The sequence below is a fragment of the Durio zibethinus genome, chromosome 8 (assembly GCF_047325235.1).
Source record: "Durio zibethinus cultivar Kanyao isolate XHJ-2024 chromosome 8, ASM4732523v1, whole genome shotgun sequence".
Taxonomy (NCBI): domain Eukaryota; kingdom Viridiplantae; phylum Streptophyta; class Magnoliopsida; order Malvales; family Malvaceae; genus Durio; species Durio zibethinus.
In genome coordinates, this window is record NC_143169.1 from 21,521,296 (window position 1) to 21,593,384 (window position 72,089).

Sequence of the window (72,089 nt, forward strand, 5' to 3'; positions counted from 1 at the left end):
TTGTTTTAATTTCTAAAGATTTGCATGAAAACCTTTTATAAAATAATATGTTCCCGAATATTACCTAAATTTTGAGGTATTCAAGAAATTTTATTTCATTAAGAATTTTCATACATTTTCACAACTCAAAATAAATTCGTTTTGTTAAAACAATAATTATAAAAATAATAAATAATAGTAATAATAGGACAAAAATTTAAATATAAAAAGTTACACCCAAACTCTGTCTAGTCTCTTTATATTTGAAAACTCAATTCTTAAATGCGTATTTGATCATCATTTGCATATGTTTTGTTTTTAAATTAATGTCTTCATTTATGATGCATATATATATATATATATATATGTTTACTTTAGTTATGGATGTTAAATATTAATTATATTATTTTTTGTTTTTTACTACATAAAAAGTTTTTCTTAAAATTCTTTTTAGTTTTGAACAAATAAAATTAAAATAGCATTCTATGAAATATAGTTGATTAGTACTCTACCTAAATGTTAGAAAGTCACAAATAATTATCATTGGCAAAGAGTGTTATTTTATTATTTTTAGAATGAATGTCACGATAAAACTGAAATGGAAAGACTATCTTCGAATTCTATCTTTATGTTAGAAACTTTGAAGGAATTTCTTTCATTTAAAGATTTTTATAATATTCTTAAATAACAATTTTTTAGAACTAGTTCTATTTCTTACAAATAAAGGAAATTATAATTAAATTTCATATAAAAAATCATTTTTGTCCAAAATTACAAATACCGCATGATTAATTGTTTCTAATTTTATAGGTGTTATCGGGGTACTAATCCTTCCTCACGCGTAATCAACTCCCGAATCTGATTTTATTTTTGTAGACCAAAATTATCTTTTTAATAAAATTTTAAACGTGTTTTATTATTTTATTAAAAGAAAAAATTTTTAGGTGATCAATCACACCCTAAAAAAAATTAGTGGTGACTCTCCATGTTTTTTCAAGATTTTTAAAATTTTATATCTAACTTCGATTCCTTGGACTAATACATTATGATAATGATTTATCTCTAATTTTAAGCTATCTAATATCAAATTAATGATTTGAGCTTGACTTGGGGCTTAATCCCTAAAGGGTTTAGTTTCGATGAAAAAGAGAAAGGGTGTGAGCAAACAGTTGTTTGGAGTTTTTAATAAATTAGTGTTTTAATTTGGGATGTGAAGAAAAGAAGTAATGGGAGTTAATAGTAGTAGGGTGTGAAAAGAGGAAGTTATGGTATAAATAGCACCACTCTTTTCAAATTTTGGGTTTTGATTAGTGTTTGAGTGCTTAAAATGACATAAATATCTTTCATTTTTTCGTTCATTGAGGTTGTTTTCGACATTTAAGTTACTTGTTTTTTTTTTCTTTTTTTTAATTTTCAAGATAATTAAGCTTATCTCCTTTTTCTTTTTATCATTTCAAAAATAATTTTATTAGAAAAAATACAAGTGGATTATCTTTACATTTATTTGAGATTAATTACCATTTAATATTCTTTTGTTCTTTTCCAAGTACAAACCAATTTTTTTTCACTGGCTTATTCAATCTCTCAAATAAATCATTTACGAGTTATTAAAACAATATATAAATATATATATTTATATATACTTCCAAAACTAATTAAGGGTTCCTACAGTGAAACATGACCTTTCAATGCGACGAAAGATGTATCACCACTAAACTTAATCACAAGATCGACTTATTCGTTTAATGAAATTTAAGAAGATTTCCATCACGCTTTTAAATGAAGCTTTAATTATGATTGAGTCCAAAATAGGCTAAGACCCAATATTATTGGGTTATTAGTTGAGAACATCATAATAAATCCCATATTAACACCATAAGAAAAAAAAAATACTAATAAGCATCATTCTAAGAGTCTGTTTGGAAGGCCCGCGTCACTACCTAAACGTTACTCGAAACCGCGCTATACCGAACGGTTTGTAGGACAACCGAGCCCATAGTGAAAGAAAAAGGGGCAGTAGCGTGCTCCTTAAGATTGTTGGGATCTGAGGATTCTATGTTGTTACTGTTGCATGAACATTGGCATGGTGTTTCTACAATATTTTGAGCCTTTTGGTTGCAATAAATATTCAACATGCTTTTCTTCTTCATCTGTCATCCACCTCCTTTATTTCTACACCTGATATCAATCCCAATCCCTGCAAACAACATGCCAATTCAAAAACATCTTTTAAAATCCTCTACATATGGATTAGTATAAACTTGGTTTTGGGGACATATATATAGCCAGGTTAATTAGGGACTTTATTTACTTTTCAATTTTTATCAAAGCATGCAGACCTCAATGAATATGGCGGAAGCTTATCTTCTTTCCCTCTTTTGAGCTACATTTACATCCATTTCACTTTTTAAAAATGCTATATATATGAACCAATTGAATTAAACTTGTATAAATTAAATAGAAAAATTTTCAGTTGCATGTAATTCCATCTTATATATTATGAGAGAAATTATGATATTATATATTAGGGTGGTAGCCCACCAATTTTGCAAAGGGGCAGGGTGCCCCTTGGAAATTTCTTCTCTTTTTTTTTTTCCCACATTTGGCATACCCTTCAATTAGAACATCAGCCTCATCAAGCTGATGTAGTGCATAAATTTTTTGTTTTATTATTAGCATAGGTATCCTACTTATTATTGGATTTTGAGGATTGTTATCAGTAAACATTCACCCTTATTTTGTTCGTCAAATATTTCCTAAATCTTGTAATTCTGTTTATGGGTTACTCATGCAAGAACATTTGCATCCAAATCTCAGTCTTCCTCGTAAGTTTCTAAGTGCCAAGTTTTGTTAGCAGTTAAAAAAGTCTTCTGTTTTGATTGAAGCTTGAGAAATGGTCAACAGTTGTGTGAGTTACTGAAAAAATATTGAATTTTCAATGAATAAATTCAAATCCTAACAACCTTACATAAAATAAAATAAGATAAATGAGGAGAAGAAAAAAAAAGCAAGAGTAAGATCAAAGAAATTAAAATAAGAGTACCTACCTCGGCATGGTTGAGTTGTTCTTGATTCAATGTTCTAGGCTCCATCTCAAGGGAGCAACAACCATTAGCCATGGAAAACAGTACAGCTGCAGCCCAATTAGCACTCTTTACCTTATAAACTGCAACAACTCGGCACTTGCTTGCTACTTCTTTCAATATTGCCTTCATGCAAATAGTTGCCTACAAATTAATAGCTAGCCTAGCCAATCTTAATCACCACCAATTTGTCTTGCTATTTTTTTTCTCTTTTTACTGCTGTCACGGGCACTGCTGAAAATTTGAAAGGAAAAAAGACTGAATGGCGAAGAGAGCTGGGGTTCCCACCAATCAGTCTCTCATTCAAATCCCGTGGCTCTAAATAGGGATATATGATCAAATTTGTTTTCAAAGTGGGTAATGCATCAATATTAAATATCTGATGAAGTCTTCGTCTATGAGCTGTAAATGGTTAGACCAAAATTTTTTTGAAAAAATGTGATTAATTCACATGCCTATTTTTTGGCTTCTTATGATATATACATATATAAAGGTTCATTGTGCTTTGTTTAATTATTAAGCAATGAACGAGTTTTATGATAAAGTATATGTTCTGTTTAATCATCATAATTATACACATATATATATAGGAGTATCACATTTTTATCAATATTCATGTCCCAATTTGTCTTTTTCTTATTTTTTGTTTCACTTTTTTAATTAGTTGATCAACTTTAGATTTACAATTAATTTAGAAAATAGGATTTCCAAGCAAATATTTTATATATTTATTTTCCTTATCCAAAAAAATTTTTCATATTTGTTGTATATAGTAATAAAGGAAAGGACTCTAACCATCTAAAAAATTAGTGACCATATCTAATGCATTCACGGTATACATATACTTGGACCTTTCAACAATTTTTTTTTATTTGAAGCTAAGTTTTAATTTTGAAATTAAAATTTAATATTTTATTAACAGATCATACGATTATTGGTATTTTTAAATAAATTTAGAATCAAAATTAATCTATAATATTTTTAATTAATTTTCATCCATATATCTTCCTACATAATTCAAAATTATTAAAATTTTAATCATAAATTAACTGCAACATACAATAATTAATTATTTTTGGATAAAATAATGGATATTTTCACTATTTTTTAGCTATTAAAAGAACCATTACCTATGGCAAAAGGCATTTGGCACGTAGATTGAGGAATTGCAACCCACTTGAAATAAACTAAAATGCTATATATTGTTGGGGGCAATTCTCTCCCAAGCAATGTAGCCATGGAAGAGGAGTTATGCTAGAGGCTAGGTAATTTTTTATTTTTTTTTATGTTGATAAGTATAGATATATCCAAATTCCAACACTTCCCTAATGCAGAAGGAGCTGCAGCCTTTGACTGTACCCACGCTTGTCCATCTTTATCATTTATTACTCGCATGCATCTCCATGCTTTGGCCCTTTACCTTTTAAATACTCATAAGTTTCAATGTATTCTAGTAGTACACTATTGAATTCAAGGATCTGTTTGGTGGAGTAAAATAGTGGAAGGATAGATATGGGAGAGTGAGAAAATTAAAAAAAAAAAATGAATTTTGAGTGTGTTTGATAGAAAAAAAAAAGTAAGAAGAAAGAAAATAGTAAAGATATATTATTATTTTTCAAAATTATTCATAAATACAAATCATTCCAAATTAGAAAAAAAAAAAAAAAAGAGGAGAGAAAATGAAAGAAGAGTGAGTAAATGTTGCATATTTATAAATTTATCCAACATTTTTATATTTTTATATTTTAATTTAAAAATGTTATAATGTTAAAATCATACAAATTTTATTTTCCTTCTGTTCATTTTTCAACTCTACCAAGTAATATTAGATGGAAAGAAATTTAGGTTTTATTTTGTTTGAGAAAATTTTTTTGTTTTTTGTTTTTATTTTTATTTTTATTTTTATTTTTTTGTTTCTAAAAAATATATTTGGTAAACAAAAATAAAAATTGTTTTTTAAAAAATGCAAAAATAAGGAAATAAATAAAATATTCAATGATATTACAATTAATAACATCTAATTATAAATATAATATATATTTATTAATTAATGACATTAAAAAGTGTTCAAATATGATAACTTACAAAACACAAGAAAAAAAAGTAATGTAAATCCCTTTTTTTTTTTCACAATTGAAAACATCCTTTTTTTATTTTCTAAAAGTTTGTTTTCATTTTCAATTAGAAAATATATTTTTATTCATGTATTTCATTTTTCAAAAAAATAAAAATAGAAAATAGCTTTGTTTTCTTAAACCAAACTCTACTTTACATTTTATCTTTCCAACTAAACCCACCAATTAATGGAAATTAAAAAAAAAAAATGTATTCATCATCTTTTCACTTTTCTCCTCTTGCAGTTTTTGTTTTTTTATTTTTTTATCCATCATATTAAGTAAAGCTTAAAACATATCTCAATTAATTCATACAATCAATCTTAAAAGATCGCATCTAATAAGTTTAAAATTTAAATCCAAACACTTGCAATCCCATCTCCTAACCTCAAGCTATGACATATTTTGTACCGAAAAATTTATCATATACTTCCTAAAAAACAAATAAAAAACCATTAGACCAATCTTGAGTATCAATATTCAAGTTCAAATTTTTTTTTTAACATTTAGTTATAATCAAGATTTAGCCAAATATATTCAAGCTTCAATAATTCTAATTAATTAGCTTAAACGTCTGTAATCATCGAATTTATGGACCAGCTTCATCTTAACCATCACTATTCGAATTAGGTACTAACTTTGCTGTAATTCATAAAGGGAAAAAAAGTTCAAACCATTATTTTTTCAATACATGTGATATTTCTTGTTTTGGTTTTGTAATCTTCTCTCTTTTTTTTTCCTCTAAAGATTTACGACCAAATTGAGAAAGGTACTTCTCTTTTATCATTCAAGTTAGTGTAGCAACGTCAAGGGAAGTTTGCATTTGGCTTTTTTTTTTTTAATGTTTTAAATAATTTTTAAATTATTGTGAAATGTTTAATATAATACTTGAATTTTAAAAATCTCTAACATAATATATAAATTATAAATCTATTAATTATACAGTACTTTGAAGATTATTAGTCTATCATTTGTCATTTTTTGAAACTAATCACATTAAGATGAATATCATATTAGCTAATAAATTTGTAATTTGATTATCACATTAAAGATTTTTAAAATTAAATATCACATTAAATATTTTATTATAATTTAAAAATCATTCATGATTTTTTTTTATTTTTTGCAAACAGAGGAAATTAAAAGATAAAGGATCATTAATAATCGAAAAATGGCACTTGAAATTTAACTCATCTTTGGTTGCAATCACATTCATATCTCTCTTATTGGGGGAGGGGGGGGGGGGGTGGGGTTGGAGCTAAATCACTAAAAATGAAAGAAGACTAGCTACCACCCAACAATAATTTTCCATCGAGCCAAGCAATCATCAACTATCATCTATCATGACCTACCTATTTTATGACCCTCTCCACTAATAATCCTAAAACATGTGAAAAATTTATACCAAAATATCAGTCCCTACTAAAATATCAAAAAAAAAAAAAAACCCATAAATTTTTCCTCAAATGTGCAAATTGTAGGACAACGACAAATTAAAAAACGGCAATTGAAAAAAAAGAAAACAAGAAAAAGAAATTGTCATTATAATATACAAAAGAGCTAGCTCCAAAAAGTCATATAAATAATCAACAGAGAAAAGAAAAAAAAAAGTTTAAGGTGGACAAAAACCATATCATCTGGTTTAGAAATAACATGTATCGATCCCTAGACAAAGGGCAGCAAAGCCAATCTGAAATTTTGGATATATTATCTTAAACAGTAGCAGTAGCAGTCATGCACGTCACGTGCCGCATGTGCTCTCTTTCTGATAATCACATGCACGTTCTTTTGTGCTTTGCTTTCCATGGTATATCTCCACATGCCTGTGCCTTGCTTCATTACAATAATTCACATTTTCAAAATACCCCTCTCCCCCTCATAATGCACATATACGGTGTACTTTTTAGTGTACTCTTTTTTTAGGCTCTTTGTATATTAAAGAAAAGCATTTTAATATATTTAAATTCTCGTTTTGAAATTTTAACCATTTATTTATTGATACAACTCAAAATGTTATATCGATCTTAATCAAATTAATTACTTATCATCATGTTTAGTTTTATAGATATTATTTTCAAATTTAAGACGATTTAAGGCATTTAGGCAATAAAGGATTTTTTTTAGATGGTTTTTGGCTTGTATTCTAAAATTTATGGCAAAAAAAAATTTGAGCCACAAAGGGAAAATTCCACCCAATATATACTTATACAAGTATCTTCTAATTCTTTATTACACCAGTATAAATGATTTTAAGTTTCCTTACTTCCTTTGGTCTCTTCCATACCATCGTCAAGTTAATGCTAAAAGCATAAAATCAAAGCAATACAACCAAGCAAGCACATTGACCTCAAGTTTTGTTCTAGCAATTTGCCCATGAGATCCATTGGTCAAGTTGACAACAAAGTATATTTATTTTCCTTTTCCTTCTTTTTGGGTATTTAATATGATGATACTTACTTAATTAACAATCATTTGAATCCAATATTCAAAACAATTACCTGCATAATTAAAATTTTTTGTGCAAAAGAAATTAATAATAATACATATGTTTCATGATAATTAATTTTGTTTGTTGGAAAAATAAGGATTCAAACTTGATTTTCTGAATAATGGATACACAATAAGTCAACCTTACATTGAACCAATTTACCTAAGGCTTTGGCCGCCTATGTATAAAAAAAAAATGTAATTTTGAAGTCTATATTAGATGATATTGTTAATTAATTTTAACTACTCTCTAGATAAAGATGGAATAAAATAAAAAATAATTGAACTCAATGATTACTTTAATCAATTCATGCAACTATTTTTCAAAAATAACATTTAATAAATCAAAATTTAAATCCCAGCTTCTTTAATATTTTTATTTTAAAATAAAATCTTCTTTATAAAAAAAATTCTTGCACAAAGAGAAAAAATTTTGGTTCAAAACTAAAATTTTTATTTTTTTTAATTTTCTTAATCATTAAATAAAAAACTGAAGACATAACTTCACTGCCTTAAATCTTTAATTATCACAACCAAAAAAGAAGAATATTTGGGGTTTTACTCATATGTATAATCATCAAAATATTTACGTAAATTAGAGTGGACCCAATGGAAGAGCAAATGTCTAGGATCAGGAGGACAGTTACATATCACCAAAATGAACACCTAATCTCTGATATTATACTTTCCCTTATTTCACTCCTGACTTTGCTGCACTATTAGGAAAGTTATATATGAGCTCTCAATGTAATTTCTTGAACTCTTCACTCATTGATTTTATAATTTTAATTTTTTTTTACTTTACTCCTATAAAAATGGTACATACAAAAAACGATGTCTAAGTTGGGTTTAATTCCATTTGGTTATATTTCACTGAAATCCATTCCCAATAATTTGGGTCCTCATTCCTCATTACATAGAGACATGGTATGAATCTTTTATTCTTAATCTGATTTTGATTGATGCACATATACATGGCTCTTAGATAAGTAAACTTGCAATTCTGATTTAAGATTTTTATTCAAATCTTACCTTACTTTGAATTATATAAACCAAAAATGCTTTCTTTTTCCTTTGATCTATTTATGTGTTGAATTATTAACAATGACCTCTTTATGTCTTAAAATGTTATGACAGTTGCCTATATGAAAATATAAAAAATGATTGTAAGTGTTGTGATATAAATTTTAAATACATTAAATATTATTTTTTAAAAATAATTTTATTAATCAATTAAATTAAATTTTAAAATTCAAATAAATTTGAATTTTAAAACTTAATTAAAAAAAAAGGAAAAAGTTAGAAGGAAAAGATTAGGTTAATGAAAAAGAGGTTAACCAACCATTTCCCTCTCATGTGCAAATGCATTTTAGGTATGGACACAACATCTTTTCTCTCACCAATTGGCTCCATAAAAGTGTTTGCACCCATTTGCTTTATATATAATTAATCATCTATCCATCTAGCTCAACAAAAAAAAAAAATTTTTCCTTTTTCTGATATTATAAGAAAAAAAATTATAGAAAAAATCTAGTGGTAGCATTCATGAAAATTAAAAGCAATTCTAAAATCTGCCAAATGGGCAAAATTCAATTAGGACTGCACTTTCCCTTTTGTTTTTTCAAATTGAACTACAAAATTCTTTTCTTTCTTTTTTTTTTTTAAGTCTAAAATTTCGGAAAGGGCTACAATTCTTTTTAGAAGCTTTTTTCTTCTTTTGAAATTCTAACTAAATTATTTGCCGCAAAGTGGGACCACCATGATGATGGATCAAGAAATTATCACCACCACCACCGTTGGATATGCTGAAAATTGAAGTTTGGTTAATAAACTGTTGATGCTGTGCTCTTTGCAACTCCTTTTGCCTCCTAAGCTCCAAAACTTTCCTATGCGAATTCGAATGCTTTGTCGACATAAATGTCGGACTTGCAGCGGGTCGGTATTCGGGCACCAACCGACCTGACTTGTACCTTACGCCACACGCATTACAAAGCGTTTTTGGACCCATCGGCCCGGTCCTCCATTGCGGGGTCTTCTCCGCCGCACAATGTAAACATTTCCGGCCCTGCGACTCCGAATTGGCGTTCGGGTTCTCCCTTTTCTTCTGGCCTGTGGATTTCGGGGTTTGGTGGAGGAGTCGTGTCGACCAATCGCACGGGGCGGCCCGTGAACGTTTTGACCGGGCCTTGCCCGGAAGCGGAATGCTGTGTTGGAAAATTGGGTTGGTTGGGCTCCGAATTAAGGAATCGGGTCGGTTACCTGAAGAGGAGGACATGGGTGTGCGTGATTTCGACGTGGCGAAAATCTGGACGTTGCTTTGTAAATTCTGGACTATTGAGAACGAGTCCTCAACGAAATTTGAGAGCCATTCAAGCTCCGCCAAGTCATCACACTGCAAACAAAAAATAAAAAGAAATTTATTTTCCAAAATTCAATTATAAACTTACTTTAAAAAAAGTCGAATTTTTAATTAAATTATTATTCAGTAGGTTTAGAAGAAACGAGTGTTTGTTTGGGAGGAAAAAAAACGAGTATTTATCTATTTTTACAGTTTTTTTTTTATAAAAAGACGCAAAATTAAGAAAATCTACCAGAATATTTTGTTTTGTTATTTACCGGAACGCACAGTTCGCCGGAAAACTGAGAGGAGTGAGGTAAATTGGAGGAGGAGAAGTGGTTATCGCCTCCGGAAACGGAGGAATTGCATGTGACAGTGGAGGAATCGGTGGAATTGCCAGCGACATTGTCGAAGAAGCCGTCGCTGATAACGGCGTCTTCATTGGAGAAGTCGAGGAGATCGTCGACGGTAAAATTCTCCGTAGGCTTTTGCTCCGAGGACATCCTTTTCTCCAGCGATAAATCACCGCCTGTTGAGCCGCCGTAGTATCCTTTTACGAAGAAGTTCCCCGCCTCCATTTAGCCTTACAATGTACAACTTCTTCCTATATACGTATATATGAAAAAGGTATAGCTATAGTAACGCACTTCTGGTATTTTTAGAGCTAAAAAATGAGAAACAGGCTTTAGAGAGAGAAAGGTTTGATGTCTGAGATAGAGAGAGTGGAGAATGAAGGAGGAGGAGTGGGTTTTGAGCAGTGAAGGGAAGGGCAGAATTGTAAATATGAGGAAATTGGAGCATCTTTTACATGCAAGCAGGGAATTAATTTAATAATAATGAAAAGTGACTTGCAAGCTCCTTAAAGGGGTTTTTTATTTAAACTTAATTAAATTAAATTATGTTAAGAATTTTTTTTTTTTTTGGAAAGTAAAATATGTTACTTCAAAGTATTTTTTAGTTTTATTGGAGGGGTTTTTACTAACTTCTTTGGGGTTTTCTTGGTTTGGTTTTTGTTTTGATTTGGTGAAGTTATGAGTTGGCAAATGGTACGCTTTGACCTTATAAAGTGTAGGTAGCATTGCTTTAGACAAAGGTAAACAAATTTGAATAATTGGGTAATTTTAACCCTAAAAGTGATTTGGGCTAACTTCAAAGCTAGGTAATTAATGCTTCTTTGGACTCAAAATAATTTTAAAATTTAGTAAGTAGATGAATTTATCGATTTCATAAAATTATTTTTTAAAAAAAATATTTAATAAATTTAGAATTCAATTAATAATATTTTTAATTTCTTTTTTATATTTTCAAATTACATCATCTTTAAAAAAAAAAACACTTAATAGATAAATATTGGTATTACTCTTTTTAAGCTTTCAATTTTAGTCTTTTAAGGTTGTTCATTTATCATTTAATATAAGAGTAGGCACATTCATTCACTTTGAATATGAAAAACATATGGAGAAAATGTTGATGATGCAAAATCAAAGCTTAATTTGCAAAAAATACGTCATCAAAAAACAAAAAGATGAAAAAACTTATTCAACATTATTAAAAAATCCAAGCTCCGATGGGTTTCACTTTTGTAAGACTAAAGAAAAATCTAGTGTTAAAATTTTGAGGAAATAAATAAGATTTCTTAAAATGATCCTTACAACTTAGAACAGCAATTTCAATTCATTAGCCAATAAATTGTAAAATGATTGGAGACTTTTTTTTTTTAAATATGTTAAATGGAGGCTTTATTTAATAGTTAATAGTTTGATATTACAAAACATAAAAGCAAAAAATAATAATAGTAAAAAGCTTATAAAGTTTGTTCTAAATTTTGATAAATAAGGTTAATTCAAAACAATAATAATAAATTTAAAAATTCGTAAAAAAAAAATGTGAAGCTTTTAGTTTTTCTTTGTTTGAATATATATAGATTTCTAGTTAACAAAAGTTCCCAAGAAAGACAAAAAAAAAAAAAAAAAATACAGCAAGATGATTTTCAACAAAGTGTAAGATGTAGCTAGGAATAATTGTGGCAGCTGTCACTTGAAAGGGCAACAGATAGGCCACAGACAACTGTTACCCTCCCTTCAAAATTCAAGCTACCTTCCTTGGGTGCTTTAACTTCCCCACTTTAAAACCTCCCCCTCTTAATTGGTATTATTACGGAAAATAAGAATTATTTATTTAAATATTAAGTTTATTAAAAATTTTACATTTTTTAGAAGAAAATATTAATAAAAATATATTTTAAAATAAAATACATTAATAGCATGCTTATAGTGATATTTATAGAAAATATTTTGTTATTAATAATTTATTATTCTTTCTTGAATTTAGTAAAAAATTTATTTTAAATAAATAATTTGTTTAACGGAATATAAAAACATTATTTTAAGAAAATTTAGGTAAAATACACTTATTCTAAAATTTGATAGAAAATACACTTACCTTATTTTAGTTTGAAAGAGGTCATCTTACCTTGAAATTTGGTTAAAAATACATTAACTCCCATAAAATGAAATGTACTAATTACATTTCAAGGGGGTTAAGTGTTTTTTTTTTATATCAAACCTCAGGGTAATAGTGTATTTTCAAACTAATGGAGTAAATGTTTTTTCTTTTATCAAATCTCAAAAGATAAGTATAGCTTTTTTTTTCAAAGTTTTTACATTTAATACATTATTGTCATCAAAATCAATAATAAACTAAATATTAATTATACTTATTTTTTGTAAATATCACCTTATCTATCAATATTGCTTAACATTTTTTTTAAAGAAGTATTTGGTTTATAAATTCTTAAATTTTAGAGGATAAAATGATTTTGAGAGAAAGTAATATTGAAAAAGAATGTGCGATTTTTAAATTTTATTAACTTAAGAAATGTAATATTTTTATATTTGATTTAAAAGAATATAAGATCATCTAACAAAGTATTTTATCATATTAACTTTAATGACACATGAATAGCATGTGACATTTATAATATGTGATATGTGAATAACACATGACATATAAATAACATATTGTCTTATTTTCAACTATATATTTCTCAAAATATATTAAATATTTTTTATAAATAATTTTTTATATATATTTTTAACAAAAATCGTAATTTTATTTTAAAACATCGTTTTTATTGAATTCTGATTTTTTTTCATTTTTAACAAACTAGGTTTTTTATCTAAAAAATGTTATACCTATTTAATTTTGAAAATATAATTTTTTATATTTTTTATAAAGATTACGTTTTTATCTTAGAAATATTATCTTTGTTAAATTCAAAAAAATAATTTTTTTATATTTTTAATAAAAATTATGTTTTTAATCATAGTTTTTGTTAGGCATTTCAATAGCATTGAATCATTGTTTGAAACATAAAAAAGATTAATTTTTTACATAAAAACGTTGTGTATATGAACAAAAACTACTTTTTTATTTAAAAAACATAATTTTTGTTGAAACTATAAAACTTTGAAAAAAAAATTATCATAACATATCAACAAGTAAAATATAAAAAAAAAAACAAAATATAATTTTTATAATATATTTTCAGCAAAGATAATGTTTTTAATTTTAAAAACATAATCTTTATTGAAAATATAATAAAGACCACATTTTTAATCAAAAAAACATATTTAAGTTTAAAATATATTTAGAAAATTTTTTTTATAATATTTTATAAAAAAAATTACTATATTTTTAAGATAAATAACATTGTCTATATAATTCGAAAATGCCATTAAGTAATGACAAATGAAAAAAAATTTTACTTTTCCCTCTGGAATTTTAAAAGACCTCAAGTAGCGAAAATTTTTTCTCCCCCCTACTTTCCCCTTCTTTAACACTATAGGGAATTTTTAAAAATTTTAAAAATCATATTCAGTGAACCAAACTGAAAAATTAAAGTACGAAAAGTAAGATTCCGAGCAAAAATCTTACTTTCCTCGAAAACAAACGTTCCCTAAATGAAGAGTTATTTATATTTTAAGCAACTTTAATAATATATATACTTACTACTCCCTTCGTCTCAAATTATTTGAGTGTTATTGATTTTCATAGAATTTTTAAAAAAAAATTTTAATTTTAATGTATTTAATATTAAATTTAAAAAAATATTTAAGTTTCAAGATTTTTAATAAAAAAATTCATAAAAAATAATTTTAAAATATATAAAAAAAAGAGTTTTAAATGTTAAATAAAATAGAACATAATTTTTAGACTTTTCAAAAAGTAAAGATGACAAAGAAAATGGGATAGAGTGAGTTTTTTTTTTTTTTTGTATAAATCCATATACTTACTATTTTTTTTTTTTATGAGAGATTGATTTACATAATATCAAATTAAAAAAATCTTACATTTTTTTTAATTATTGATTTTAATATATTTAAGAGATGAGAAAAACAAGTAAGAATAGGAAGAAATTGTTTAATCTCATCCATTAGATATATTAAAATAAATTATTAAAATATATGCAAAATTAAAATAAAATTGTATAATTAATTAAATTTTACTATACTTACTATACATGTTATTATGCTTGTTTTTTTTTTAATTTAAAATTAAGGTTGGTAACAGGTCGGGTCGAAGTGAGTTTTTGCTCGTCCCAAATCTGATCAAATTTTATAATCATAAAATTTGAATTTGATTCGATTCAAAATTTTTTTATTTTTTTAATATTCGAATCCGATCTGATTTGATATTGTATAAATCGTACATAATATGATTTAATCCAAAATTAATAAAATATTATTTTTAAAATATAAATATATAAATAATTAATTAAAAAATAATTTTTATATTATATCGGATCAGGTCGAATTTACCTAAAATCTGAACTTAACTCAAAATTTGATTTTCAAAAAAACAAAAAAAATTGACCTTATAAAATCAAATAAAATCGAAATCCATCAAAAATGAATTGAACTCTCAACCTTATTTAAAACAAAAATTAAGCATATCTTTTAATAAAATAAAAATACATATAATTAAAATTGAACGAAACCATTGGCGATTAATTAGTGAAGTGGTTAACTAAATTCAACCCCCGAAAGGGCTAGGAAAGTAAGAATCGATGCTTTGCAGGTTTTATCGAGTGATAAGCCACCCCCCCCCCCCCAACCTCCCCCTCTATTAGTGTCCAGGTTTACAGCCGGATACCTTCGCCGTTTGCAATTTTTTTTTTCTCTGGGGAACCGTGCTTCTTCTGGCATTTTTATTTTACTTGTTTTTTTGTTGTGCCGTCTTCTATAAAACATTTGTTTTTTGAGCTGAATTAATTGTGCATTTCTACCTCCATTTGGCCAATCATAACCAGTTATTTTGCTCCTTAACCACGTTTAAGCACGATGGTTACAGCTCATCTTAATCATAAAGGACGGTCATGATCTCTTCCACGTGGCTACAAATTTAACGTTCTAACTTATTTCTCATTTCCCCCCATCAAACAAAAAGGCCACCTTATGATAGAGGTAGTTTCATTTTTTTTACCGTAGTAAATTCTGTAAAAATTTCCATGTAAATAAAGTTAGCTGAGTGAAAATCGAAATACTCTCTTTATATTTTCTCTTCTCCCTTCGTCAAAATGGAAAATTATCTATTATATTTTAAATTATTATTTTGTTAAACAAAATGGTATAAAAGAGTACTACAAACCAAAAAAAAAAGAAGTTTTTAATAGTTTATAAAATGAATTTGGTAAATTATTTTCTAAAAATTTGTTTAGCTTGTAAAATTTATTCATTTTTTAGTTTTTTTAATGTGTCAAATGAATTTTTTGTTCAAACTATAATCTTAATAAATGCTTTCAAAACATTTGTTAAGACTTGAGAGAATTCACATGGAATTTTTTAGTTTAATACTTGAATTTTGGCTCGATATTTTTACTAAATTAAATATTTGGAAATAAAAAATAAAAAATAAATATGAAGATATTTAAAAAATTCAAATATTTAATTTAGTAATTAAATCAAATTATTTTCTTTCAAAATAAAATTCACCCTTTCATAAATTAATAAAATAAAATACGAGTCAGATGGCCCAACTCATTCCACACTAAACCCATTTTAGAGTTAGACATCCAATTGGTAATATGGATTATGGATAGGGTTTGTTCTCTAATTACGCAGTATTTCTATTCCCACTCTTTTTTATTATTATTGTTATATTTACATTTTACCATCACTTATTTATTGTTGTGCTATAACAAAATAAAAAATAATAATAATAATAAAAAACACAGTCTCTTAAATTAACTTTTTTTCAGAAGGTAAGCGGGGTCCATGGAGACGTGACAAAAACGAGGTGGAGCTGTAAGCCACCATGTAACTTCCTTTTTTTTTGGGACTGGGATTTAAGAAAGATTAATAACAAACGGCGGAAAGGCTGGTGTAATGAACATAATTTTTGATAAATTATTTTAAAATATGTTTAATTTTAATTAATTAATTAATTAATTAAATTAAATAAATAATTTTGAATAATATATTTATATTTATTTATTAAATGAAATAAATATTAAAAAAAATTATTTGATTAATTTATATTTATAAATAAATTTATTTAGTGTTTGTTTATATTTATTTTTTTTAATAATAATAAAATTATTTTTTATTTTTTATTTTATTATCCTAACATTTTTATTTTTAATCTATTTTATTATTTATGTTCATTTATTTTTAATTATTTAATTATATTTTTTATTTAAATTTATTTATTATTTATATACATATTTATATATTTTTTAATATATTATTTACTATCAATAAACTATTTTATTTAATTAAACTAAACTAAACACAAAACGAATATAAATATTTCATCATTTAAGTAAATCAAACTCAAGTATAATAAATTATTTTTCATTAAATATAAACAAAATACAAATAATTTTAAAAAATAAATAATAAATCTAATATATATATATATATATATATTATATAACAACATATACAAATATGTTTGCCACATAAGCGCATATGTAGACAATTTTCTTAAATGATACATAGTATAATTTTTTAAAAGAATAAGATAATTTCTTTTAATTACAAATTAAATAATTTTAAATTTATTCAAATATCAAAATTATTTAAATTATAATTGAAAATCAAATCAATTTAGAGATATATATTCTAAAATTAAAAATATGAAATATGAAATTATTTTTTTAATAAATAATTTTAGTTGTTTACCAAATAACCTTTTTTAAAAAATTATTTAATTATCAAAATCTTTCAAATATGTTTAAAAATTACAAAGATTAAGTTTATCTAAATCTTTTAACAATCTTTTTTATCTTGATTTAAAAAATTATATTTTTAAAAAATTTATGTAAGACATTAAAAATTCAAGCAATTTTATGTAAGATTTAAAAATTCAAAAAATTTTCATCTTAAATATTTAAATAATAAGATTATCAAAATGATTATATCCATTTGAACTCTAATTATTAAATTTATATTTCAAATAAATACAAAAAATTTTAATATTATCTTTATCACTTATTATATCCATTTTAAAATTTTAAAAATTAATTTAAAAATTATCTATTTAATCCTAATTGCTACTAAAGAATTTTTTTACAAATTTAAGATTATAAATATAATGTGTTATACATTAATTTTTTTATTTTTTCAGTAATTTTTTAAGGTATATTTTATTACTATTGCAATTTTTTTGTTTATAAATTTTTTCTAAGATATATTTTATTATTATTATAGTTTCATTCTTATGAAAAATAATATTTTTTTAATTTATTTTTTTCACATATTTTTCATATTTTGTATAATAATTTAGTCAAGATTACTAAAGTTAAAATGTGTTAATACTTCTTTTATTATTTAATTTATCATTCAATAATATATATATATATTTTTAAAAAGACATAATTTATTTTTATTTAATATAATTTTACAAGTTTATAAATATTATTGTAATTAAAAATATCCGAAAGAAAGACATAATTTCTTTTTTATTTTTAAAAAATTTATTTTTTAATGACAAGTAAATATATATATAATTTATATATGTTATGAGTTTTAAAGATTTGAATATAATTAAAAAAAACTAATTTATATATATTTATATTAAATAAATAAAATTATTTTATGCATTGCACATATTATAATCTAATTATAAATATATGTTTATTTATTCGATTTATTTAACAGTCGGTAGAGAAAGTGTGGGGTCAAATTCCACGCGGCTAGAATTAATTTAATTTTGAGAGTCACCAATTTCCTTAGATGCTTTTTAGACTTGGCCTTCTGACACATGCGATATTCCTTCCCCGTATCTATTTGAAACGAACATGGCAGCACGTGCAAAGTGGTAACACGTGGATGGCAAGCTCCGCACATGCCTTTTAGTCCCCGCCCACCCATTTGATATTTCTAAAAGCCTCGTCTTTGAAAAACACCTTAATTATTGCCCTAATTTTTTTAATTAGCAGTAGTCATTTTGAATATAAAATCGTAGATGATAAGATCAAAAGCAAAAACAAAATATTTATATTGATAAATGTAACTACATTATACTCATTTTTGCATATGAAATAGTGGTTGGTTATCAAGGAATTCTTAATATTAATCTTAGCTTAACTAGATCAAGCTCATAATTAGCATAAAAAAAGACCTTAAACTTAATTAGCTTTTGATCTTGTTAACTATATTTTTCAAATATCATCATCTTACAAACAAGTAACATTTCTTTAAATGAATTCAGGCATGGAAGTACATATAAATATAATACAAGAATTAAGATACAAAAGCAAATACATTCAAGCATTTAACTAAGTGATTGATGTACTTTTTTTTATTCAAAGGGTAGGATGCAAATCATTTTTTTCATGTAACTTGCTGCTGTCAATGATATTTTAATAATATTTTAGTAATATTATATATTGATAATATTATTCTAATAATATTCTAGTAATATTTTAGATTAATTTGATATTAATTTAGAGAATATTAAATATTGATTAAGTGATTATGAAATTGATATAGTCATTATTTTCATTTATTGTATTTTGTATTTTGTAACATTATACCTTTGTATAAATATGTTTTAAGTCTCATTGTAAAACAAAAGTTATTATAATAAAGTTTTCATCATTTTTTTATTTTTTATAGTATCAGAGTGATTTCATGACTCATTCTGAACGTAAATCACCTTGAAATAATCAATATTTACTTATTCTTATCCTTAGTTAATTTTCATTTTGAACTTCATTTTTGCTTTCGCGTTTCAATTTTTTTTTTGTTTTTCTTCCCATCTTCAAGATTCATCTTTTATATCAATACTCATAACTTCTCGCATTTCAATTTCATTTTTTTTAAAAGCTTAATGGTAGGTATTCAATAAGAAAATGTATAACAAATTTCAATTATCCTTGATGAAAATAACTATAATAGGTGGGCTATGGCTATGTGTAATTATCTAAAAAGAATAAAATTATGGTTTATTGTTATCAAAAAATGCAAAGCAGCAGAAAAAAAAATTGATAATAAATTTGTAAACTGGTTAGAGAAATGGGAAAGTAAGAATCATCGAATTCTAATATGATTCACTAACACTACTATTTTTTCTATCAATGTATACTTTGGATGATTTGAACTTGCTAAAGATGCTTGAGATTTTCTTGCCACACATACAAATCTATGATCCTTACTCATCAATATCATATTTTGACCACATTATCTCATATTTATTAAAAACCAGGTCAATTGATTGATGATTTTTATTTTAAAATGCAACATTTGTGGGTTATGTATGAAAATTTTAAGCCAGAATTCAAGAATGAAAGTGATGTTCTCCTCATAAAAGTACTAGCTTTACTTTTTACAAGTCTTTCTCATGACATGGGAGGACTAATCATCCCATTAGAAATGTAAAGCTAAATATTATCATAATAGTAGTCTAATTTTTGATTCTCGCATTAACAAGATTGTTGCGACAACAATAATTGAACCAAACATTTCTGAGTTTTTTTTTTAGACCATTATAATCTCCATCACTGATCTTCAAACTTTGCTCAATCAAGTATTATCTTGATCTCATGTTCCTGCTATGTTTGTTACTACATCAATAATGTTTGGTTGTTTGATACTACCTATGAAAATCATATGATTGCTGATCTTTCTTTGTTCAAAAACAAGATACTTGTACCTAATAATTCAATCATTAAAATAGCAAATGAACCTATCTTAAAAGTTAGCCACATTGGTAATATTGAAATCTCAAAATTATGTATATCTGACACTTATCTTATTTTTAATCTTTTCGTAAATTTGCTTTCTGTTGGCCAACTCTATGACTTTGGTCTTGATTTTTCACAACGATATAGCTATATTATGCAAAATCCTCAAACAGGTCAGAAAATTGGGACAGGACGTAAGGTTAGTACACTATTTGAGCTTAAAACTTTAAAAATTTCATAACATTTGATTACTATTGTTATTTCTCAAACAATCTACTTTTCAATTTCTTTAGATTTATGGCATTCTAGGCTATGACATGCATCTATTTCTCGAATAAAGTCACTTGTTTTCACTGGTGTCTTATGTAATGTTTTTCATAATATTTTTAATTATTTGTCTTGTCAACTTGGAAAGCAAAGTTCTTTACTTTTTAATAAAAATGATTCATCTCATCTGTTTCTTTTAATTTAGTCCATTATGATATTTGGGGTCCAGCTCCTACACCAACTTTAAGATGTTTACGTTATTTTGTTATATTTATTAATGATTTCTCATATTATACTTGGATATATTTATTCAAATAAAGAACTAAACTTTTATCATTTTTGTTGTGAATTCAATAACATGATACAAACTCAATTTTCTAGAAAAATAAAAATCTTTAAGTTTGATAATATTGCTACATATACAGAAATTGAGTTTTGTAACTTTTTAAAAAATGATGGGACTCTTCTTTATAGGTTTTACCCATATACTTAATAATAAAATAATCGAGCTGAAAGAAAATATCGTCATATTCTTGACACAGTTCATGCCCTTCTCATTTCTTTTTCCCTTTCGAACATTTTTAGAGGTGAAACTGCTCTTATTACTAGTTACACTATTACTCATGTTCTCACACCAATATTAGGCATACAATCTCTTTATGAGTGTCTATACAATAAAGTACTTGATTACCATTCTCTTAAAGTTTCTAAATGTGCTTGCTTTGTTCTACTTCCTACTCATGAAATAACTAAACTTAAACTTAGAGCTAGATTGAGTTGTTTTTTGGATTATGGTATAGAACACAAGGGGTATAGGTGTTATGATCTAGCGTCTAAATGTCTTCGTATCTCAAGACATGTAATTTTTTTGAAACATAAAAAGTTTACTAGTGTGTCCTCATCAAATTCACCATGTTTTTTGTCATGTATTTTTATAGATTCATCTTATGATTTTTTTTTTTAAATGAGAAGACTATTGTAGGTACCTCTGACTCAAACAGTGATCCATCTTTTTTCACTCCTACTATGTCTGATCTAACTAAGACTTCTATTGATACAGTTATCTTTTCACCATACATACTGCCCCTACTTTGTCATTCTACCAGGGTAAGGGAACCTAACACTCAATTTCATGATTTTTACTATTATTATGCTTTAGCCATATTACATGAACCTCATAATTTTTGTGAAGCTATCTCTAATCTTATAAACCACAAGCTCTTGGGAAAACTCATACTTGGGATATTGTTAAACGACCTTCTGATAAGTCAATGATTGATTTTAAATGGGTCTACAAAATCAAGACTCAATATAATGGGTTAGTGAAATGTTACAAAACTCGTTTTGTTGCTTGAGGATTTACACAACAATATGGCATTAACTATGAATAGACTTTTACTCTAGTTGCTCGTCTCATATCTGTTTGTTCAGTATTAGCTATTAATGCAACTGAAAAATGGTAACTTTTCAAATAAATGTTAAAAATGCCTTCTTAAATGGTGATCTTATCGAAAAAGTCTATATGAAGCCACCTCATGGTTCGTTTATACCTTCTAACATGGTTTGTTGTCTTCAACATGTTTTATATGGTTTTAAGTAAGCCCTTAGAACTTGATTCTCGAAGTTAAGTATCACTATTGCACAACTTAATTTTACATCTAGTAATCATGATTTTTCTTTTTTTACTCGAATTATTAAAAACAGTACTACTTTTCTCTTATTTTATATGGATGACATAATCATTATAAGCAATGATGCAAATGGTATTTAAGTTCTAAAAACTTTTCTTCATTCTAAGTTTAAGATGAAAGATCTTGGACCTTTGAGTTATTTTTTTGAACCTTGAAGTCATAATGATTCTAATAGCTTACATTTGTTTTAAACAAAGAATGCTTCTGATCTTATTACTCGAACGGGTTTAACTGATAGCAAGATTGCATCATCACCACTTAAATAGAATTTAAAGCTTTCTCCTTCTGATGGTACACCATTTTTAGACCCTTCTTTGTCTCAAACTCTCGTGGGTAGTTTCATATACTTGACAATTACTTGTCCAAATATTGCCTATACTGTTCATTTAGTTAATCAATTTGTATTTGCTTTGTGATCTACTTATTTTGCTACTATCCTCTAAATTTTACAATATGGCAAGGGTGCCATGTTCCATGGTTTGCATTTTTCCTCTAGTTCCTCTTTAGACTTGCATTGTTATTTTGATGCTGATTAAGCATGAGATCCTATTGATTGTCGTTCTACCACAGGTTACTATTTCTTTATTGGTTTTTCTTTTATTTTTTAGCGAAGTAAAAAAACAATCTATGATGTCCCATTCTAGCACTGAAGCTAAGTATCGAGCTCTTGTAGATGTCAGATCAAAACTTCTATAGTTACGATGGCTACTTCAAGATATAAGTGTTTCTAATTACTCTAGTACTCTTATATTATGTGATAATCAAAATACTATTCAAATAGTTCACAATGATATTTTTCATGAGTGTATTGGACATATTGAAATTGACTGTCATTTCATTCGTCACCATCTGCTTGCTTAAACTTTTCAACTTGTTCCAGTTACCAATGCTGATCAAAAAGTAGATATCCTCACCAAATCGCATCCACCTGGTCAATTTCTTGTCCAAGATTTCAAACTCAAATTGGTCTTTACATTATTATCTTGAGTTTGCGGGGGATGTCAATGATATTCTAGTAATATTCTGATAATATTTTAGATTAATGATATTATTCTAGTTCCAGTAATATTTTAGATTGATTTAATATTGATTTAAAAAATATTAGATATTAATTTGATATTGATTTAGAGAATATTAAATATTGATTTAGTGATTAGAGGAATTGATTTAGTCAATATTTTTATTTATTATATTTTTTATTTGGTAACATTTTATCTCTATATAAATAAGTTTTAAACTTTATTGTAAAATACAAGTTATTAGAATAAAATTTTCTATCATTTTCTTCCTTTTCAGTTGCATTGAAACACGTGACAACATGCGAGATAAAATGACTAATTTTCTAATAGCAAACATACATTGACTAATCTAAAGATTAATTAAGGTCATCATAAGTAAGATCATAAACTCTTTCCAGTATAACATTTGCGACACCGATACTCATCACTTTTTTGTATATATTTTCTAATAGTAATAAATAAATAGATTTATACCAAATGAAGCTTAAATGTTTGCAGAGTTTAGTTTGGGTAAGCAGAAAAAAATCTTTCCCCTTTTTTCTACCCATCTTTTGAAGTTTGCAGTCTCTAAATGTTTCGTATAGACGTGTATTGCAGCCAACATCTCACTTCTGATCTGATCGGGCACACCTTGAATCCCATTATAACTTAATTATAAAATGAAGCAAGTTCCTAATTTCTCACAAATGATGATACCTTAAAAAAGTACTGTGTTTTCATTTTAAAAAAGTACTGTGTTTTCATTTTGATTTTTGCCAGAAATCCATCTTAAATTTCAATTCAACAGGTAATGTCCTTGAACCTAATAAAATGCATCCACAAAAACCTTCCGATTGCCTCATTGCTAACGTGTAAAGCTTTAAAAACATTTAAAATAACAGCTCACAAAAGAAAATAATTTAAAAAGAAATATCAGTTATAGCTACATTTTTTCCCCCGAAAGTTGTAACTACATTAGCCCGAGACAAAAGTGATAAACACCTACAAGCAAATTAGATTCACAAGTGAACTTAAAATTTATTTAATTAGTTGATGCAAATTAAATTTGAAATTCGATTTCCAATACTTTTAATATTTTTTCTTATTCTTAAGTTACAATTTTTTTTATCAAAATTAAATTCATACTTAAATATATCAATCAAATTGACAAGTGCAATAAACATATAAAATTTATGAGATATTAGCAATAGAAATAACATATAAACAAACTAAGGTTTCATTTGAAAGGACGATGAAATTGATTGTAATGAAATTAAAAATAATAATAATAACTATTGTAACTGTAATTGAAAAAATAATTATTATAATTGTGATTAAAAAATTTTAATGAAAAATTTATATCAAATAAATCTCATTAAATTTAATATAATAAATGCAATCGCATCTCAATGAAAGTACAATGAAATCCAAATGTGCCATAGCAATGACTCTGCATTTTTTGTTAACGAGAACATAGTCTGCAAACTACGTCGACTTTCATAATTAGCAAGGACTCTACAGAAGTTTAAGCTCAAAATTTTAGTTCTAAAATATATAGGCTGTATAAAACAGTAAACCTGATAGTTCTCACACAAGTAACTAAATATGTTCTAATTAAAACATGGCCGATATTACAAGAGAAAAATAAACTATCAGTGCCATGGCTTAACAACAGTCACCTGTTGTCACTCCCCATTGACATCTTTCCACAATGTCACGTTGTTGCTCCCATCCATCAGCCACAAGTAGCCAATACGTTTCCTGTCAATGACACTTTGTAGAATACTTGATAATTTAAAATATGATATCAGAAAAATAAATAAAAATAATACGATTTAAAATTTTAATAAAAATTATATATGAATTTAATAAAATTATAAAATATATTTTATATTTTAATGTCAATACAAATTATATATATAATTTTTATATAAAATAAAATATAACTATATAAAATTTAATATTTTATATTATACAAATATACAAATCTTTATATACATTGGTATTAAACTCTTATGACCCCCTTTGTTAGCCACGGTCCATATAATCATTTTTCCATCCCATCCTGTGACGCACTTGCGATACTAGATTTCGGTAAACACCAAATTGGGTGCCCAAGCAACATCCCCTACCCAATCAGTGTGCATTTGAAGAGCTCGACGTTATAGTAGAGTTAAGTTTGATTTGGGCCCTTTTGGGCTTTGATTTGGTGGGAGTGGACGGTATTGCTTGGTTGGGCTGCTTGAAAAGTAACAACTGCCTCAACTTGATTTTGTCAACGAAAGTTCTAAAGATGCCATAATAATTTTCGGCTGCGTTTGTTAACTGGAATTCAAGTTCCAAAAAATAAAAAATTTTCTTTGAAGAAAATTTTTTTCTGATGTTTGTTTCAACTGAAAATACGAACATTTTCTTCATTATTCATCTTCTCTTCCAAACTTTTCTTTAACTTAAGACATACCCATTTTAAATTCATAAAAACCCATAAAATAAGCACAAAAAAATAACAATTAGAAAAAGATGGGATCTTTTTTTGGGTTCTTGGCTAGATTAGCTTTTGATTATAACCCATAAAGCTTGATAAGGGAAATCAAGGATGAGCTTTCTTGGAGGGTGCAAATCAGCAAGTCTGCAATGCTTTTTAGGTGGGTATATTAGTTATACTTGATGGAAACAAAGAACAAATAAAAAGTTTAGAGACAGAGATTTGGATTTAGAGGATAACAAAATTGACAAGAGTCGGCAGTTGTTTGGTGGTTGCTGATCTTGGCCACTGGAGTTGCTAGTTTGCTTGGTTTGCGGAGGTTGTTGGTTATATTGTCGTGGGAGAGCTAGGGATGGTAAATCAATCCGAAATCATCGTATTTCGATCTAATTGCATTATTTATGATTTTATTTTTTTTGAAAAAAAATATTTTGAATTGGATCGAATTATTATATTTTTTTAAATAGTGGATTCAAATCGAGATCAGATTTATAGGAAATTCGATTCGACTCAGGATATTTATCAAAATACTCTTAATGTTTATCTTGTATCATTTATTATATTTAAATTTTAGTTATTAACTTGTTTTATCTTTGAATTTTAGTTTATTAAGTTTTATATATTTCATAATTTCATCATTTATGGTAAGAATTTTTTAGTTTTGATTTACTAAGAAGGCGTTTGGTTCGGGAAAATTCACACAATTTCTCCTAAAATCTTAGTATTGGATATTTAATTTTAACGTTTGATTCAAAAAAATCAAATTTCAAGAAAAATTGACAAATTTCCAACAGCATCCAAAGTTTCGAAATTAAAAACCTACATCATCTCTTTGTGGTATTTTAAGATTTTGGAGGGAAAAAGTAACGTTATTTTTAAAATTGACCTGATTAAAAAATTATGAAATAGTCATTACCATTTTAAAAATTATGTCTAAAAATAAATGTAAGTCAATTGTAGATTTATGGTGGTAAACAATTTGGTTTATATATGACATTTGGCATGAAAAACTTATTTAATAATCTCTTGCAAAATATTAAATATGGTTATTTAAGGTAATTTTGATCAAAAACACCTTAAATAATCTCCAAAAATTTTTATAAGGGAATTATTGAATGCATTTTTTAGCAGAAACGTCTTCAATAACCTCCATTAAATTTTTTATAAGGGACTATTCAATGCATTGTTGGTCAAAAATACCTTTAATAATATCTACTTTTTTTGAATTATTAAAGGTATTTTTTGTCAAAAATGATTTTAATAATTTCTTACAAAAAAATTTAATTGGGTTATTCAAAATGTTTCTAACTAAAAATGACTTTAATAATTTACTTCATTTTTTATGAAGTGATTATTAAGGGTGTTTTTTACAAAAAATATCTTAAATAATTTCCTCTAATTTTTTATTCAAAATTATTCAAGATATTTTTACTCAAAAAATACCTTTAATAATCCCTTACAAAAAAATTAATAGGGTTATTGAAACTGTTTTTAGTCAAAAATACCTTGAATAATTATCTCATAAAAATTAAAGTGAATTATTCAAGGCGTTTTTAGTAAAATATATCTTGAATAATCTAAAAGAAAATGACAAAATATTATTCAAGGCCTTTTTATCCAAAATTACCTTAAATAATCCGTTATAAAAAATTTAATATAGGTTATTCAAGGCGTTCTTGTAAAAAAAAACGCTTTAAATAATCTTCTTAAATTTTTATGAGTTTAGAGTTTAAAATTTATGATTTAGGACTTTTAATAAAAAACAACTTCAATAACTTAATTCAATTTTTTATAAGAGATTATTTAAAATATTTTTGTTAGAAAATACTTTAAATAATCTTTTTAAATTTTAAGATTTATAAATTATTTAAGGTATTTTTTATCACAAACATCTTGAATAATCTTATTTAATTTTTTTGTAAAAATTATTTAAAAAATACCTTAAATAATATCATTTAATTAAAAATTAATTAAATTTGTTAATATTTGTAATATATTTAGATTATAATTTATTAAATTTTTAATAAATTTAAATTGATAATAAATTAAATTCGAGTTAACATAATTAAATTTGAGAAAACAATACTCTTAATGGATCAAAATCGAGTTTTTTAATTAAAATCTTCCGAGCATGAACAGATCAAATATTGAATAAAATTATTAAAGCTTCGAATCAAAAGCGAAAAAAGTAAAAATTTGATCCGTTTCGCCCCATTGCCAGCTCTAAAACGAACTAGTGAGACCATAGAGAAGAGCTGCTGCCTTACCAGAGAAATTGTCTTTCCATACTAAGAAATTGAAGACAACTTCCATAAAATGGTGCTTTGACCAGAAAACCTTTTTTGGTTGACTTTATATTTTTTTACCTCCCAAACATCGGAAAACCAGAAATATAATTTTCAAAATTAATTTTTTGTTGAGACAAACGGACCCTTCGTATTAATATTTTAAATTAATAAATTTGATATTTATATATTTATAACAATGATGCTAATAGGCAGTGTATGAAAAAAGTTAAAATATTTTTTATCTTCATTTTCAAATTTTTATATTATATTTATTATTTTATTTATATCTAATAGATATTTTAAATTTATTTAATTTTATTTTTATAAATATTTAATTGGTATAAGTAATTTTTATATCTATAACTTTTAAAAGAATAAAAAAATATTTTTTTAATTTTTATCTTATATATTTATATATTTTTTTAATAAAAATATATTTATTTTAATTAATTTAAAATAATAATTTATATTATTTAATAAAAATATATTTATTAAATATATAAAAATATATATAATGTACTAATATAAGACGAATGTTATATTATTTTTTTATTTTTTTATCTAATAAAAATTTAAAATCATATAATTATCATTTTCATACCTATAATATAATACTCATTTATATTCTTATTTGAATTAAAGAATTTAATTGGTATAAAAAAGATTGACATCTTTAATTTATAATAAAAAGTATTTGAATTAAAAATAAAAAAATTATTATAACAAACATTTTAGATTTTCTTTATTATACTCGATGGAATAAAATAATTTTAATAATTTTAATAATTTAAATATTTATATCGTATTTATTTTATGAAATAAAATAATTTTAATAAATTTAATAATTTAAATATTTATATCGTATTTATTTTATATTAAATATATATAATATAAAAATTATTATTTTACAACATTTTATACAAAAATTAAAATATGTTTTTTATTTTTATAAAATTCAAATAAATTTTATTAAAATTTTAAATAATATTATTTTTATATATTTTATATTATTTTATATTATATTACTGTAACATATTTAAAATTATTAAATGTAATTTCTCCTTTATTCTATTGAGCCTTTTTCCCAACTGTCCCTAATGGGTTCACTCCCATCTACTTTTTGTTAGACTTAAATACTGGCTATGTTAGAGTGTAATGATGATCTAAACTTTGACAGCATGATGGACGGTGGATAATGATTACACCTCCTAAGTCTTAGGAGAATTGTAGCCCCGTATCAAATAAATGTATATATATAAACTAGAATATAACCATGTATGAAACGATCTTATTTATTTAATATGTATATATATATAAATTAATGTTTTTAAATTATATTTAAAATTTTATATTTTATAATAAATGTAAATTTTATATATTTAACATATTACTTATGAAAAAAAATTTTAAAAGAAAAAATTTATTTTTACTTTGCAACATTCTTATTTTTAGTAATATTTAAATATTTACAATTTTATATCAAATAAAATAAATTATAATAATATTTATTTTCCTTCAAACTTATATTAAATAAAAATAAATTATATTTTTTTCTTAAAAAAATTAAAACATATATTGTTGAATGATGAATTAAATAATAAAAAAATATTTGCATACTTTGCTTTTCTAATTTTGATCAAATTGTTATACAAAAAGTTGCAAATAAAAAAAAATTGACATAATACATTATGATCTGGTGTATGAGATGAAGGATAAGATAAGATGATAATCTTATATTATATTTAGTTTGTATCTAATTAAAAGAATATGATTATAATGAAGATTAATCATCCTTTTAATATAAGATGATTCAATCGTGATAATTATTTTTAATCAATAAAATTAAACTTATATGTCTTATTATACCTTTAAAAATTATATCAATAATTTAAATTGTATAAATTTTGAAGAATGATAAATTTAATTAATAAATAAATTATCTTATCATAATCCTTACACATATCAAATATAAAATAGAACGATATTATTTTGTCTAATTCTATTTATAATATCATCTTATTTTATCTTACCATAATCATATGTACCCAATACATTCTACATTTATAATCTTAAATATGTAGAATAACTCTTGAATGATAATTAATATTAAATAATTAATTTTTAAACTGATTTTTTAAAATTTAAAATAGATATAATAATTGATAAAAATGAAATTAATTTTTTTGCCTATAAATATGAATGTAATCTTTTTTATGGTTTTAGTATTTAGAGATTTAATATAAAAATATTATTTAAAATTTTAACGTCGTATATTTTTAAAAAGATAATTTTTGTTTGATTTAAATCAAGATAAAAGCATATAATAGGTTGTTGAAAATTTTTTATAAATTTAATATTTATAATTTTAAACATGTTGAAAGATTTTAATAATGAAATAATTTAGTAAATAAGATTATTTAATAAACAATTAAAATTAAAGTTAAAATTTATATTTCAGATTTTTAATTTAAAAAGCATATATTTATTTTGTTGTGATTTATAATTATAATTTGAATAATTTGAATATTAAATAAATTCATGATTATCTATTTTTTAATTAAAAATTTATCTTATCTTAAAAAAAAAATCCAACATGTTATTTAAAAAAAATTATAATTATATACATCAATGTCTGACAAATTTTATTAGGTATATACACACATGAAGATGATAATTATGGCAGGGGATGGGCTGAGGATCCTCAGTGATTTCGTGATGTAAGGCATCTTATAGAGCTTAGAGTGTTAGTATCATAGAATCATGTCTAAGCAACTTCAGTTACTTGCTTTTTTATTTATATTTAACCAAAAAAATTAAACATAAATAGTACAAGTAATGGGAGGATGAAGTCTTGATATATTGTAGACTTGGTCAAATTTTCAAAGAAAATCAAGTTTGACTCGACGCGAAAATATTATAAGAGTTCATGATATTATTATTATTATTTTCTGATTAACATGTTATAATTAAACTTTAAAAATGTGATCGAACCCAACTAACTTACAAAAACACCTTTTAAGTTATTTGTATGTTTTGATTTTCACAATTACAATAATAATGATTACATGGCATGCATGCATGTAACATTATAAGCATGCATGAAAATAAAAGACCTAGGAGCAAAACTGCCATTAATCCCACGGCAAAGTTAAAAAGTTCAAAACCCATCAATTTTATAAATTGCGGCATTAGTAATAGTTGTCACGCATCATTTTCAAGTTAAGGATTTCCAATTCAAAATTTTCCTCCTCCTAATTATTAAACAGAAAGTGGCTGTATGAGTTGTTTTTGTTTTCGTTATTATTAAAATATAAAAACTCTACGAACTTGATTAGATTTTAAAGGTGTCCATTTCATAATAATAATAATAATATTATTATTATTTTAAGTGCTCACATCTATATGGTTTTTTGGTACCGGTTCTTAATTTTAATAGCCAAGGTTTAATCTTTGTCAATGTTAATTAAAAAAATCAAAATTAAAGTAGCGTCAGCATTCTAATTGATCCAACATAAGTAACAATAATCTTGCAAGTTGTAATCAATATTTGAAATTATTATGAATTAAATTATGATTATTAAAATAAAAATTCAATACTCTTGTCAATATAATTGTGTAATATTTTTTACACCATACTTGAAGAGCAAGGCTTTTATTGGATCCTGGTACTAATGTCTTTGGTTGAAACTTGCACGAAGTTTTTACGTTTTTTTTTTTTTTATTATTATTTTTGGGTTTGTTGGGTACTAACTAATTAATGATGTGTGCAATACAGAGAAATATCCGTCTTTGATTGCTAAAGGCAAAAGGGTCATGAATATTTGTGGTGACTTTTATTGCAGGAAAATACTATGAATTATGCCACACTTTCATTATTGTCTTGGTTGGTAGAATTTGACTTCTCTTTCGTTACTATTTTCTGTCTTTTTGTAACAAAACCGATCCATACTTTCTACATTCAAGATATCATATATTCAATTTTGTAAAAAAATGTCATTCATTTCAATCTGCTGAGTAATGCTTTCAACTTTCAACATAATGGGTGACTTTAGGTTTAAGTTTATGGTAAACATAAGATTTTGATTAGTTAGTTCGGTTGATTTATACTATTACATTTAATAAATATAATATTCAAATTTAAACACTTTCAATCATTTCTCTTTATTTTTAAATTATGGTTTTTTTTTATAATTTTTTTTTTGGTTAATCATAATAGTTTATGATTGAAAACTTTCATTCAATAATTGAAAATTGCTAACAAGTGATCTTAGAATACTTTTTAATGTTGACTAATTTATTATTTACAATAACATTTTATCAAATTCGATAAGTGACACGATTGTTAATATGTTGATTTTCATACAATTTAAAATAATTACCTAATAAGGTAATTTTAAGATTATTTTGTATCTCTTATTAGGTTTTTGAAATTAAAAAGGGTTGATTTAGAGAAAAAAATTTATCGAGTTATTTTTGTCGTATGAAGATACAGGAATTATCACACACATGTATATTTATGTATGTTAAATTTATAAGTGATTAATGATTTTATAATAAAATATTGTGCTATATAATTTAAAGTTTTTCCACAAAACATTAATATCAAAGTTCATTGTCAATAACTTTCATTAAATAGATAGATCATTTAATACCCATTATTATAAAGAAAGTGAGATGTCATCTTTTATTTAGCAATCTGCTAATCTTTCACTCGTAATTATTGAAAAATAAATTGATCTAAATATTTTCAGTTACTTTAATTTTGGAGCAAACTATTTGAAATTTCACATAATTGAAACCTTTATATATATATATATATATATATCTTCTTACTAAGATAAGAAGCTCAATCTTTTTTTTTTTCCTTATAGTTAATTATTCTTCTTAGAAAAAATATTACTCCCCCGTCACTATTTGTTTGTCTTGTGTTGATTTTTACAGAGTTTAAAAAAAGTTTTAATTTTAATGTATTTAATATTAAAATTAAATTTTTTATAAAATTAAAATTTCAAGATTTTTAATATAAAAAATAAAAAATCATATAAAATAGTTTTAAAATATAAAAAAGTAAGAATTTCAGATATTTAAAGAAAGAAATAAGATATAATTTTGAAACATCAAAAAAAAAAAAGATAGATGGAGTACCAAATTTATTTGTGTTAGCATATGTAATGTCCATAGAACTAGTATTTGATTGACTATCAATGATTTTTAATTTCACAAACTAAATAAATATTAACACGTCTTATTTTTTAAATAATTTTTTAAAGTTTACTCTAAAAACTATGTATTATCCTACTAAATCATGCTTATGAAATTTAAAAACTCTATTAATAATAGATGAAATAATTTTTTATGTACATATACATTGCATTTCCCCTTTTTTTTTTTTAATTTAATCTTTTAGAAGATAGAATGGGATATAATTAAAATTGTGGTACTAGAGGCACGTCTATGGTCGCGTTTAGCATTGAGATCTAAAATTACTTTTGAGTAAAAGGTTCATTTTATAACAACTTTAATGTTAAATAGGATGGAAATTTTAAGCTTTGTGGTAAAAAAGTTTGGTTTTGCAAATTAAATGAAAGGCTCCTTAAAAATGTGATTGCAGTTAAAAAACACTTTTAGAAAGATAAATTTATTTTTTATCTCTATAATTTTACACTTTTTATTATTTTATATATATATTTGGACATTTTAAAACATGAATAATAATTTTCAACATAATATTAAATATTTAAAAATTTTAAATCATATTTTTGTAAACATACTTTTAAACACAACTGTATCGTACCAAAATATTTAAATGGTAACAGCAATATCGAAATAAACCAATGTAAACTTGGAGGAAAAGTATATTTAGTTGGAGTTGAGGGAGTTGACCCTAAGTGAAAAACTTGTGTAATCCATTTCAACTAGATTTGCCTGGGAGAAAAATGAAAAAGGGCGAAAAAGAAAAAAAATTATTAATCAAATAATTAAGTTTCATAATCTCTCTTTTTTGTTATATATATATATATATTTGTAACATTCAATTCCAAATAAAAACCTGTGACCCAAAATTCTGATGGAAAATTGGAATAGAATAAGAGAGTGAAGGCAGAAGAGACAGAGAGAGACACATCCAACGACAAGGCCTGGTCTTCTGCTAAGACAACCCAAATTGACCCCTCAGCCTCACAAATTATGACAAATATTCATCCCATCCCATCACACTCACGCACCCACCCGTCCCTCTCTTTCCCATCTCATATCCCACACCTTTCATCCGTTTACCCCATTCACCATGCCACCATGTGATGTTGTGTAATTCGATCGTCATTCATCACCTTCCCCATTTCAATTTCAATTCCTTTTTTTTTTATCAATGTGTTATTTATTCTTTAATTATATACTTTTTATGATGTAATATTTATAAAAAAATTATAAATATATTTTTTCACATATTAATTATATTAATTGTAAATTGATGTGATAAAAAATCTATAATATCATCACACCATAACATATATTTATTGGTTAATATTTATCCATTAATATTTTAAGTAATAATACCAGTCATTAATTTGAAATATTTGAAAAAATAAAATTTAAATAATTAATTATAATTTTTTTTATAAATATATAATCATTAATAATTTAAAAACAAATTTACATATTAATTTTTTTAATGGTTTAAAAAAAATTTTGGTGGGGGTAGTATTTAAAGAAGCTGAGGAGAGAGAGAGAGAGAGAGAGAGAGAGGTGAGGCGCATGCAAAAACCTCATCATGGTGTCCTCTCTGAACCACGCCACGCCAGGCCAGGCCACGCCAGGCCCCCTTGCCTTCTCTCTCATGCCTTTGGCTTGCTCTATTTCTTTTTACTAGTATTTTATAAGCCAGCCTTCACAATTCTCTTTGCTCCCGCAGTCTCTCTACCCCTTGTTTTTCCTTTTTTGCGCTCTTTGACGCTTCACATTTTTTATGCCTTCCCTGACTTTTTCTTTTCACATCCATTTTTAAATGCCTCTCAACGCTTTTATTTTCTATAATTATAACCCAAAAAGCGAGGGCAATATTGTATCTCAAGCACCTCTCCCGCCAATTAAGTTATAATTAGAAAGAACAGTATTCTATTTGAAGCAATCGAAAGGGTAATGACGCCATTTGCTTTAAAAAACCATTTTTTTAATAAATGATTCTTTAAAAAATTCTCCTACTATCCTCCATTGACTGCACAGTGAGATGGAACTCTCTCTCTCTCCCTGTTTCACATTGAAGAAGCCGAAGGTAACGAACCAATGAAAATCCTTGGACAGATGAGGATTAAGAGCCACTAGTACAAAAAACCTAACTCTGATAAGTTGAAAAAAGCCCCCAAAAGCAACCAAATGCCAAACCCTTCAAAGGAACCAGTGTCTCTGCACATTCTTACTTTTCTTTTTCCTTCATCATACCATCACCCACCAACAATATACTCCACTGTTGTTTTTCCTTTTCTTTTTTCTTAATCTTTTTCTCTTGTTTTCTAAGCTTATTTCTTTTTTTTTTTGCATGTTCAATAAAAAGAAAAAACTCTCATGGTGAAAAGCGAAGCTCCGGTTTTTGGTTATTGAATCCCCAGACGGGAAGAAACGATGTTTCAGACGTTAGGGACGATTTGGGTCTTTAACGAAATGGAGATCGGCGAAAGGGTATCGTTGAAGGTGGTACTTTGGCGTTAAACTGAAGAGATCTCTGTTTTCCACAGCTGGAGAGAAAAAGGTTCCTTTGAATCCAGAGGAAAGTCGAGCGTGGAAACCTTTTTTTCTTCTTTGGGCTTGTTGACTCAGAATTGGAAGGCTGGCTGAGTGGAACCGGTAATTCTTTCAAGAAGAAAGCTTTTGTTTTTTAAACATTTTTTCAATGTTTGGGTGAATCAGATCAGTTATTTGAGATAGGAAGCTCTGATCTTGAAAGATATTATTACGAGATTTTTCTTGGTGTTTGGGTCTGTCCTCAATGAGTGCCAAAAAAAGCAAGGTCCAAGGATAACTCTATCCCCAATCAGGATACGTTTTCCCTTCTCGGGTTTTATCGTTCTGTCTCTTTCCTTTATTTATCTTAACATTTCACAATCAAGCATTACACAACTCAAAGGTGGAAGATTTCGGGCACTTATGATGAAAACCTAGTAGAAAGCTAAAGAAGAAAAGAATTGCATCTGTGTCCTCTTCATTTTCAAGCCTTGAATTAACTCAAGGAAGAGAGAGAGACAAAAAATCCCTTCTTTCTCCCTTAGTTCTTTTTGGTGGGTTTTGTAAACAATTGTAAACTTTGGTTGTTAGATTTGAGTTTTAGTACTTTTGTTTAGTTTCTTGTGGTTCAAGCAAAAGGAGGCTGCAGAGGTTGTGTAGTTTAGGAAAGGGAGGCTATTTGGGGTTTTGGGTAATTTCAAAATTTTGAGGGTGAAGTTTGAAAGATGGCAATGTCCTGCAAGGATGGTAAACTTGGGAGCCTGGATAATGGGAAATATGTGAGGTACACACCTGAGCAGGTTGAGGCCCTTGAAAGGCTTTATCATGATTGCCCAAAGCCCAGTTCGATTCGTCGTCAGCAGCTGATTAGGGAATGCCCTATTCTCTCCAACATTGAGCCTAAACAGATCAAAGTTTGGTTCCAAAATAGAAGGTTTGCTTTTTGTTATATTCAGTGTCTGTGTACAGTGAAATTTTTTTGCTTACAATGAAGGTGTTCAGTTTTATTGATTATGGTTATGGAAATGAATAAGAAGGAACTAATAAAATGTGGGATTTTTAGTGTTTATCTTGTTCTTGGTCGGATTATATTTCAGGTTAAATGCCAATTTAATTTTAATAATGATAATACATGTTACTATTCATGTTTTTGATTTGTCAGGTGTAGAGAGAAGCAGAGGAAAGAGGCTTCACGCCTTCAAGCTGTAAATAGGAAGCTGACTGCAATGAACAAGCTTTTGATGGAGGAGAATGATAGGTTGCAGAAGCAGGTGTCACAGCTGGTGTATGAAAACGGCTACTTTCGCCAACACACTCGGAATGTGAGAATTTATGCTTTTGGCTTCTGGGTTTTTACTTCTAGTTGTGGTTCTTTTCATTTACTTCAATTTGGAAGTTTAACTGTTTGCTAATTCAACTTATAGCAATTTCCTTCCCACAAATAATCAGTTAAATTGGAGCTGAATTTGCTTTTATTTTTATTGTTTATTTGTTTTATTTTCATTTTTATATACTTTGGGTGGATTTTGAGTTAAATGGAAATTGAGAGAGAAGGGTTGGGTTGTTTTCTTGCAGGTGACACTTGCAACCAAAGATCCAAGCTGTGAATCGGTGGTGACGAGCGGTCAACACCATGTGACACCTCAGCATCCGCCGAGAGATGCTAGTCCTGCAGGGTTAGTGGGGTTATGGTTGTTGGGTCCTTTTCTTTCATTGTGCTTTATGTCACGCCACTTTGTTGTGTGTATTTGTGGGTTATAAATTGATTCTTGTATTTTTCCAGGCTTTTGTCCATTGCAGAAGAGACTTTAGCAGAGTTTCTTTCAAAGGCCACTGGAACTGCTGTAGAGTGGGTCCAAATGCCTGGAATGAAGGTATCTCCTGACCTTTTCTTTTCTAATATTTTATATTAAATTAATTACTCTTTACTTATCATAATAACATAAAATTTCAACAAAACTTGTTGTTTTGAAGTTCAGAAATTACAAAGCTTCTTGACAGGGTTATTTTCTCCGGAGCTAGACCCGTAATTCCCTTAATATATCTTTTTAATGGTTTGCTGGGATGCTAGCATGTAATTTTTGGGGGGCAAATTATGTCATAAGGATAACCATAAATTGTTTAATTAAGCAGCAACTTTTGAGTTTTGATTCATTCTCCTCATCTCTTTTTGACTTGAACAGCCTGGTCCGGATTCCATAGGAATCATTGCTATTTCTCATGGTTGCCCTGGGGTGGCAGCACGTGCCTGCGGCCTTGTGGGTCTTGAACCTACAAGGGTAAGTCTCCTACTCTCTGTAGCCTGTCACATTTTCCTTTTCGTTTTGAGTTTGAACTCTAAAGTTCAATAACTATGTTCCTTCCAGGTTGCAGAACTCCTCAAAGATAGGCCGTCATGGTTTCGCGATTGCCGAGCTGTGGATGTTCTAAATGTGCTGCCTACTGCCAATGGTGGAACCATTGAGCTACTGTACATGCAGGTCAGTGCTCATTACTAAGTTGTGGTTGTCAGAACTTTTTGGTGTATTATTATTTAGTGATCTCTTTAAATTTGTTGGTGATATAGCTCTATGCACCAACAACATTGGCGGCTGCTCGCGACTTCTGGTTGTTGCGTTATACTTCTGTTCTAGAAGATGGAAGCCTAGTGGTATGTGGTTTTATAAATTTTCTCCTTTTGGTTCAGTATGGGTATGATTTAGCTATTTTATGTTGGGTATTAAACATTCAAAGACACTTGCCTTTTTCTAAATATTCTCCAATGCCTAGGTATGCGAGCGGTCGCTTAAAAATACTCAAAATGGCCCTAGCATGCCAGCAGTGCAGCATTTTGTGAGAGCAGAAATGTTGCCAAGTGGGTATCTTATACGACCTTGTGAGGGGGGTGGTTCAATCATACACATTGTTGATCATATGGATTTGGAGGTATACCTGTATTCTGTATCTAAATTGTCTTCAAATACATATTAACGGCATTTCATACTTAATTTGGAATGTTTATTATCAACCAGCCATGGAGTGTACCAGAAGTGTTGCGCCCACTTTACGAATCATCAACAGTGCTTGCTCAAAAGACAACAATGGCGGTAAGATTGTTTATGCCAGTTACAATGTTACACAGCTGCCCTTTTTTCCTTGGTTCCCATAAAAAATATCTGAAACTGTTTGGAGAAAGGTTTGTCGACTCATGTTGCTTCAGAAAGGATGAGGATCTTATTTTCTGATTTTCTTTTAGGCTCTACGCCAACTTAGGCAGATAGCTCAAGAGGTTTCTCAGTCTAGTGTGACTGGCTGGGGCCGACGACCAGCAGCCTTACGAGCACTTAGCCAGAGGTTAAGCAGGTTAGTTTCCAAGTTTTTGTGATAATGTAATTCTGTCTTTTAAAGTTGATTTGCTGTTTATAATTTGATTTATGATTCCACACAGGGGTTTTAATGAGGCTGTCAATGGTTTCACTGATGAGGGATGGTCAATGATGGGAAATGATGGCGTGGATGATGTTACCATCCTTGTGAACTCATCTCCTGACAAGCTAATGGGCCTCAACCTTTCCTTTGCTAATGGATTTCCATCTGTCATCAGTGCAGTCTTATGTGCTAAAGCATCGATGCTTTTACAGGTGAGGATACTGGACATGTTTCAGTCTTTATGATTCAGAGGAAGCTATATCGGGAAGTATATAACATTGTTTCCAAATTGTTGATAAAGTATGCTGTTCTTATATTTTTGTACTTGTTGTGATGCCATTTTACTTTGAAGGGCTTTTGCTATCTCTATGGGATTGAATTTCTTAAGCTTGATATTATCTGAATATTCTATAACATCTGCATGGCTGCATGTCATTTTACTATATCAACAATTCTTATGTGGTCAATGGACTTCATTTTTTTCTCGTCTCTCTGCTGTTTCTCTCTTAGAATGTACCTCCTGCAATCCTTCTCCGTTTTCTGCGGGAGCACAGATCAGAATGGGCAGACAGCAGCATTGATGCCTACTCAGCTGCAGCCATTAAAGTTGGTCCCTGTAGCTTACCAGGGTCTCGAGTAGGAGGTTTTGCCGGTCAAGTTATTCTTCCCCTGGCACATACCGTTGAGCATGAAGAGGTAGGAACATTAAATTCCACGGCACACAAGGATGTGTTGTGTTATCATATTATTAGTGTCAACTTTCTGCATTGGTCATATGGTTTTTTGGCTTTCGCTTATATGCATAAATTAATATGTGTGACATTTTTTATATTATTATTAGTTCTTAGAGGTCATTAAGTTGGAGGGAATGGTACACTCTCCTGAAGATGCAATAATGCCAAGGGATGTTTTTCTCTTGCAAGTAAGTACTCAATTTTTACTGTGTCACCAACTTTATGGCTGTTTCTTGCTATATTATATGTTAGTTGATTTTAGCTTCAGTTCTCTTTCCTTCTTTCCTGAGTTATTTGTACCATTGTTTAACAAACTGTTTGAATTGTGATATGTTTTATTTTCTACTACATAACTTCATTGCAAGTCTTTTATTTATTCTTTTAAACACGAGGAAAAGGAACTCACATAGAACACACACCATAAGTGAGCTTCAGAGGTTGACAAGTGCAATTCAATTTTATTTGGTTATGATTTTGGCTTAGAGAATGGGGCTTTTCCTTGGATATGTGATCTTTTGGTTTGTAATAACAGCATGTTTCTATGGTAGTATCCTTGAGCAAAGAGATACATCCCTTTTACTTAAGCCTTCTGCTCTTTCACAGTTCTTTAGAACAGCTGGATTGCTAGTTTTATGTGTATTTGCAACTGATGCTACAGTAGGGTGGCTACATTTTGTAATTCATTTAATGGAGAAGTCTTAACAAATTTAGAGGGTGTGGGGGCGGTTTTGGGGGGGGGGGGGAGAAGAGGATTTTTAACATTTGGAATAAAACATGATTGATGTGGGATTTATTCTCTTGTAGTTTTTTGGAGTGCTACTAGCCTTTCATACCATTTCTCTTCTTTTTATTATTGCCTTCTTGCATAATTACTGTGATATTGTTTTATAGCTATGCAGTGGAATGGATGAAAATGCCGTGGGCACCTGTGCTGAGCTTATATTTGCTCCCATAGATGCTTCTTTTGCTGATGATGCACCCCTTTTGCCTTCTGGTTTTCGCATCATTCCTCTTGATTCTGGGAAGGTTGGCATCTATCTATTAAGCAGGTCTTTTGTTAGTTTTTCTGCATCTTTTGTGGAGTTTCTTATTAAGCACTGGAAAGTGATGCAGGAAGTCTCTAGTCCAAATCGCACTCTTGACCTTGCTTCTGCTCTTGAGATCGGGCCAGCTGGAAATAAATCATCTAATGATTACTCATCTAATTCTGGCTGTATGAGATCTGTTATGACCATAGCATTTGAGTTTGCCTTTGAGAACCACATGCAAGAGCATGTAGCATCCATGGCCCGGCAATATGTCCGCAGCATTATATCTTCAGTTCAGAGGGTGGCATTAGCACTTTCTCCTTCAAATTTAAGTTCACATGCTGGTCTCCGATCCCCACTGGGTACTCCTGAAGCACAGACACTTGCTCGTTGGATCTGCCAGAGTTATAGGTACATCAGCCCTCCTTTTCCTTCCAGGATGGATTTTATTCATTGTTATATTATTTTGATATTAAGTTGGGGAAGGGATTCAACCTTGGGTTTTTGGGATGTTTTTCCAGATTTGGGTTTTCAGGTTTGATTTATCACTCTACTATCAACTTTTTTGTTTTTTTCTATGGAATGTCTTACAACAGTAGTCAATAAAATGTTGTTAGTTGAATTGTATGGATTCCAAGAAGTCAATTGTAACAGATAGCATCAGTCTTCTATGCTTGTACCTTTTGTAATGATAGATTTGAGAATCTGACTTGTTTAATTTGGTGTCCACTCTCGTATTGATGTATAATGTACCATGCATGCCAAAAATGTTGCATAAGCTGGATGTTTGTGTTTAGGAACAGCTGCTATATTTTAAACCATGGATGATTTGTCTCTAATTTTGCAGGCTTTACATGGGTGTTGAGCTGCTCAAATCTAGCAGTGAAGGTAGTGAATCCATCCTCAAGACCTTGTGGCATCACTCAGATGCTATCATGTGCTGCTCTCTTAAGGTACGTGTGTATTTAGTTCCTCCCTTTCCCCTTCTCTTTCCTGCCTTTCCTTTGTTTGTCTTGTAGTTTGCAATATGAAATATGAAACTTCCTATCGGAAAAGTAGTGTGGGACTGAGACCATATCAAATTGAATTGAACAAATATATATTTGAGTAAGGATGCTTCTATGTTTATGGTCAAATGATCTTGGATTGGTGTTAAAAATTCAAGATAAACCAAATAAACTATGTGCTTCTTGTTATAATTTAGTAATCTATCAAGCAAAAATAAAAATCCTGGTGGCTTTTTTACGATTATGATGTTTCCACTGAACCATTTAAGTTTTCTTTGCATAAACAGTGAATCTCGAATTAGTGTTGGACTGAATTCATTTTGCCCTCTCTTTGTTCTTTTTGGCCATTATACTTTTTTTTCATTATTTTGTAAATGCTAATAGTAGCCTTTATTTAAATCTGTTTTTATCTAAAACTGGTAGTTCTTGCAGGCATTGCCTGTTTTCACCTTTTCAAATCAGGCTGGGCTTGACATGCTGGAGACAACCCTAGTTGCTCTGCAGGACATAACTTTGGAGAAGATATTTGATGATCATGGACGAAAGACTCTCTGCACGGAGTTCCCACAGATAATGCAACAGGTACTCTTAGCATCTTATTCTGATCTAACTGGACTAATGACATCTTTGAATACAAAAAACTAGTGGATATCAAATGTGTTAAAATGTTACTTTCAGGTACTAGATTTTGCCACAATTTATGCGTTTGTTTTGACATATGTTCGTCTCTTGGTAGGGTTTTGCTTGTCTACAAGGTGGGATCTGTTTGTCAAGCATGGGAAGACCAGTTTCATATGAGAGAGCAGTAGCTTGGAAGGTGTTGAATGAAGAAGAGAATGCTCATTGCATCTGCTTTATGTTTATCAACTGGTCTTTTGTCTGAACTTCTGGACCTGAAAGAAGATACAACTCTTGAATTATGGTTTTAGTTTTCTTGGTTTGTTTATCTTTAGTCTGTAAAAACCTTAAAATACTCATCAGGCTTGATCTTCCTTCGTACTATAGACTGGCTAATGTTACTGGAGTCTTATGCTCTCGAATCAGTTGATTGACTTCGATGCATGTAAAACTGTTTTCAGCATTTGAGTGCAAGCTCGGTTACGTCTGATCTGGTTGGTTTGGTCTCGACCATGGACCAGACAAGTCGGTAGGATCTAATTTTTCTAGTCATATAAGCAGTCCGCTAAAAGTGTATGCCACCGGTTCATTGAGTCCACGGGAAGAATGATTTGGTTTTGGTTCAATTTTTTATTTTTTGGTGTTAGAAGAGTTGGGAGGGTCGAACCACTTAAAATTTATGAGCTAATCATTTTGCTAGCTATTAACAGAAAAGTTGGTTGTGAAGCCACTCAGCAGCTATGCATGTAAGACAATTAGACAATAAAGAGACCGTTAAAAGGATTCGCCGACAGGAACAGTTTGTTTTTATGTATAAACAAAAATATTAAGTCAATTTGTTTAAAGCACTTTATTAGTAATAAGTAGTACAATTTCATTCATTTGCATTCATCTCATGTGGTTTGTTGCTAGAATTAGATTTCTAATTTTACTAATAGTTTAATTCAATAAAAATAAAAATATAATTTCAAAGTTAGGCGATGATAGAGACTGCATGTTTTCAAACATGTGAGATACTCAGCTTAAACTGCTTCAAATTTTTTTATAGATGAATTAAGATAGCCCGATTTCATATAGTTCTCTCCTTGATCTCTTGTTTTCATTCTAATTACCTGGGAATAGATAATATAATTCGAGACTACATAATAAATGAAGGTCTTAATTGACTCAAATAATTATACTTTTTGTTCAGTTTGAAAGCTTATCTTTATTACTACCCCTTTATTAATCGGTACCATATAATATCTCTGGATACACGGATTTAGTACATGAAAATGAGTTGACAATTTGAACCAATCAAGCAGAATGAATGCATGGGGGGAAGAAAAGAAGCAATTGAACCAATCTAAAAACCTACTAGCTAGCTAGAAGGTGGTGTTAGAGGTTTTTGGTTCTAAGAAACATATATATCCCAGGAGGAGAGAAAAGCAGGAAGAATTTTGTGCCCACCGAAAAAAAGGAAAATTCTGAAGCAAGAGAGATCCAATTAGCAAATGATACAAATTAATCAACCAAGGATATATAGAAAAATAATACTCCTTGAGTTGATTTCATGTACAAGAGAGTTTGGACCAAACGCAAAAAACTTTCAAGTGTACTGATCAGTACTGCGAGTGAAATGTTTGGTCCACGCAAAAGAGCCAGATCTCATGAAAAAAAAAAAATACTAAAGCTTAAGGCAGGAATGAAGTATATGGAAAGAAAAGAAGCCTTTGGGCCAATTATACTGGTCATGATCAGTTTGCTGCTCTGTGATCATTGATCTCTCTTGTAATTGCTGGAATGCAACTGGAACTCCGAGCGATCCCACCTTTCTTTTGACCTCCTCTATCCATAGGGCTAAAAGATTTGGCCCTAAGATTTTTTCCTTCCAATCTTGAACTCTTCCTCAAAATCTCCCTCATGGCTTCAGCTGTCAACAAAGCTGGATAAGCCCTGCCAAACTTGTTAAACCTAGCACATGCATTCATATGTGCACTCAAAGCTTCCTCTATCTTGCCTCCATTTTTCTCCATCTCTTCTTTCACCGCCTCAGCACATAATCCACATATCCATTTCCCCATGAACTTGTTGCGGACACGCTCGATGTACTCTGGGGTGCACTCTTCACTGATGCCGCAACACTCACACTTTGCATCTTCGACTTCGGATATGAGTGGGAGCTGTTTCCCATCCACTACTGCGACGGCTGCTGCTTCTTTATAATTATCAAGCACTTCCTTGCTGAGTTGGAAAGAGATATCCGATGTGGTTGGGTGAAGGCTGTCGTTTGAGAGTCTTGGGTGTGGCTTGGGGAAGTTGTTGCTCCTGGTGTAAGTGCTAGTGATAGCCTCTCCACGCGGTGCCATGTTAAGTGACAAAAACCCAAAGCAGAAAACCAGAGATGATCAGCTAAAAGACTTGAGATAGTTATTTGGGTGATTGGAAATGAAGAAACTTGGAGAAGACCGCTTAGAAGATTCTTTGTCAATGGAAGTAGACAGAGGGTTAAGTGCATGAAACCATCTTATTTATAGCAGGTGGGATCCCTTCTTTTGAATCTAACAAGTGAAATTATGTGCGGATCTTGTGGACTCACATGTCGGTTATCAGCAGCTGCATGCGCAGGGCAAGCATGGCCTTTCAAACATGCTAGATTTTTCAAGAAATGCCAACTTGTTTTGGCTTTTGGGTTTAAAGCTAACTGTTCATCTAAATCCAGAAAGGAGAGCATCATTGTCGTTTCATGAAAAAGTCGTGAGGTTATTTTTTCATGTTCACGCCTTCACCACTACTGTTCCATTTGGGCAGTTGGTTCGTCTTCATCATCGGGTGATGCAATTAATATGAAATTTTTATGTCCCTTAGTTTGTTGAAGAAAGAAAGAAAGAAATTAAAAAAAAAAAAACCAACTCAATTAGGTACCTGAGGAGAATTAATTGATGTTGGCTAGTCATTTTTTACATAAAGCTGAAGTGTTTTTTTAGTATAAATGGATCGTAAACTTCAAAGTTTAAGAAAATTAAGCCTTATTTTTCATGTTTAATTTGGTTGGAAATTACATGCGTATTCCAAAATTATATATAGATGGAACATAAAGTGAAAACATTTTACCTATTAAAATTTATCTATGTTCAATATATAAATTGTTCCAATAAGGGGAAAAAATTTAAAACTAATGAACAATTATTGAGTTTGTTGAATTAATTTTTTTTTTTCTCTTTAGCTTTCAAAATGAAATTAAAATAATTTGTGTCTAGAAAGCATGCAAAGAGTTGGGAATTCACGTGGGGGCCTATACCAGCCATATGCACCTTAGCAAAGCCAACCATGAACCGGCTTTTCTTTTTTGGAGACCATACGTTTTGGTTTTTATGAATCAATCTCTAATTAAAACGATAAAAACCTGAAAAGCATTCACGGGAGCGTGCAGCAAGCTTAAAAGGTAAAAGAACAAAGCAGTAGCTAGTTAGCCACACGAGAGAGTGAGAGAGAAAGATAGTCATAGCGATGGGTGGGTTTGGTTTTGGAGTTGGGATTCGGATGTATCGTATTTTAGGGTCGAAAACTTTGCACGGTTGTACATGGCTACCCAACATGTGAATATGACAAGAACACTATGATATAAGCAAATTAATACTCTTATTAATACATATATTATATTTGGTGTATAAGATGATAATTATCTTATATTATATTTGATTTATATTAAAAAAAGATAGAATTATAAAAAAGATTAGTCATCTTTTGGCTTAAAATTATTCAATCCTCTCAAAGTGAAAAAAAATTATTTTTAATTTATGAGATTGAATTTACATGTATTATTATACTGTTAAAAATTATATTAATAATTATAAATTTTAAGAAAAATAATTTTAATCAATAAATAAAATTACCTTATCATAATCTTATATCTATCAAATATAAAATATGATAATATTTTATCTTATTCTATCATAATATGATATACCAAACATGTATCTGACTAATTTTATACCCTTCGCATTCACCTTTTAGTCTTAGGAGAGGTATGGGCAGTTGGGCAACATTCTATTGGCATTGTGATCGGCCAGCGTCCTTTTGTTATTTTTGTGAAGCTTTCAATTAGGCAAAAGACCAGTTTTTTCAAGCATTGTCTGTCTCTCCCCTGCCGTTTGCCAATATGATCTGTTTGTCTCTAATCATGCATGCTATATGTATATATAAATATAATTTAAGTTACCAAAAATAATAAATAAATAAAAATGAAGTTACATAGACCTTTAGGGGCTGTGATCCCCGGGCCTTGGGAAATCCCTTGGTTTTTAAAGGAAGGTGCTCACCACTAGCCCAATCCATAAATAACCTACTTCTCTAACTTACACGCTTGAAATTCTTCACACGAACTAAACCACTTAAAAAAAGAAAAAACAATGGAAACAATATTTCCCAGCTATCCCACGTCTAGCAGATTCATTCTCAGGCTAAAATGTCATGATAATTTATACATTTTGATGTCACTCAAATTATAATCACCAAGCTTTAGTAACCTTATTCATGCATGTGGTTATAACGACTCAAATTTGTAAAAATCGACTTTCCCCTCTTAGCCTAGTGGTTAAGAGACGGATTGAAAGTCATGTAGGTGTGAGTTCGACTTCGTCACCCTCTTTTCCCATTGTAAGAGCACTAACTCTCTTTTGCAATAAAATATATATATATATATATATATGTAAAAATTTATATCACTATTGCTACTATTAATTTTTATGAAAATACTTCAGGAGTAAGATAATGAATGCACTAAATTCGTGTGCAAAATTATGTTTTTAAAATCGTTCAAAGAAATGAATTTAAATAAAACTTGAAATATTATGACCGTATTAAAAAAAAATCATGGTTGAATCTTGATTAATCTTATTAATGCACATACAAACTAGCTTGTCCGATTATAAATTATAGACAACAAACTCATTAGTGACGAAAATGAAGAAGACATAATGATACGATTTTGTGAAAATATTAATTAAATTGACAAGTATATTCTTCATGATATTTACGGTTTTAATTATTTTCAATCTTTAAACCAAACGAGTGCACCCAAATTTTGCCAGCTAAAATGTGGTTTCTTATATTAGAAAAAAGGAAAAGCACGTGCAAAGTGAGATTTAAAATTAGTAAAATACTAAAAATTGAAACAAGAACAACCTTACAATATTCGTACGTTCTTGATGATACCAATGAAAGAAAGAATAATGGTTCAATTCTCCCGCCTTCTTTCCTTTTTTATTTTTTTTATTTTTTTTTGGCGAATCGTGAAATTGATAACACAAACAAATCAAATAATGGAACTCTCGGTGAAGTAACTGATTGAAATTGTATTCTTGACCCATTTTTTGGCTCATAAGGCTCTGCTTTGTTAAAGCTGTCGCTTTTGCCTTTGTTTATCGGCTAAGGAAACTCCTCAAGGCGTTGAAAGTCATGGGGATGGTAGAAACTCCAAGAAGAAGGTTGGATTTTTATAATCTTTTTCTCCAAAATACCCCTCCGTCCTTTTAATAAATTGTTTAATTTGGCTAAAGTTATAATTGTACATATGCCACAAGTTGGAGATATTAATGGAACCAAAAATATCTTGCAGCCGTCTGCCTTTGCTTCAAAATTGGATTTTTAAATATAAAGTAACATGTTGATAAAATGTTAACAATATGTAAAGCCCTTTACGGAACGTTGATAGTAATTTTATCATGTGAACACTACTTTCTAATATATATACCTCCTATCAACGATATTTATGTAGGATTCTATCATTCTTTATGAATTTTATGTTTGTAGGATTCTATCATTACTTATGAATTTTATACATGAAAAACATATATAATCGATGTGTTAAAAAATATATATATTTTATTTTTAATTATTAAAATTTAAATTTCAATCATTAAAATTAAAAATAAGTGAACTTCATATAAATAACCAACCACTTGTTGGTCATTGTCCTATAGTTGAATTGGTTTCAACCCTTGCCTCCAAAACTGTGGTCTGGGAGCTAGCTGGCACTTTATAGCATCCCAAGCTCGTATGAACTTTATCCCACCATATCACCACCAACAAAGATGATTGAAGCAAGGAATAAGCAAAGTATAGGAATTTAAAAATTAAAAAAAAAAATTTAAACCACTAAAATATCCCAAAATATCTATGCGTAGTCCAAATTTTAAAGTACAGTTCACCTTTACTTGATTTCCTCTCTCTTCTCCCCCCTTCTCTTCCTCTTTATATACCCCTCCTCTCCCTCTCTCCCTCTAACCCAAACAAATACTAATTTCCTCTTCCCTCTCTTTCCCTCTCTCTCCCTCCAAATTCACCCAAATAAAAAAACTAAAAGAAAAGCCGCAAATGGAACAAAATCTACCAGTGATGGCTAAAAAAGTATTGAGCATAGTAAGGGCAGTTCTCTTCACGATGAGAAAAGGAATTTCATCAAAGAGAAAGTTCATGGTTGATCTCAACATGATGCTTAAACGTGGCAAAATCGCCAGCGCCAAAGCCATTGGCAACCTCATGTTCCACCACCACAGCAACTGCCATGACTCATCATCATCCATGGCGGCGGCAGCAGCAGCAGCAGCAGCAGCACTCCATGAGTACGAGTTCAGCTGCAGCAACACCCCAAACTACATCTTCCCTTTCAACCTTGCCACCAAGAAAAAAAACAGCATTAACAACTACTACCACCAGTTCTTCGCATGCACCCACGCTCCTCCTACTCACGACGATGACATGGAGACCATGAACGCCGTTAAGGCTGCCTTGGAGATACTTAACAACAACAACAACGACAGCAACAACATGGTGGTGGAAGCTGCTGCTGCTTCCCCTATGTTGCCAGGGTTCGGACAAACTCCATTGGCGAGGCAACTTAGGATAACGGACTCCCCTTTTCCACTAAGGGATGTCGACGACGACAATGGGCGCATAGACAAGGCTGCCGAGAATTTCATAAACAGGTTTTACAAGGATCTGAAGCAGCAAAATAAAAGAATGGCTGAGTTATAAGGGAACTCTTTGCTTTGTTGATGATTTTCCATGTTTGGAGTTTATATATGGTTAATTGCATTTGGGGATTTAATTTAGTTGTTGATACAACAAATAAAAGAAAAAAAAATTATAAGAAAAATCCATGAAATGATGAAAATTTCAGTTTTTTTTTTTTTTTTTTTTCTATCTTATGTTAAAAACTGTTTAGGTTTATCATGAAAGTTATTGTCATATTCAAAGAAAGGTATTGCGCACTATGAGTGCTCACTAAAAAATTATGGTGATTTATACATAATGATTAAATTATAATATTTGATAATCATTTAATGATTTTATGTGACAATGGTTTTGGATCATTTAAAGTGATTGGATTATTGTTTGAGATGATGATCTAATTCTTATCTAAAATTGTGAAAAACTTTTATTGTTAAGGTAAAGTGATATGTAAAATTAATAATAATTAAAATTATTCACTTAATATGTGAATTAAAAATTTATTTCTTCTCAAAATTAATTGTAAATGTTTTATATTATAAATTTTTATATTTTTAAATTAATATTTTTTGTAACAAGTTCAAAAATAATTTATATGATTTAAAAAAATATTTTTAATTTATATATATATATATAATATAATCTTTTGATTTTAATATATAAGTTTTATTTTCTAATCAAATATTTTTTACATAATTTATATTATAAAAACTAGTTTACCTATCACTAAATATATTCTTTTAATTCAATAATTTAATTATACTTTTTTTATGAAGTCAATAAAATATTACTAATATTTTACAAATTATTATCTTAAAATAACATTGAATTCATTAACTTATATATCTATTATAATGTGCATGATTATTTTGATGCTTTCAAATGAAATAATGTTTAATTTTTAGTAATATCAAATATAGTGATTTTTAATTATTTAAAATTAATGATATTTAATCAAACAAAGTGATTTTAGATCACAAGTGATAAAACCACAATAATAATAAGATCACTTCGATAGTTAAATTACTATGATGATCTATGAAATACTACCTAAAGAGAATTTTAAGCTAATTAATTAAATTAGCTCTTTGATTTTGAAGTACTTCTTTATAATTATAATATAATTTGTTCCTTTCTTTTCATTTAATTTTAATTTCACTATGAAAAGTAGATGATGAACAAATCTTTTGTAGGCAAATTAAAATCCTTCAAGATTAATGGATTAACTTACAAACATATTATAAGTATGAGATCCAATGTGATTGCTCGGTAGAAATCACTTCCTACATATCATTCAAGTAAAGCACTATTTGGTTGTTAATTTTGGGGATTTTTTTCTATTCTTTTTTCTCTTATTTTTATTCATTAGTTCTAATTAACCCTTTTTTCTTTGTCTTTGGGTTTGTGCTTTTAATCTAAATTTTGGCTCGAGGCAGGTATATGGTTGGCAGGCAAGATCTAAAATACAAAGGCCAATTTGGTGGGACATTTCATTGTATATTGGGTTTCGTTTTTTTTTTTTTTTTTTAAAGGAGGGAGACAAAAGAAAAAAAAATGAAAGGGTGGGAGCTCCATGAATCCTTGATTAAATATGGAAAATGCATGGCTCTTTTACAGCCTGATTTATCACTGCACTTCCATTTTAATGTCCTCATCTGTGATTCCACTACGTTAAAGTAAACTTAGAGCTGGACCCTCCTAAAAAATCCAACTTTTTCCCTTCAATCACTTTTGCTTTGTAGTTTTCTGCTTTTCAGCATTTTTTTTTAAGTTCAGTGAGAAAAGAAAACTATACCTTGTGTTTTAGCCTTGTTCGCTTTGGAAAGCGAATTCATAGTCACGCCAATTATTGAATTACAATTGGTAGTAGTTGGCAATAAAGTTTGTTTATAAAGCACACACTAAACCAAAATATAATGAAAAAAATCAAGGAAAAAAAAAGGTAAGACTAAAGTTCCAAAGGATGTTGATCAACTAAAGTATAATCCAGACACATTGTGCATTAAATTAGGGACTGATTCAAAATTTTTTGAGTGTGCAATAATAATATATAAATTTTTTTTTGGGAGTGTATTTAAAGAAGGCTTTCAAAAGAAAATATATCTGGTGAAGAATAATGATAAGTTATGTAGCTGGGCATCTATCTTGTGTTAATTACTCTTAATTATAAGATTTGATGATTCAATTCAAGCTTAATTATTTGAGGATTGATATAGATATTTAACATTTGGCTCCATTAATTTGTCAAAATGTTTAATCAGGCTCAGCAAAAATGTGTGTGAATGGCTGGCTTATTTATAAACAATGTTTGGAATTCACATATTAGAGATATGTCATTAATTAAAAATTTAATTACCAGAAGATTACAATTCAATTATTCCACTCATCTTCATTTTTATATGTAGACACTTGATACTTCTTAATTTGTTTGAGAATTTTTGTCATGTTTTACTTGGAAGTATTGCATTAGTCAAAAGGAAGCAAAACCTTTTGCAAAAGTTACTATTTAAAGTAATAATAATCTAAATTATTACATCTTTTAATGTCATTTCTTCTGGTTTAGTGATCAGTTGTTTGTTCTCTACCGAGGGTCTAATTACTTTATACGTCCAGCAATTAATTTCAACCACATTTAAGCCAGGGTTATCGATTTTGTGTCTCTTAATTGTTAGAATATTTTCAAAATAGTGTGAAAGAAAAATTCAAGAATGAATTAAGTATGAAATTAGTGTTGTTGTTAGATTTTTATTGTATTCCCTTCGTATTAATGATTAATAAAATCTTGGCTTAGAAAAAAAAATGCTATAAGGAGTGTTACTATTTTTATCCACAATCATTAATAAATAAAAGATGGACCGATTTGGGTGGCTTTGGAGGAGCTTAATAGAACTGAAAACAAGGTGCCTTATGCCCGGTAGATTGCTTCCAATTAAAAACCATGAGCTTGGAAGTATCCAAGAGGCAGGTGCTAAAGGTAGCGAAAAGCAGAGGCTTTGCGAAAAGTTCAATTTCTTTCATGCAAAGCTTTCTCTTCCAAAGTCCAATCCCATCTTTCCAGCCACTAACAAAAGGAGAATTCTTATAATAAAGTGTAGTCGCCAAGGTTGACCTTTGCGCTCATCAAATCAGGACACATCCAACCATCACGTTGATAGAAACCCAAGCATGAATGACAGAAGTCAGCTGTCAGCCTAAGATCATAGCCCAAGATCATGGCCTCGGCTAGATGAAGGACCTTGCCATGGGATGAAAGTAGAGTCTATTATGGTGCCTGTAATTCCTTTTCTAGCTGATGAATCATTACAAAACAATTATCGTACAACTGGCAGTAGCTATATAACTTGCCCTGAATGAAAGAAGAATATAGGAAAATTTACAATTATTTCTCCGGCTCCTTCTCTTCTCTTTCTTTTTTCCTTCTTTTTCTCTGATCTCCTTTCTAAATTCTGTGAGTTCATATAATTGGTGCTTTCATTGACCTTCCGCCTCTCCACAATGCTTCCAAGACTTATCAATGCAGAAAAGGACGCCATCACTTCCTTTGCATCCCAAATCCTTGACCCGAGCAAAAGTCTATTTGTATCAATTAGATTGATCGAAATCAAATGAATTCGATTAAATTGATTTGATTTATTTGATTTTAGTTATAATTAATTTTTTAAATCGATTAAATTGATTAATTTGATCAATTTTTTATTTTTAAAATTAATAATCAAACTGATCGAATTAATCAACTTTTTAATAAGTAAAAATAAAAAAATTAAAATAAATATTTTTATTTATTTTTTTCTTATAAAATTATTAAAATTATTAAATTATTTAATCATTTAGTTTGAATGATACTTGAGTTTGAATTTTGTTGAATTAAATTTATGATTAAATAATTATTCATAAAGGAAAAAAATAATAAAAAAAATTAATTATTTAACCAAACTGATTGAATCGAACCGATTTTGATTGGTTAGGTTATGATTAGTTATTTAATAATATTCACTCAGTTTGATTATTTGTTAAATGAAAGTCAGTTAAATCAATTATTGATTTTTTCAAACTGAACTGATCGAATCAACCGAATCAACCGATTACTCACCCTTACTTGACCTGTGTATTATCTGGAATCCGAGTTTGATGCCAAATGTTCGGATCTTACCACTGTAATCAACGATCAACATTTCTCTATTTATGATCTTTAGCTCAAAATGGCTTGGTTTGAAAAACAATCTGTTTCTGACTCACCACCAATTCTTCTTCCCCTTTTACCGACCCTCCAAACACTATCTTCTTAGTCATCTTTATCAGCCATGTCGTTGCCTTCTACAGCCTTTACAATAAAATCTCCAAAATTTCATATAACCCTATTTGATGGCTCGAATCCCTTGGACTGGTTTTTTCAAGCCGAAAAATACTTTGAATTTCATTCTGATCCTCCCCATCAACGCTTACCTATATCTGCTTTCTACATGGCTGGCCAAGCTCTAAGCTGGTATCAATAGATGCATCGTAACCACCAGCTTCATGATTGGGACTCTTTTGCATTAGCCTTGGAGTTAAAGTTAGGTCTTTCCTCTTTTGTTAATCATAAAGCAAATGTGCCTTGGACTTTGAAAACATTTCCAACTGAGTTTTTGGCCTTCAGAGTAATATTTGCTTAATTGTTTCATTCCGAGTTTACGACCTGAGATTCAAAGCGACATGGCCCCGTTCAAACCACAATCCCTTTCTCAATCTTTAGGCGCTGCTAAGCTTCTCGAAACCAAATTAGTTATTAGTAAACTACCTCTTTTTCGTTACACGCAAACCTTGCCTACTTGGCCATCAGCGACCAAACTATGCCTTCACCCCAAACCTTTCCTATACGATGTCTGTCTTCTACTGAGATGAAGGCACAACGTACTAAAATACTCTATTTCAATTGTGATGACCAGTACAAACTGGGGCTTCGCTGTCACACTACCCCCATTTTACTATTACAGGCTGATGAAGAACCCCTTTAGTAAAACCCCCTGACTCCTATACCTCACCTCTTCCACCATTGGCATCATTACCACTAATGCCATCTCCTCACTAATTTTCTATTGATGATCCATCAACCTTCCAAATCTCACTTCATGCTATTACAGGTCATACATTCTTAACCCCCTTGAAAATTAAAAGTACTATTTCAGGCGATTCAATGACTGTTTTCGTTGATTTAGGAAGCACGTAACCTTATTCAACCAAGAATTACCAAGCACCTTGGCTTATTAGTTCAGCCAAAACTACCATTCTTTTTTACAATAGGTAATGGTGAGACTCTTACATGCACTGGCCGTTGTGATAGGGTATCTCTACAGTTTCAGGGTCATTCTTTTCCAATGGACCTCCTTTTACTGGATGTTTATATGATGTTATTTTGAGTATCATAACGAATGGATTTGGAGATTCGATCGCTAAATATTAGGAATTATCATTAATATTTTTTATTGAGGTGTGATGATTATCAAATTAAAATTATCCCTTTTTAAGTAATCCTAAATTCATTTAAGATTTTATAAAAAGAATAAATTTTGGTTTACGTTGTAGAGCTAAGTTTAAGAATACAATTACACATGGAGAAGGATTTGCATCACTATAACATCCGTCCGAAGATAGTACCAAATATCTTTGTATTGCACTAAATTGGTCTTTAATTTAATGGTCTTTTGTTTTGTTTTTTAATTTAATTATTTAAATATTGAAAATTTTTATAAGATTTTTCATCATTCTGGTAAAATTTTTAGAAGATTTTCTTATCTTAAGAATATTTAAGAAACTCGTTTGTTTTTTTAAAGACACTCTGTTGTCGGATTGATAAAAATTTTATAATTTTATTTAAAAACTTTTATAATTTTGTTAAATTTTTTATTCTAAATTTTTCATCATTTTGTCAAAATTTAGAAATATTTTATTTTTTATTTTAAAAAATTTCTTCTAAGAATTACTCATTCATAATCTTTAGAATTTCTTGAATACTTTTTATTGTTTTAAAAAAATATTTAAATCATAAACTATCCATCATTATGAAATATTTAGATCAAAATATTTTTATTTTGTTATTATTTTTTTCAAAAACTTACTCGTTCGTTATTTTCTTTAGAATCCTATTATTTTTTTTATTTATTTTGATTTTTTAAAAATTTATAACATTTATATATGTTATTATACATATATATATTTTTACTTAGGAATAAATGTAAATTGTTGATGTAAAAATTTTCTTCAAATTTTTTAACATTTTGATAAAATTTGGATAAATTTTCACATATAAAAACCCAAAAAATCACTGTTTCATGATTTTTTCTAATTTCATGATTTAGACGATTTTCATTATTCCCAAGTTTAATTTTTGTTTTATTATTTTGTAATCTTTGTTATTTTATTTTATTATTTTATTATTTTGAATTGCTCATCATTCTGGTAAAATTTAGAAATAATTTTTTTGTAGAAAATTACTCATTCATAATTTTCTAGATTTTTATTATTGGATTTATTCTATTTTTTATTTACTTTTATTACTTGTTTTATTATTTTGTTTCAAAATAAATATTTTTAGAATTTCTTTTAAATTTACCATCATTCTTGTAAAATTTAAAAAATCTTTCATAAGTTGCACATTCAAAACTATTTGAAAATTTATTATTATTATTTATTTTTTAAAAAATATTTATTGTTATTTTATTTATTCCTTTTATTACATTTTTAATTTTTTTAAGGTTTATTAAATTTTAGGGTAAAATTATGTAAATAAATTTTAATTTAAATATTTTTATTTTATAAATATTTTATCTTATAACAAGTTCAAACTTTAAACATTTATGTTATTTAAATAATATATAAAACATGAATAAAAATTAAAACAAAATATTAAAAAAATAAATTAAAAAAATCATAAAAGGTCTATTAACAGTTTGCCATAATTCATATCGGTTCATCGATTTTTTATGGTTCAAGGCGATTCAGAGGTTTTTTGATGGTCTGGTCTGGTTCAGCTGGATCGGTACTAGGTCGGAGGAAGGGCGAGGGTCATGGGTCGATTTGCGTGAATCTTAGGTCAGATTCGAGTCATATGTGGATCCTTTTTGGGCTCGAAATGGCATTGTTTTGATTTTTTTTTGTTATAAAAACCCAAAAATATTTTTTATTTCATTTTATTTCATATTTCTCTTTCTAAGAGAGAGACTTTTTCTCTCTAGAAAAAAAATACCCTACTAGATAAACCCAAAACCCAGAAGCTGGTTGGTCATTACCTTTATTGTTCCCGTCACCGTAATTTGTCATCGATGATAAAAAAATTTTCAAAAAACACCAAATGACTCCCCTTGACCTTTTCAACCTAGATCTGGCCTCATTTTCACTAAAAAAAATGGCCACAAAAACCCCAAATCCTCCTCCAAATTTTGTTCAATTTTTTTGGGTGATCTTTTACCTTTTTTTTTGTTAATGCTTCATTCATTTATGGTGCTGTTGGTCCTTGTTTTCAAGGGTTGTTGTTTTTTGATTGTTTGGTTTTGGTTTTCTAATAGGTTTGGAAATTTTTTTTAAAATTTTTTTTTAGGTTTTTGCCAGAAGATTTTTTTTGGTAAAGTTTTCTTTTCTTTTTCTAAGTCTTCTGGGTTCTTAGTTTATGTTGTAAGAAAGGCTCTATTTATAAAGTTTTCTGAGATTCAAATCTCAAATATTTTGGGATTGAGATCCCAAATTTTTAAAATTATGGTATTTTTTTTTCAAAGCCACTAGTAAACTTTTGGTGACTGAATTTCATGCTGCTAAGTTAAGCAAAGTGTTAGGCAGCTATAGACCTACAAGTGACCAAAATTCGTGGATAATAGTACATGTGCATTTAATGCATAGTGACTTTTAACCAAACAAACTAAAAAATAATAATAAACAAGATTATATTTAGGATAAAATCGGACAAAAATGGGTGTTTACATTGAGCATCAACTAGCTTTCTCAATTAGATCAATTGTCTCGAATTTAATACGTTGTGCGTGACTTTTCTCCATCAAGGCACGCTTATCATTCTGCATGGTGATTACCCTACAAAGACTTCTTTCTTATCTTATAGCCAGCTCTGTCACCTTGTCCACATAAAGGCCATTTCCTTTACACATTTACTCTCTATTACAGCCCCATTCTTTCAGCCGTCCAATACAAATATTACCCAGCTAGCCTTACAATCCTTGCTACATAAATTTTAGAAGGTGTTCGATATTCTTCACGGCCTTCCTCCTTCACACCTTCATAACCACTATATTCATTTACTGCCAGACTCTAAGCCGATGAATGTCAAGCTTGGTAAATACCCACATACACAGAGATTCAAATTACGGTTGGATAACGGTGTAGCGGCCGTTATTTCATGATCGTGCCACTATCCATCACCGTTATTAGAGAAAAAATGGAAGAGAACTTGAATCTCGTCTATAACGGATGAATCGCGATCGTGAATTACGGTGTAACGCTGAATAGCGACAATAGCGGTCCGCTATTGTCGCTATTCCTATTTTCATTCAAAAAAAAAATCGCTTCAACATTCTGGTGCAGGCAATTCGTTAATATTCACTGCTAGGAGGTGAGGTTTTCTTTACCTTTTGACGTGACTTCCAGTTCGGGAAATGATCGAGGCATTAAATATGCACCTTGATCTTCTTGCTTATTGAATAACCAGGTGAACGAACATCCACATGCCGGAGAGGAGCGGGGAAGAGCTTAGAATAAGAATAAGAAGATTACTATGAAGGCACTGAAGATTCCATTGCTGTGGTCAATCAATGCTTAAAAGAATTTGAAACACACTGGCATCTAAGCCACAGAATGACGAGCTGCTCGTAGCATTTTCACACTAATGGGAAACAAAGTCGAGGATGCTAAATTGCTTCTGTTTAAAAACTTAAAAAAAATCAGCAAGAAAAAAAATAAACATCAATTTACAAATTCAAAAAAAAAAAATTCACAAAACTTAAACTTTTAAAAATATCAATTCTCTCAAATTTAACTTCAATCAAAATCAAGTACATGCAATTTAAGGTAAACAATTAATTCAACACTAAAATTACCTTTTTTATTAATTTCTAAATTTGTCGTGATTTTGTGTGTTTGGGATTAGATTGGATTATGAGACATTAGTAGAACGAGGCAGGAGTTATTGGGACTTAAAATGAGAGACAAGAGATGATAGTGAGATTTGAGGTTGACGGAAGTAAGCAGATACCACACACCAAATAAAAAGAGAACTGAGAGATGTGGATGAGGATTAAGGTTTGGAGAAAAAAATTATTGAATGCAAGGTGAAGGGATGAAAAGTTGTGTGGGTCTATGCAATTTAGTCAAAAGGCAGAGGAAGTAGACTTAAGGCTATTATTGTTAAAAATTGCCCACAACATGAAGGCTGCCAAGTTTAATTTATTGTAAATTCGTAAAAACAATTCTCTTAACTCATAAATAATAATGCTCTTACTTAATTTATGAATGTCTAATAACTTATTATTTGATTTATGCATAATATAGTTCGATAATAATTTGATGAGTACGGTAATTAAATAATTAAATATATTATTCATTATGATTATTTATTTTTTACATGTTTATTTATCTCTTGTTATTAAATTCGTAAAAACAATTCTCTTAACTCATAAATAATAATGCTCTTACTTAATTTATGAATGTCTAATCACTTATTATTTGATTTATGCATAATATAGTTCGATAATAATTTGATGAGTACGGTAATTAAATAATTAAATATATTATTCATTATGATTATTTATTTTTTACATGTTTATTTATCTCTTGTTATTTTTTAATTATCATATAAATAATTTTTTAAATATGAATATTTTACTATAAATATTTTTTTTAAATAAATAAAACACATGATATGATATAAATTACTTTAAAAATCATAAAATGAGAGGTTTTATGATTAATAATTAAAATTATTATATTTTATAGCAAGTTGAGCAAAATTTAAAAAAATTCAGGACCGCGATAGCCGCAATGACCGCGAAGGTCTCCGTTACATCCGCAACCGTGATAAACATGATGCGACCGAAAACGTGACCGCTACCGCAATTTAAATCCCTGCACATACACACAAAAATGACATGGAAAAGCTCATAACTAATATGCTACAGGATGGTATTATTTGTTCTAGCACCAGATCTTCATTTTCTCCAGTCTTACTGGTTCGCAAGAAGGATGGCACTTGGCATTTTTGTGTTAGACTATAGAGCTTCTAATGTTGTTACTATCAAAGACAGATTTTCTATTCCAACAGTTGATGAGTTGCTTGATGAATTACATGGTACCACTATATTCTCCAAGATTGATCTTCGTGCGGGCTACCATCAGATTTGTGTAGCTCCTAAGGATGTGTATAAAATTGCTATTCCTACATCAGATGGCCATTTTGAGTTTTTGGTCATGCCATTTGGCTTTAACCAATGCTCCTTCCACATTTCAAGCTGCCATGAATCACATATTTTGGCCATTACTTCGACGATGTGTTCTGGTTTTCTTTGACGACATATTAATCTATAGTCCATCTTCGGATGATCATATCTCTCACTTATCACAAGTCTTAAAGCTCCTACAGGATCATCAGTTTTATGCTAAGCTATCCAAATGTTCATTTGGATGCTATTCCATTGATTATCTAGGTCATATCATTAGTGGCAAGGAGGTGTAAGTTGACCTTTCGAAGATTACAGCTATTATGGATTGGCGTCCACCACAATCACTCAAAGCGTCACTATACCGCAATTGCAAACACCATTTACAGACTTGTTCAAGATGACAAATTTCAGTGGACACCTGCAGCTACCACTGCCCTTTTAGAATCTCAAAACGGCTATGACTACATTGCCTTTTTTAACATTACTAGATTTTACAACCATTTTCCTAAGAAGCTGATGCATCAAATGTTGCTATTGGTGCTGTTTTGTCACAACAAAGTCATTCCGTAGCATATTTTAGCAAAAAGTTAGGTCACCAAATGCAAGTGGCTTCTACTTATGCTAGAGAAATGTTTGCTATATTAGAAACGATTCACAAATGGCGACAATATTTGATTGGCAGGCCATTTACCATTTACACATATCGGCGGAGCCTTAAGAATCTTATGTCCCAGGCCATTCAGACTCCAGAGCAGCAAAAGTGGCTTGTCAAACTTCTAGGATTTCAATATACCATTCTATATCGCCCTGGCAAACATAATCAGGTGGCTGATGCTCTTTCTTGCTGTCATTCTTTCAATGCCAGCTATAATGCAATCACGGGGCCTGTTTCTCATTTTTTTGATCAACTTAAAAAATATTATAGTTCCTCTGGATATGGCAAAGCTTTGATGGATAAAGTGGAACATGACAACAACTCACTGTCTATACTTTCTTCTTCTGATGGGCTCTTTTAGTTTGCTGGTAAGATTGTGATACCTAAAAGGCATGACTTACAATAAACCCTACTCAAAGAGTTTCATTCTTCTCTCATGGGAGACATGCTGGTATCTCAAAGATCCCTGCTCGTTTGTCTGTAAACTTTTACTGGCCAAACATGCGAGAATCGGTCAAGACATTTATCAAAGAATGTTACACATGCCAGTAAACAAAGCATATAACCTCAAAGCTAAGAGGGTTATTACAACCACTATTGATACCATCTCACATTTGGTAAGACATAGCGATGGACTTCATCACACATCTTCCAGTCTCCCAAGGCAAGTCTGTCATTTGGGTTGTAGTGGATCGCTTATCCAAATATGCCCATTTTGTGGCCATTCCATCCTCTATCACAGCTGCATAATTGGCTGAACTCTTTGCTAAGGAAATTGCACGACTTCATGGTCTTCCACATTCGATAGTCAGTGATTGTGATCTATCCTTCACTAGCCGGTTTTGGAAAAAAAATTTCAACTTATAGGGGACCACACTATGCCTTAGCAGTGCCTACCATCCACAGACTGATAGACAATCTGAGGTTTTCAACCGTTGCTTAGAAACTTATCTATGTTGTTTTGTCAGTAAACAACCACGGCACTGGGTTCACATCCTACACTGTGCTAAATGGTGGTATAACACATCATTCCATAGTGCCATCCGTATGACACCATTTGAAGCTGTTTACGGTCTTCCACCACCTACAATTGCTTCATATATTGTTGGCAGCTCTAATATAACTTCACTTGATGACAGCCTAAGTGAGAGACAGAATCTGTTAACCAGGTTACAAGCAAATCTAGAACGTGCTCAAAATCGTATGAAGATACAAGCTAATTGTAACAGAGCTGAGCCTGTGTTTAAGGAAGGGGACTAGGTGTTTGTCAAACTCCAGCCCTATCGACAACAATTTGTGGTTTGTAGACCTCATCAGAAACTGGCAAAGAAATACTTTGATCCATTCCAAATTATTCGTAAGATTGGTCAGGTAGCTTATGAAGTAAAACTTCCACAGTCAACAAAGATACATCCTATTTTTCATGTCTCTCTCCTCAAAGCATGCCATGGCTAGCCTCCGCTAATTTCATGCCCATTACCAGATGATGCCATTAATGATCAACCCGTTTCTTGAACCTGACAAGATCCTTTAAACCAGACAAGTTCAACACAATGACCAATTCCTCAAACAACTGCTCGTACAGTGAAAAAATCTACCACCAGCTGAAGCCTCATTTCATCCTTGTGGACAAGGTTGTTGCCGAAGAAAGGAGCAATGATAGAAACCCAAGCATGAATGATGGAAATTAGCTGCCAGCCTAAGATCATGGCCTAAGACGTGTCAGAAAAGCCCCCTGGCTGGACCATGAATTTTGTCATGGGATGAGAATATAGTCTGTTATGGTGCATGTAATTCTTTTACTAGCTGATGAATCATTACAAAACAGTTATTGTACAACTGGTAGTAGATATATAACCTGTCCTGAATGAAAGAAGAATATAGGAAAACCCAATCATTTCTCTGACTCCTTCACCTTTCTCTTACCTCCTTTCTAAATTCTGTGAGTTCATATCACAGGTCACTTATTTAAAGTGTTTGACGCCTAAACTACTTGCCTGTTATAATTACTTGTCGATATGAGTTGTTCACCCAATTTCTTCGTTAACGTCTTATCAGTGAATCATCTCACGATGGACCATTTAGTTTGGAATTATTAAATGCCAACAATCCACAACTCACATGGACTTTTATTGTCTCCATGTGAGCTCCCCATCGACTATTTACGTTCCATCACCAGCTATGTGTCATCTATAAAGTAAAAAAAAAAAAATATATATATATATATATATAGGTACAGGATTCTGAACCTTCTTCTCTAAGCTTCCTTCTCACTTTCTGCAACCTTCATCTTCTTTTTTCTAACCTCTTTCATTTGATTGATTTGAGTACCGGAGCACATCTCGAAAACCAAACTCTGACGCCACTTAATTGTGCTTTCTTTTGCTGCAGGTCCTATTACCATCTGCCTTACCACTTGATTGAGCTTCATCTAATCATTACCAAAAATACTCTCAACATAAAGCATGTGGATCTCCCATGTATGCCATGCATACATGCTTATAATATACATGCCACATGCCAAAATTCGACATACTAATTCTCATGATGATCATCATCTAGTCAAATAATTGTTTAATTTATTGTTCCCCGTACTTGAGAAACTATATTATAAACATGATAACGACGTAGATTATATTCATAATGTTAATGATTTAAAATGTAAAGTTAAACACGCGATTAAGACAGATATCATTATTTTAAATCAAAATTGCAAAATTAATGTTGATTAATGAAATGTGACACTATGTGTGGATGGATCCATCCATATGCATGTATAAATTTTACTTGATGTATTATATATGAAATTCAAATTTTTTAGATTTTGTATTTGGAGTTAGGCTTTAAATAAATACAAGTTTATAGAATAGTGCAAGAGTACAACTTTGTTCGATTTTAGCTCTTATAAAAAGCTAAGTCCCGAAAACGACCTGAAAGAAAAGAGTGGGTGCTCAATTATTCAACTCCACACTTCTTCGCTTATAATCTATCCCTCCCCCCACACACACCCCACCCCCCCCCCCCCCCCAAAAAAAAAAAAAAAAGGCAATGGAGCTTTTTGAATATTACAGGATATATATTACTCTTTAAAAGCTAAAACATTAACTTTAAATCCATTTAGTTTTTGACATTTGGAATTCATCTGGACCATATTTAATTAAAGAAATTAATCTATACCTGTAATTGTCAGAACATGTTACACTTACCCTTTTTTTACAAATAGAAGAAATTATAAAATTTCTTCACAAAAAGTTAATCACTAATTTATAAATCTACCATTACCAACTTTGTCGAAACGATTTTGAAACTGTCAGACGTAAAAAAAATTTTAAAATTAAAAAAAATAAAAAGAGTCTATTAATCTTTATTAGAGTGTGATTGGTTATCAAAAAATTTATCTTTTTAATAAAATTATAAAAAATAGGTTTAAAGTTTATCAAAAAGATAAATTTTAGTCTACGAAAAATCAGGTTGAGTCCGAGAGTCGGTTACGTGTAGGAAAAGATTAGCACCCTCACAACACTCATAAATTGGTACCATTTAATTACGTGCTATTTTCGACGTTAGATAAAAATGATTTTAATTTGAAATTTAACAATAATTCCCTTCATTTGAAAAAATAAAATTTTGCTAAAATTTTTATTTAGAAATATTGAAAAAATCTTTAAGTTAAAGAATTATCTTAAAATTCTTTAATATTTAGGCAGAATTTAAAATAACTCTTTTCGCTTAAGATTTAACACAACAATCCTTAAAATTAAATAACACTCTTTATAAAAAATTATTGGTGACTCTCCAACATCTAGGTAGAGTACAAAGAATTATTTCTTTCGGAATGATATTTTTATTTTATTTTATAATATCACAAAAAAAATTTTAAATGTATTATTCTTTTTTATTATAAAATATTTTATCACCAAATAGTAAATAAAAATTAAAGATAGAATAGTGCAAATAAATACTGATAATAACATGCTAACGTATGTATGCCAATGAATGTTATGTAGGATGAGATGCAATTTAAAAGTTGGATTCTTAAGTATAATGAGACCACCCCGACTCTCCAACATCTAGGCAGAGCTTAGGTGTGATTGTTTATATTTAAGATCTCAATTTACTATTATACTTTTTATTTATTAATCTTACTATTAATATAAATTAAGAACTCATGTGAAAAACTTGATAAAAACTTGATGAAATGGAGTTTCCTAAATATCCTATCAATTAAGCAGCATTCGAGAACAAACCATTTCATGTGAGATTTTCACACGTATCTTTAAAGTTTTGAAATAGATTTAGGATAAAATTTTAGGGTTTAAGTTTAGGGTTTGGGGTTTAATTAAAACGCTAACATCTCTAAAAATTTTCATCATCTAGGCAGACTTTCGGAGTAAGTTCAATTTTTTATAATTTTTGAAAATTAATTAAAAATTTCTTATATATTTCTTTTTATGAAAATTTATTAATAATAATTCTCCAACATCTAGACGAAATTATTTCTTTAGAAAAATATTTTTTTTATTCCTTCCAACATCTAGGCAAGGAAAATAAAAAAACTTATTCCATTATTATTATTATTTAAACATTTTAAATATTTTTTTTAGTTATTATCCTATATTGTTTTCATTTTATTATTATTAATAACAATTAGAAATTTATCCTAACAAATTTAAGAACTTTTCATGCATAAATTAAAAAATACTCAAAATAACAAAAATAATAATATATAAAAAAATTTAGAAAATTAAAAAAAAAAATTTTCCCTGACCGGTCCGGTCAACGCTAGTCTAGACCGGTCTGACCGGTTCTATGGTTCAGTCAACGGCTTGAGCTAACGATCTACGGTTCAGGCTGGTTCAAATCGGTTTAATTGGATCGATTAGCAACTGTTGGAAGAACGAGTCCATAGGTCGGGTTGCACGGATCCCAGATCGAATTCGGGTCAATGCGCGGATCCTCCTTGACTTAAAACGACGTCGTTTTGCTCATTAGTCTTTTATATAAAATCAAAAATTTTTTTTTGTTCATTCGATTTTTGTTTTAAAAAAAAAGGAAAGAGAGCTCTAGGGAGAGCTCCAGAGCTCTCTCGTCGTCTGATCGTCGGACCACCGCGTTGGTCGCTGTCTGGGCCACCGTTGGCGGTCGCTGTCGGTGGTTGTCGATGATGAAAAATTACCAAAATACTCCCAAAAGCACTCTTCAACGCGCTCTTCCAAGATCTGACCTCTTTTTTATTGAAAACAGTCCCGATCAGCGTAAATCAGGGTTCAAAGTTTCTGTTTCCCTTTTTTTCTTTTTTTTTTGGTTTGTTTTGTTGAAGCAAGACTGACGTGATTTTTTTGCTTTTACAGGTAGCTTTGACGCTGGGTTTCTCTTTGCGGGGAGGACTGTGTTTGTCCATTTTTTTGTTTCTATTTTTTTGTTTGTTTTTTTTTTATGGTTGGTGTGGGTTCTGTTTGGGGTTGTTGAAGGAAGAGGTTTGTCATTGATCTGTTCAAAGGTTTTTAGAGAAGGGTATTTTTTTGGTCTGAGAGTTTTCGGAAAGGAAGGTCTAAAGGTTCTTTTGAGAGGGGGTTCGAGAGAGAGGTTGAAGGGGAATAGGCTGTGGGTTTTAAAGAGCTTCAAATAGAGGGATAGATGGTGGTCATAGGCATAGTAGGGTGGCTGTCTGATTTGGTGGCTGGACAGGGGGCTGGTCAGGGAGCTGGTCGGGGGCTGTAGGGTGACTGGTCGGGGGCGATAGCAGCACCAGCCACCCTACTTTTTATTTTTTTCTTTTTTTTTATTATTTTAATAATTATATATATTTAAAATTATTATTATTATTATTATTATTAAAATTAATAGTAGACTCAAACAAAATCGGTGTCTACAGCTGCCCCTCTTTGCACATTACTGTGAATCAGGAATAAGACAAAGACAAAAACAATGATTTTGTTTAAAAGTAAATAATGGATTTTTTTATTTTTTTATTTTTTTTGAAAAAAACACAAAAGAATTGGGATGACATCGCAAGTCGAAAAATAATGAATCGATTGAGATAACATCACGAATCGAATTTATTCCCGGAGGTCTTAGAAATCATGTTCGGAGGTTTTAAGAATCATGTCTAGAGGTCTTACAGAATCGACTGGGATAACATCATACGTCGAAAAATAAGAAATCGATCGAGATAACATCGTGAATCAAAATTATGCCCGGAGGTCTTAGAAATCATGTCCGAAGGTCTTACAAAATCGACTGAAATAACATCGTAAATTAAAAAATAAAGAATCGATCAAGATCGCGAATTAAAATTATGCTCGGAGGTCTTAAAAATCATGCTTGGAGGTTTTATAGAATCGACTGGGATAACACCGCAAGTCAAAAGATAAGGAATAGATCGAGATAACATTGCGAATCAAAAATATGCCCAGATGTCTTAAAAATCATGCCCGAAGGTCTTACAGAATCGATTGGGATAACATTGTAAGTCGAAAGATAAAGAATCATTCGGGATAACATCGTGAATCGAAATTATGCCCGGAGGTCTTATAAATCGAAATCTTTGAATGTTCCTCTTAATTAGAGGTAATGAAACTTTAAAAATTTGAAAATCTTTTACTCAAATGTCTTGAAAGTTGTGCAAAGAAGCTTTAGAGATTATCTTCGGAGGTCTTGAAAGTTATGCCTAGATGTCTTACAGAATTGATCGTGATAACACCGTAAGTCAAAAATAAAAAATCGATCAGGACAACACCATGAATTAAAATTATGCCCGGAGGTCTTAAAAATCATGCTCAGAGATTTTACAGAATCATGCCCGGAGGTCTTACAGAATCGACTAGGATAACACCACAAAGTCGAAAGATAAAGAATCGATTGAGATAACACCGCGAATCAAATTTATGCCCAAAGGTCTTACAGAATCTCAAAATCTTTGAATGTTCCTCATAATTAGAGGCAATGAAACTTTAAAAATTTAAAAATTTTTTAAAACATGGCTTTCGCCTGATCAGAGATTTTTGAGACTCTAAAGGTCATTTTTTAGGAAGATTCCCTCTAAACAGAGGCTTTGAAATCTTGATTGAAATTGGTTTCTCTTAAACAGAGGCTTTGAAATCTTGATTGAGAACGATTCATCTTAAATAGAGACTTTAAAACTTTAAAAACATGCCCATTTTCTTTCTTTTTTTTGTTTTTAATATTTACAAGGTTGATAAATGCAAACATGATACAAATGTCTATTCTCATCAAATGATGCTAATGAAAATGTCGATGCAAATGTCAATGCCAACGTAAGAATACAAATGCTTGATACATTTAACTTTTTCACAATGCAAATGATAATGTCCTTTTCATGTAGATGCCCCTACAAATACCTTTTCTTAGGATGCAAATGCCATGATGCAAATGTAAATTCTTCTTATGGTGTGAATACAAATATCTTATACAAATGCCAATGCAAATGATGCAAATACGAATGTCTTTCTTGTGATGCAGATGCAAGCGATACAAATGCAAAGACTCTTCTTGCCTCTCTTTTCTTTTTTGAAAAATTTTTGTTTAAATTTTTATTGTTTCATTTTCACCCAAAAAATGATCTCAGTATTATATACAAAATACTCAATAATCTCTGAAATTTTTAAAAGTGATAAAAAATTACCTCACATAAAGTATCTTTACAATTGAATGAAAAAATTTAAAACTCAAGACTTTTGAATCTTTTAAAAATTGATGATTACTATTTGGAAGGCTCATAGGTGAGGTAATTGACAATTTAATTTTTTTTTACTGGTGGCATATCTCATGTAAAGCTCAACGAGGGTTGCAAGGATTTCTCTTGGGCTCTCAAAAGAGATGATTTTTTTAAAACACTTCTTTTATTGAAAATGTGATATTCTAATGTGAGTCAAAACTAGCCATTACTTTTCAAACAAGATTTGAGAAGAAGATAAGGCTAGCTTTTTTTTTTTTTTAATGAAGGTTTTTAATGGGTACTGGTCATTCAAAAGGCTTTGTATCAAGACCTTTTATTTTGGATAGAACTTTGAAACTCTGAAATTTATTATGAGGCTTCAAAAATGGCTTTAGCTCTAAACTGCCCTTTTGAGGTTTTCACCTTAGAGCTATATTTTTTTTATCAATGAAGAATTCAACAAGTATATACAAATTCAAGGATATTGCTCTTCAATCTAAGTATCCACATTTAATCAAAATGGGTTTTTCAGGGTGTATAATGTAGGCTGAGGTTAAGGGTTCTAAAAAAAGGGATGCATAAACTCAAAATATATTATTCAGAGTGATTAGGCCAAGGATCCTGATGAGCATTCTCTGACTTTCTTTTTTTGCCCCTCTTTTTTTTTTGAAATATTTTCCTTTAATTTCAGCAACTTTACTCACCCATTTTTTTTTGCCTTGAATTTCATTTTTAAGGTACATATTTTTTTTTCTTTTTTTGACTTGATTTTTTTTCAAATTCTAATTGAAGTTTTAGATTCTTATCTCTAAGGTTTCTTTGTTTTGCCTTAAAAATACTTAACTTCATCTTTGGCTGTTCACTTTCTTGAATCTTAAAATTTCAATTAAAGCTTTGTTCACTTTTTACCCCAAACTTTCACTTCTGAAGGGCATGTTAGATGCTTTCAATTACTGGATACTTTTGTATCCTATGTGCCCCATAATATAGAAAATGATCCTTGGCTAGGGTTTATTTTAGAATAAAAAATTTAATAGGCTCAAATGGATAATTTTTATATACGAGAAGGATAGATAAAGATGGCCATTCATCATTTCAAACATGATCACTTGGCTAGAAGAGCAAATCATTGAATATGTCCATTTTATTTATTTTTCTCTCTTTTTATTTTTTTTTTTACTTTTTTATGCCCCATCCTTTTTTACTCAAGGTTCTAATGACAATCAAGTCGTATAGGATCAACGCATAGTTCAAAAAGGCTTTTTGGGCTCCAAAATTATTTTTGGCATTTTCTTGGTGAAAGAAAGAGAAAAGGTATAAAGGTATGAAATAAATTATCTTAGGCAGAAAGGGACACTTTTTTTTTAATGTGCCTTAAGACATGGAACAAGGGTTATTTAAGAAAAAAGCTCAAGCATTTTTGTATCTATGGTCATAGCAAAATTCTGACACACATTGAATTATCAATTGGAAAATTTGAAAGAGTATCTGATTTTTAAAATTTAAAACAAACTTTCAAAATTAATCTTTTTTATTCTTTGCCCACGAAAAGATTATCGGCCCTTTAAGGTCTAAACTTAAACTCACATTCCTTGAAAGGTTATGGTTGATGAGTCCAATCATTTAAATGATTAGGGACATGAAAGTATTTGAAAAGGTGTGAAGGTATTTGATGAGCTTTTTCCTAATACTAATCACCATTTCCCATAAGAATCATTCCATCTTTATTGCAAAAGAAATTTTTTTTTTTTTAAAGTTACTTATATGGGACATTTATTCAAACAAATGCATAAAGAGAAAATTTCATGAAAAAGATCCAAAGTATTCAATTTTTCAAAAATAAGTTAGATAACTTTTAGAGACATAATGCACATGTCATACATATATAGTAAAAAAAAGAAATCATCTTATCCTGATTTTTAAAACTTGAAACCTCCCTTTGCATCTCAACTTTTTACATTTGACAATTGAATGGAGTCAACAACTTTCATTGTTCTATTACCTCCGAAGTTAGAATACCATTCTTGATAAGATCTTTAACCTTTTCTTTCAACTGCTTGTATTTTTCAGTTGAGTGGTCAATTACCCTCATATGGTAATCATATTTGGCATTGGGATTGTAACTCATTGCTGATGGATTTGGTGTTATTTTTAGAGGCACAGAAGTGAAATATCGACTTTCTATTAGCAAAGGTAAAATATGAGAAATAGGGATGGATAATTTCTCTTGATCATTCCTTGGTCTCTTTCGATTTTTTATCGGTCGGGTGATGGATTCAAATGTAAGAATAAGATCATGAATGACCACTTGAGGATGAGAGTTTACTGGAAAGCTCAAATGCTGGTTTGGTTGGCAAAGACATGGGTTTTTAGAGATATAACTTATGGCAGGGTGATAGGGTTGATAAGCAAGATAAGAATTATACGAGATAAAGCTATTAGGTAGATGCCCCTCAATTGTGACTACTTGTACCTTTTTTTTATAATGTGGTTTTGATGTACGTTTTTTTTCAACATCTGTCACATCTTTTAACTTAATCCTATCACTCTTGATTGTATTTTCTATAATTTCACCAGAAATTACTATATCCAAAAAGTTTTTAGAGATATTCCCAATCATTATTTCATAATATGGAGTGTCCAAATAATTGACAAACAGAACAGTAATTTTTTTCTCTGACAAGGGTGGTTGTAATTGAGCTACTATGTCTCTCTATCTATGTGCATATTCTTTGAATGTTTCAGTTGAACTTTCTTCATGTTCTGTAAGGACAACCTATTTGGCACCATATCTTCAACATGCTTATATTGTGCTAGGAAAGCCCTAGCCAATTCATTCCAAAAGTAAATTTTACTCTGATCTAACTGAGTATACCATCTTACTGCAGGTCCAGTGAGACTATCTTGAAAGTAATGGATCAATAATTTATCATTATGAGTGTAGTCTGTCATCTTTTGACAGTACATGATAATGTGTGTTAAAAAATATTTCGTTCCATCGTACTTCTCAAAACCTGGGACTTTGAATTTTGATGAAATAATAAGTCAAGTACTAGACTAAGTTCACTGGCGTCAACATTCTCGTACACATCATGGCTTTCAATTGCTTTCAATCTCCCTTTCAACAGATCATACTTATTTTTTATCACTATATCTTCTGATGAATCTAGCACCCTTTTCAATTTCTTCAATTTTTTATGATCATCCACATTAGGCACAGTAGTGAAGTCGTGAGGAGTATGCCCAGCATTAACATTTGTCTGAACTGATGGTAACTTGGCAAAATAGCCAATATAAGGTTGATGAGTTATTGGAGGTGCTTGTGCCACATGGGGATCTTGAACATATGTGAACCGAGATAGATACAATGGTATCTCAACAGCTATTTTTCCCTTGTCCTGTACTTCTTAACAACTCATTTTCCTTTTGTCACTTCCACTATCATCTATTTTAATTCTACCAACTGTCTGTTCATGTTCTGTTACATTTTTATGACTATTTCATTGATCTCTCCCTGAGCCTTTTCTACTCTGCTCATTCGACCTGCATCTTTATTTTTCATGACTCTGGTATAGACTCGAGTGCTATAAGTGTACAGACCGAACTGACCTCATTTCCTAGGATAGCTATTCTTGAACCTTTTATTAATTATCAGAAGTAAAAAATGCACAACATGAATTTTATTATAAAAAATCTTTTGGCTTGAAGGTTTAACAAAAGCATATTCACAATCATCATCTTTTATCTTTAACTAGCATAAAAACAATGAATCCATACAGATGATGCATGATGTGCAAGCCAAATTTTATTATTTTTAAGAAGAGAGAAACTCGAGTTCCATCATATATTTGGGTCGAGTTATCTAAAGACATTATTTCCTCTTCGAAAGTTTGATGAAAGTATATTCACAATCGTCAC

General features: G+C 29.3%; 4 protein-coding genes across 6 annotated transcripts; 2 read left to right on the forward strand and 2 right to left on the reverse strand.

The window, feature by feature from the left end:
- Positions 1–9,223: 9,223 nt before the first annotated feature.
- Positions 9,224–10,725, reverse strand: LOC111278737 (GATA transcription factor 4-like). Its single transcript, XM_022865361.2, has 2 exons — positions 10,280–10,725; positions 9,224–10,055 (listed from the first exon to the last, which is right to left on the reverse strand). Exons 1-2 carry the CDS (start codon positions 10,577–10,579, stop codon positions 9,393–9,395), a joined length of 963 nt encoding a protein of 320 aa, XP_022721096.2. The 5' UTR covers positions 10,580–10,725; the 3' UTR covers positions 9,224–9,392.
- Positions 10,726–34,652: 23,927 nt separating this feature from the next.
- Positions 34,653–43,081, forward strand: LOC111278948 (homeobox-leucine zipper protein ATHB-15-like). Of its 3 annotated transcripts, none has more exons than XM_089764686.1 (19): positions 34,653–35,053; positions 35,469–36,569; positions 36,798–36,957; positions 37,211–37,311; positions 37,419–37,509; positions 37,819–37,914; positions 38,002–38,115; positions 38,202–38,285; positions 38,405–38,560; positions 38,647–38,721; positions 38,871–38,977; positions 39,063–39,255; positions 39,554–39,739; positions 39,885–39,965; positions 40,669–40,803; positions 40,891–41,216; positions 41,653–41,758; positions 42,245–42,394; positions 42,549–43,081. In XM_089764686.1, the coding sequence occupies exons 2-19, from the start codon at positions 36,361–36,363 to the stop codon at positions 42,693–42,695; spliced, it is 2,517 nt and encodes an 838-aa protein (XP_089620812.1). In that variant the 5' UTR covers positions 34,653–35,053; positions 35,469–36,360; the 3' UTR covers positions 42,696–43,081. The 3 variants fall into 3 exon arrangements, with proteins under 3 accessions (XP_089620812.1, XP_022721458.1, XP_022721457.1); XM_022865723.2 differs by lacking the exon at positions 34,653–35,053 and adding an exon at positions 35,062–35,189; XM_022865722.2 differs by lacking the exon at positions 34,653–35,053 and having other exon boundaries at positions 35,273–36,569.
- An 871-nt stretch (positions 43,082–43,952) lies between these two features.
- On the reverse strand, positions 43,953–44,890 carry LOC111278767 (uncharacterized). The gene has a single exon (XM_089764687.1). It carries the CDS (start codon positions 44,776–44,778, stop codon positions 44,167–44,169), a length of 612 nt encoding a protein of 203 aa, XP_089620813.1. The 5' UTR covers positions 44,779–44,890; the 3' UTR covers positions 43,953–44,166.
- A 3,729-nt stretch (positions 44,891–48,619) lies between these two features.
- On the forward strand, positions 48,620–49,751 carry LOC111278564 (uncharacterized). Its single transcript, XM_022865166.2, has one exon. It carries the CDS (start codon positions 48,788–48,790, stop codon positions 49,445–49,447), a length of 660 nt encoding a protein of 219 aa, XP_022720901.1. The 5' UTR covers positions 48,620–48,787; the 3' UTR covers positions 49,448–49,751.
- The last annotated feature ends 22,338 nt before the right edge of the window (positions 49,752–72,089 follow it).

Excerpts from the sequence above, each read along its gene's own strand:
- LOC111278737 (XM_022865361.2), bottom strand. The coding sequence starts at position 10,579 with ATGGAGGCGGGGAACTTCTTCGTAAAAGGATACTACGGCGGCTCAACA. Across the intron at positions 10,056-10,279 it reads CCGGCGAACTGTGCGTTCCG|TGTGATGACTTGGCGGAGCT; the intron begins GTAAATAACAAA and ends TTTTGTTTGCAG.
- LOC111278948 (XM_089764686.1), top strand. The coding sequence starts at position 36,361 with ATGGCAATGTCCTGCAAGGATGGTAAACTTGGGAGCCTGGATAATGGG. Across the intron at positions 40,804-40,890 it reads TTCCTCTTGATTCTGGGAAG|GAAGTCTCTAGTCCAAATCG; the intron begins GTTGGCATCTAT and ends AAAGTGATGCAG. Across the intron at positions 41,759-42,244 it reads TCATGTGCTGCTCTCTTAAG|GCATTGCCTGTTTTCACCTT; the intron begins GTACGTGTGTAT and ends TAGTTCTTGCAG.
- LOC111278767 (XM_089764687.1), bottom strand. The coding sequence starts at position 44,778 with ATGGCACCGCGTGGAGAGGCTATCACTAGCACTTACACCAGGAGCAAC.
- LOC111278564 (XM_022865166.2), top strand. The coding sequence starts at position 48,788 with ATGGAACAAAATCTACCAGTGATGGCTAAAAAAGTATTGAGCATAGTA.